Genomic DNA, 72,089 nt, shown 5'->3' with positions numbered 1-72,089 from the left:
CATGTATAATGTTTACCATGTTCATCATCTTAGTTTAGCATGTAAGCATGCAAACATTTTCCAATTAGCACTACACAATTACAGCTGAGGCTCATGGGAATGTCATTAGTTTGTGGGTATTTGGTCATAAACCAGAGTAATCGTTTCTCAGTTGCTTTCTTAATGGCATTATAATGATGTCACAATGTATTACAGCTTCACTTCTCCATCTACATGACTTTCCTTGTGGGCAAACTTTTTTCTTTAGTGCTTATATATCTAATAAATGTGTGCCCAAACGCCATAAAGATGATGCGCACGGACATGGTTGGATTTTCAGGGCATTTTTTTTTACTTCAAGTAGTTATCGTTTGAACATTTCTTCTTTATTGAAATGTGAAGTGAAGGCCAAGGGAGAGATAATACAACGGAGAATGGTCAGTTTCACACTGAGAGCATGTAGCAGCAACAGCAGGGAGTGAGCCTGATGATTGACTGGATGACAGCCAGTAAGTGTTCATAACCTCAGACTTTAAATGTGGACGCCGAGGATTGAACCCAGGAGAATCCATCAGAAGTTCCAGCTCGCTTGAGAGTTACACTGACATAATTCAGTCTGTAAAGGTCCAGTGTGTAGCATTTCGGAGGATGTATTAGCAGAAATGGAATATAATATGCATTAGTGTACGATTACATTATGGTGTGTTCAGGCTCTATTCAGTAAAAATAGGCGAAGGTCAATTCTAACGTTATCATGATGTGTTCAAATGTAATCTTGTATGTAGTTTTTGGCTTAACTTCCTGACAAAAACCAGTATGCAAACGATAATAAAGGAGTGGATGTTGTAGTACATGGGATTTCACGGGTATTGGTATCAACGTGACATCCATACCTGCAAAAAACAACAACAACAAAAAAACAGAATCCAACATAAAAGTTAACCGGCAGGCTTTTGAACTTTATTGGCATTTTTGCAAGAAATCATCTGTCAATTTAATTCCAGTTACAATAAATGCATAACAACCGTTTCAGAAGACGTTAACAAGGATTATCTTGGACAAAACAAAAATATAACTCGGCTGCCGTCTCATTTGTTTTCTTCATTTATTTACAAACAAAGAAATGTAAATTGTACTAAGAGTAATCCTAATATTACCCCACTCATTCCGGTGGATGAATCATGCAGAGCAGAGCTTTAATTGGTTGAAAAAGACCTTGATATTGCTGAAAGAGGCTTTTTAGTTGGATATGAGCAGAGTCGAAAGAAAGAAAGCATTTAAAAAATACTTAAGCTGTCACAGTTTAGGCGAAAAGCGATGACACACAATAACACAATTTTTTGAAAAATAAAAAGTGCAAAAGGCAAATTATCCATTTTGGGATGATTAAGAATTCCAGTTGTAAAACTTGGATGGCGAAGATCATTTTTTTTTTGTCGTTTTCTCTATCCACCACATCAAGTTAAGCAGACTCACAAATCATACTGTACAGTTCTTCAAAGTGCAAATATTATGAATTGGCATAAGCTGGTATATACATTTCATTTTATGGATGACAAAAAGAATCAAAAAAAAGTTTTTCTTTGTCCAGTCGGGCTCCATTTTCATAGACTGCCGCGCTCGCACCGGACAGCATCCCCTGACTTCATCGCTGTTACACTCAAGAAACTGACGATATTGTTCTCAGTTCATCGCTTGATTTCTCCGCACACAAGCCACCGTCACCAAAACCTTCTCGCTCCATGAAAAGAACATTTTAATCTCATCATAAAAACCCAAATCCCAGAGCGAGACCCGTGTGTCGTCTCTACATCATGCACAATATGCAGAAACCAGTCACATTTTAACAGCTTTTATTGCATTTTCCTCTGATTTACTGAAAATAATTTTGTTGGCAAGTGTTCAATGAGCACCTCGACTTTATCCAAAAATGACTTTGTATCGGACCTGATCTCTGATGACTAAACTATTCGACACCTATTCCATGATCACAGGACTTCACAACTATTACAGGGAACTAAATTGCATACGACTCTTTTATTTCAAAGAGTTTTACTCAAGCCTGGCACGCAAACCGTTGTATTTAAAATGCTTATTATCAGTTCCACTTCGACAGCACTGAAGCAGCTTCCCACACAAGTGCTGCCTTGGAGCCGCTTCCCACCGATCTGACCGGAGCAGCCTGCATGGCCTTTAACAAACTGATTTGTCCGAGGAGCCTCCGAGGAGCCTCCGCTGATCTAGCTGCGCTCCTCGGTAGCGCACAGATTCTGTATTTGGCAATCGGTGTTGAGTTTGAGAAGGGAAAAAAAGCAGGTGTATTTCATGTTTTACAAATCTGTTGTGATAAACTGAACCCCAGAAAGATGTGTTTTACAGTAACTTATGGTTAAGAACAGATGATTAAGTTTTGGTTAATGTAGCCCTCCTCCTCTAACAATGTCATGATGGATGTATATCTTTACTGCATAGCTCAGGTCAGCATGACACAAGAAACTTAAAAGCAATTTCTGGAGATCCAGAATTTTAGATTCCGGTTAATTCTGGTTATTTGGTAAATATTACTGACTTTTATCGCCGTCCTCTTTTTCCATTCGCTCAGAGTATAGATAAAAACAGAAATAGAATAGGAGTAGATTTGACATTGGACCAACTTTGCCGTCGTAATTTGACTAGTACAAAAGAAAACGCTGATTGTTGTTAGTTGTTATGACGACAACATGTCAGTTGGGTTGTCAATTAAATTCATACTTTCTTTCTTACATTAACGTTACCAACTTAAAAAACGGACAGCCGGCATGGCGGGACTACACGAACACTAGGCGCCAACGCTGTTGTTTTACACGTCACGCCAGCATGAGTGAGTCTGTGACGAGGTTATCATAGTTTTAAATGTTAAATCAGTTTTTATTTTATTTTAGTTTTGACTTTAGGAGTGCGTTTCCTAGTTTTAGTTTAGTTTAAATTTTTCCAAAATGTTTGGTTTTTATATATTTACTTTTAGTTTGATTTTGTTAGGGCCAAGTATAATGTCTCAGATACATACTTCTGAGATATATGTATCTATATCTATATCTATATACATACAAAATACACGTTTGAAGAACTGTGTAGGAATGGCCGTAATGTTGAATCGTCATGCTACTTTTTTTAACTAATTGCATCATAGCGCCGTCTCCTGGAATATAAAGTCTGTTTAATTAACGATTTTGAAAAAATATATTACTTTTACATCATTATTCTCATTTTCATTGAAAAACATTAAAATGATCATGGTGTAATTTTTGTACCAAACAAAGATGCTTTCTTATTTCGATAACATTTTGATTACTTGTGCAGCCCCAGTTAGGGCTTAATTTATGTGATTGGTTGTCTTAAAAAATCTGACTTTAAGAAATAGTTTCAATTAATTTCAAGCTGCTTTCTGTCCTTTGTCATATTTCGTCTGGTCACGGTGAAGGAGAGGCGAGTCTGAAGGGGTGTTTGGTTTAAAAACACTAAAAGCATCGAGGCTCAGATGTTAGAAGGATGCACACTGTCAGCTGAAGTAGACTGACTTTGGCTACGCGGTAATGAGGACGCAAAAAAAAATGCTACATCACGGTTAAAAGTAAGACTTGTTTAAAACACCCTGAACTTAAAAATGTGGAATGGCAAAGCTAAAACTGCTGCAAGATATAAACTGTAATGTGCAATAGGTCAAACAGGCTGCACTCAGTTCCAAAGCCTTATTTGATATTTGTTGCAAAAGTCTGAGAAAACCAAAAGCTGGAGGGGAGATTTGAATATCAAAGGCTCAGAGTAGGTTTCCACTTCCTTCCTGCACATTTTCTATTTTTAAAATGTTTATAGAGAGAGGCGTAAGCTGATAACACTGTTTGTTTACACGGGGAAAGAAATATCATAGCAACAGTAACTTTAGTTTTTCCTACATTTAAGACGTTCATTGAAGTAATGTCATTGTGCTTTTCTATTGGATATCTCATTTTGGTAACTAAGGTCATGTTTCTCAAAAGAACTCCTACTCTTGCGAGACATTACGCATACGTGGGATTGTTTTTTTTTTGTTAAGAATCAAAGGAAAACGAAAAACAAAGCCAGGGACGAGATCTGATCATCAAAGACTTATTTTTCGGGCTCGGTTCAGAAGTTCAGAGTGAGCCGCCGTATGCTTATAATGAGACTGGTAACACTTTCTCCCTACGTCTTTCCTTCATTCCTTCCCCGTCTCCTCTCTTCACTGCAAGGCTGCTCGCTCAGGTCATTCGAGGGTAGAGGGAGGGAACTTCACATCGGAAAGGAATGGTGGTGTGGAAACCTGTGGGAAATCAAAATCATTAGAGCAAGCAGCGATGTTGTGTTGTTGTTTTAGATTTTCAGAGAGGATTTTACTTTACCTTTTAGTAGAGGAAGAAGAGGCGCGTTCTGTGAGAGGTGGCCATATTCTCTGACATGTTGCGCACTTTAAGATAGTTGACGAAACCTCTGAAGAACAGCAGGATACCTGCGGAGGGAGAGCACAGTTCACGTCACAACAGAGATCTCCACTTGAGAGTCAAATAAAGCCGGACTTTTAGTCCCTGGAACTACTTTTCAAGGAACTAAAAGTTTCCTTCAGCCCACTGTTTTCTGTGTTTCCACTGCGGTCTAAAGACCTGCGAAGATTAAGCAAACTAGTTTGCTGACTACTGCTACTTTACTACTTTACTGCTGCAAGCTGGATGTAATGAATGAAATGCACCAGAAGAAAATGAAACTAAGAGCGTCTGTCTCCACAGTTAATCATCTGTTGAGTGTTTGAGGGTTATTTATTTGTGCTTTAGAACGTTAACGCCGTGAAACAATCAGAAAATAACTTTTCTTTCTCTCATACACAGCACCGCTGCACTACTTCTCTCTCTCTCCCCCTTCTACTGCTTGCACGATCCCTCTCTCTGTTTCTCTGTCTTTTTTTAAATGAGTCGGGAAGCCGACAACAGAGCCTATTTTAAAGTTATCAAACAGAGAGAAATGTTCTCCCCTCGTCCTAAAATAGTCCTAAATTGATACTAGAGTACTTCAGTTGAAGCAGCAGTGCTGTGTGTGTGTTTGACCAATCACTAATGATCATCCCTGCAAACTATACCCCGAAGCTTACGGTACTTTCAGAAAGTACTTCCCCCGACCAGGGCCTTTTTTGGGGGTAAAAGGTCCCCAGAACTTAATTTAGACCCTGGTCCCTGAGGTCCTCAAAAGGTTCTTAGTTCTGGGGGGAAAGTTCCTGCGGTCGAAACAGGGCTTAATACAAGATGTAGGACTTAAAAATGTACTCACCGAGCAGCAGGAAGATCCACCAGAGCCAGTATTGACCATTGAAGTAGCCAGTGAAGTAGTCAGAGAACTGCACACAGAGATCATCACTGTCAGTATCAGGTTACTATTCAATTCAGCACTGATATTAAAAGAAAAAAAACAACTGTGAACGTACCCTGACGATTAGAATCCACTTGATGAGGGAAAGGCCGAATCCGCAGATGGCTCCGTAGCGTCCTGCAATGGTATTGGTCAGACAGAAGGACAGGCAGAACCCGATCCAGTTGAACAGGAAGGCCACTAGGGGGACAAACACAAAGACACTTTTGCTTTACAACAACAAAAAGGAAACAACATAGCCATGACAAGTCTGATACATCCAGGAACACTTATTTAGAAAAACTGAATTTGAATTTTTGCAGTATTTTAATTTTTCAAAATTAAAGTACTGGGAAATTTATGTTGAATGAGAATGACTTTTAGAGATGGAGGCTGATTAGGACTACTTAAAGAACAAGCAAACACAAGATAATCATCTTAATGTTGGCCTTGTTTGACTGTTATGACGTCACAACAATGTGTAATCTGCAACCGACGAAGAAAAATGTCACGTTTTTTTTAATCCTGAGAGGTATATTTGAATTACAATAGATTTGAAAATAAATAATAATCATAATCCTGGCTCCAGCCCTCTCATGTTTTAACAGAAGCATTAAACATGTTACCATGAGACAGACTTACTGAAAAAGGCCAACATGAAGATGCCATCATTTCCAACTCGAAGCTGATCAGCATCACTGAAATCATCTCTGGGAGGGAATTCATCATCCTGGACACACAAACAATCAAACCACATACAAGCTTAGTTAAAAATATACCGTAACGACACACCTGCTACACAAACAGATGAGTTACAAAACGTGTTTGACCTCTGTCACCTCATTCACGGGCGTTGCCACTTAAATGCTCCGTCAAATCTAAAATTAATGACCCACGTGATACTGACACAGTGTGCTGCACAAACAATACAAAGTACAACTTCTGCATTAGATGAAGACTAATTACTGACATTTACTTTGTCCTTTTATGTCTGTTGGGTGGGGTAGTTTAGAAGTGGCGTGCTTTGAGGTGAACGTCACTCTACGGACATGTTAGTGAAAGAATGAGTGTATGTCCTCACCCGTGGCATCACCTCCACAGTGGAGGTAGCCATGGCGGCCGCTTTGGCCTTCTCCGCTTCGTCATACGTGGGCAGTGAGGTGGCGACGCTGTAGGGCGGAGGCACAGGGAAGTCGCTTCGGTAACTTGTCTCTGTGGGAAAGAAGGAGAAGACTCAGTTACAAAAAGAAGAAATGGGACAGCGTGCAGTATCTGGCTAAGCAGCTGCCAATATTGTGGTAATGCTGTCATGGAAACCAACGCTGACTCATGAGTTAAGACGGTCCAGAAGTTGCCGCAAAACTGCCGCCGTTGCTATTTTAGGAAGCATGCAACCACATTTTGGAAAAATAAAGTTGCTGCTAAGAAAAAGTACATTTGAAGGACGTATTAGGTGAAGACAAAATGGAAAGTAATCCCAGTACATACCGGGTGCAGCGGTTGCTCCCAGGTCAATGGAGGCGTAAGGAGGTGGAGGTGCATCCGCCTCCGCCTGAGTCCCCGACCCCGATGCTTCCGCTGCCGTCGCGCCAAGCTCGGCCTGGCTCTGGTCCTGGCTGGACGTACTAGCCTGGGCTGTGGCAGAAGTGCACGGCTGCGGCTCGCTGGTGGAGGCCTCTGAAGAGTCGTCCTCATTGTGCAACTGGAGGAGAGGATGAGACAGTGGGAAGGGGGTTAGAGGAATCAGCTGATCAGTCAGCCAAAAAGTGTGGTTGCTAGAGGCGATGTTCACACGGTGCCGAGTTTCCAAAGCTGACATCAATCTTGTATTTTATGCCAGGCAGAATGGACGCCTTTTTAAAGCTGAGAACTATGTAAAGAAGTCCATAAAACAGTAATTTCACCAACATCAGGTAGTTATTATGCAACTAAATAAACTTTGCGCAATCGTTTTTTGTTTGTCAGCACAAAATGTGGGTCAGGCAGAGCTGATTTCTTCCCCTTTTTTATTTATTTTACTTCTCTTTTTATTGATATTTTCAAGCTGAATGAGTGGGTTGACATGAGCAACACAATATTTGCACAGGAACGACTTTCAATGACATACAGCATGTAATCGGTTACATCTTTATGGTCCATTTTTTCCAGTATTTTAAATATTATTCATATCGCACTCAGTTTCTTCATTTAAGGTCCCATATTGTGCTCATTTTCAGGTTCATACTTGTATTTTATGTTTCTACTAGAACATGTTTACATGCTGTAATGTTAAAAAAAAATCAATTATCATATTGTCTGGAATTGCGTTGCTAGGCAACAGCTTGGTTCCATGTTTACTTCCTGTCAGCTGATGTCCTTCACATACACTGCAACCTGAAATAAACTGGGACATGAGAATGTTATATTGTAAAGGCATTGACCTTGAATAGTTAAGGTTAGGTCAGGTCATCGGGCAGCGAGTCTCACAAGAGTTTTTGCAGATATCAGATCAGATTTCGCGATTTGTAGGCTCCCTTCTAGACACAACCCTGGATTCTAAGGCATGTAAACTAGCTTCATTTTATCTCATTGATGACAGCTTCACTGTTCACTCTCTTTACACTGTACCGCAGCTGTATTAAATTACTGCTAACGCAAACAGAACATTTCCTACTGCTGCTGCTTCACATTTAAAACTGGCAAAACTGGGCGGCTTTTATTGTGAAGCTGCCACCAAATTTACAACGCAAGATTACAACTTTAACTGCTTCTAGGAATTAAATTACGAGGGCGCATACATACTGTATGTCTGCTCTGCTGTCACATTTGCGACACATTTTGCCCTCAGAAGAATGTTTGACACTGTAAGCACGGAGACGTGAGACGACATCGGTATGTCAACACAGGAAGGTCTCCGGAAAGGTGATACACATGTAATCAGTTAATGAGCGCCTCCGCTACAGCTGAGCGGCAGTTACACACTTGAGTACATTAATTTTTTTGCCAAAGCAAAGAGCCAAACGCCCTCTGAAATTACAGAGGGGCGATGGGAACATGGTGGCAACAGAGCTGCTGGCGGGAAGTCTGGGTGGGCAAAACGAGGGAGTGAATCCTCCTCACCTTCTCTGAGACTTCTATCTGTCCTTGAGAAAGTAACTTAAACCAAAACAACATCGTGCAACCTTGTACTCTATGACAATACAGCTGTTATTTATAAAATACAACTTTTTTTAATCCCATATCAGGGCAAAAATACATACAATGTTGTGACTTTATGGTTTTTCCACTGGTATGAAGGATAATGCCACGTTACCCAGCATTAACCGACAGCAACCACAGACTACTCATGCGTCACGATACAAACCAAAGATTAGCAAATGCTTTCGCAATGTGGCCGAGCAAGTACAACTTGTCCAGAGCCATAAAACTAATTCCTGAACAACGTAAGTGAAAAGAAAGTAAGTGACGGCTGTTAAAGTAGATTTCTAGAACACAATGTCCAAGTTAGGATGAATATACGAACCATCATAGCCCTTCTGCTTTAGTCAAATACCTTCATCGAGTTTGCCCTTTTTAGTTTTGGTATCAAGCTTGCTTTCGTTTTGACTACAAGTAGGTTGTGACCTATTTATTTCCACCATATTTATGAATTATCAGTGTTGTAATTATGTGTTTAAGAGGGAAGTTTTTCTATTTAACATTTTCCGTGAAGTAATGGCAATAGTCTTTTTGTGGTAAAACACAACCACAAATGGGAATCACCCTTTCTAAAAAAACAGCTGACATCCGACTGATAACTAAAAAGTCACTACCTGTAAGTGACTCATAACAGAAGAGCTCAACTACAATCTAAAAAAAAAGAAATAGTCATATTTAGAAGGAAATTTCTTCATCACCATGCAGATAAACTTCTAAAAAAAAAAAAGCCTCCACCAGCGCAGGGTCGATGTGCAAGGCGGGAGCGAGTGAATGAGTGGCTGACGACTGGCTCGGAATCAAGGACAAAGCATAACGCACCCCCGCGCACAGGGGATTACATAAGATCTTAACAACATAGCCACAAGCCTCCTCGTGTGTCCAAATATACCAGAAACTCATGCGGGCCTGCTCGGAGCAGCGCTGCCCCACACTTGCATGCATTTTAGTATTATTTAGAGAAGAATGAGACAGCCAGAGGGCAAAATGTAGGGAGGAATGAAAAGTGTGCAAGTGTAGGTATAATGACATGAAGACCAGGCTGTCTACAAACCACAACATCAGATCTCAGTTTGGCCCGAATGTGTTGTATCAGTAAATAATCCTTGAGAATCCAGTGTTGTTTTGCAAACACTGGATTGTTATTTAATCTGCACTTTGTCCAGGATTGAAAAGTTAGAGCACAATGCTGTTTTGCTTTGGCTCGTACCGGATCCCTGTGGGATTATCACTCACATACCCAGAACCACAGGCATCAGAGCACAAAGCGGACTTTATCTCAAAGTGGCCCATAACTGTTTCCAAAATTTCTCAGCCACTGTTGTTCATTCACATGTCATGTAACAGTTTTAGAACAACTTAATGCCGGTGTTACACTGAAATCTGTGACCGCAGAGAGCCAGCAACACACGAGGTCACCGTTACTGACGTGACCTCGCTGTACCTCGCTGTAAATGAGGCATGACAGAAAACACACAAAACTAAATTGTTAAAAATGTATTTTTTCTTTAAACATATATTCACAAAACTCTAAAAGAAAAAGAAAAAGATAGGTTCAAATGGGGTCACATTTTTTGAGCTGTCAGAAATGGTGGCCTTAAGTGTTGTTGGCTCTCTGCGGTCACAGATGTCAGTGTAACACCTGTTGACCCAAATATTCACCACACTGTGTGGTGGCAATATATTTTACTCAACATCCACATTACCTTTGACTTTTATTGCCATGAATAACTCACTGAATTTCTGAATATGGATGTCTGCTAGCAGATATAACATAGTTATACCTTGGAAAAGTTAATTATTAGTTAATTAGTTTATTAGTATCATTCCCTTCACAGGACTCTTACTAACCCTTTGGACTTGGATACTTAACGTGTCATTAAATATTAGCCAGCTAATAAATTCACCTGTTAATGCTAACTCACAGCTAAGCTTGTTTACACTTGTCAACAGGTCCTGTAGCTTAACAAGTGTTTTATAGTCAGCAAGTACATAATACCCAAGAGAGGGTCTATTAAATGTGTGACACAGTTTATTAGCATGTCATTTTGAGTGGCTGCTTTAACAGTGTTATGTTATATGTATATTATGTTATTACTGGTTTGTCAACATGTCACTTGATCAATGTAGAACCAATTCAAAAAATAATAATAATATAATAAATAATAATAATGATAATATTATTATTATTATTATTAGTCAATGTAGAGCCAATTAAAAAAATAAATATAATAGATAATAATAATAATATTGACAATAATGATAAAAACGACAATAATACTAATAACTATAATAATTATTATTATCATACTCTTAAGTGGTAAGTAGTAAGTTTAATGCATAATATTGTATCATGTTTTATAAGTTGATCATATGTTTATTATTATTAGTATTATTATTATTATTAACAATAATAATAATAATATTGTCATTATTATTATTTATTATTATTTTTTGAATTGGCTCTACATTGACACTGTTAAAGCAGCCACTCTGCATAATAACAATTACTACATATTATAACAAATAATGATGCAATATTATGCATTAAACTTACTTACTACTTAAGAGTATAATAATAATAATAATAATAATAATAAAATAATAATAATAATAATAAAATAATAATAATAATAATAATAATAACATGCTAACAAGTCCCTTTAAGCTCCATTAAATAGAGCCAGCTTGTTTACACTTAGCTTGTCAACATGTCATGTAACCTAGCAGCTAGGCTAACATTAGCCTAGCTGATGCGGAAGTGCTTGAGTGGCTAACAATCATAACAAAACAAGACTAAATACAACAGAAAGAACAACTCAGAAAGATCAATAACGTGTTTAGTATCGTGTTTAAGTAGTATAGCTCCTTCTACTTCACTATTAAACAGTGTTATAGATGTGTTAAAGCTAGTAAGGCCTTGTTTCCTGAGACAGACAGGCCGAGGTGTGAAGCTCTCGGTCGGTTGTTGTGATCTCATCTCGTCTAAACTCACCACTTGGTATCGGCTTGCTGGATCCATCCTGAAGAGGTTCAGCTGGCAACAAGCGAGCCAGCCGAGAGAAACACTTGTTAAGGTGTTGTTGTTGCTCCTTTAATGTGTGTTTACCAGACGAGAGACAGAGTAGAATAACAGAGACACAGACTCAGAGCGATGTGATGACAGCGACGGCTGCAGTCAGACTAACAACAGTCACCCTGACACATGGAACCTGATGTACTTCCGCTCACATATTTCAAAATAAAATACATACAAATGTTATTTTTATTTTGAGTAACATAAATAATACCAATGTAATAAGCTGTTAATTAGTAATAACCTTTGAACTGTAGGATATTTGCCTTTTTAGTTAGCATTTTAGTCAAGTAAAGTACAGAGGTATTGTTATTATGCAGAATAATATATTATATATAATACATTGTATATATATATATATATATAATAATAATAATTATTATTATTATACTCTTAAGTAGTAATAAGCTGTTAATTAGTAATAACATTTGAACTGTAGGAGATTTGCCTTTTTAGTTAGCATTTTAGTCAAGTAAAGTACAGAGGTATTGTTATTATGCAGAATAATATATTATTATATATAATATATTATATATATATATATAATAATAATTATTATTATTATTATACTCTTAAGTAGTAATAAGCTATTAATTAGTAATAACATTTGAACTATAGGAGCTTTGCCTTTTAGTTATCATCTCATTAGCATTTTAGTCAAGTAAACTACAGAGCTGTTGTTATTAGGCAGAATGGCTGCTTTAACAGTTTTTATATATATATATATATATATATATATATAATGTTATTAATGATGCATCAACATGTCACTTGGTCAATGTAGAGCCAATTAAAATATATATATACATAATAAATAAATAATGACAATAATAATAATAATAATAATAATAATAATAATAATAATAATATTATACTCTTAAGTAGTAAGTAGTAAGTAAGTTAAATGCATAATATTGCATCATGTTTTATAAGTTGATCATATGTTCTGAATGTAAAATCTTAATTTGCAAAGTAGGTAATTATAGCAGACTTTAAATTAAGTGTTATAATATGTAGTAATTGTTATTATATATAATATATAGTATATATTATATAATATATATATTATATATTATATAATATATATATTATATTATGTTATTACTAATTCGTCAACATGTCACTTGGTCAATGTAGAGCCAATTTTATATATATTATTTTATTATCATTATTATTATTATTTATTATTATTATTATTATTATCATACTCTTAAGTAGTAAGTAGTAAGTAAGCTTAATGCATAATATTGCAACATGTTTTATAAGCTGATCATATGTTCTGAATGTAAAATCTTAAATTTGCAAAGTAAGTAAAGTAAATAAATTGTGTAGTACTTACTCTTAGTGTGATAAATGTTTTTTTTTAATGTGATGTGTTAATAATATCCTATAAATTGGTACATTTTTTAAAAATATGATTGTGATGTGTGTTTATGGTAGAGTTTATATTTATTTTTGGAAATGCTTGTTAGATGATAATTTGTTTCGTGCCATTGTTTTGAATTGGTCTGCTAAAAACTATTTTTAACAGATTTAGGAGTTTTATTTTGAAAGCTGGAATCCCTCATTTCTGATTTTAGTGTGACTGGCGTGGCTAACTTGATGGTTGGGTTTGTTCACGGAAATCCAGGGATTGAGCAAGCGTGATGACGCAAATGCATCTAAAAGGTTGTGAATAAATGTTCCACTAGGTGGAGCCAAAGCTCACTGATGAGCTGCTTCCATCATGTTTCAAATCATGGAGATGATTTTACATGCTTAGTTTTTCAAACACATATATGCTGCATGTCACAAAAAGTATCCCTTGAGTTACATTTTAAATCATTGTGTAGTTCTTTCTTTTTTAAATTTTAATTATTAAAGGTTGCAGTAGAAATAGGCCAAGCAGTTTGGCAGTCGGCCTATTGGCTCGAGCAAAACTTCACAGCCATAACTCATGTTGTAAAACACAGAGGAAAATCTGGCCTTGAATGAAAGACGAATGGACACATCTCTGCACTCTATGCACTCTGAAATTATGTTCTGTGGTATTTGCTTCTCTGTTATTATATTTGAAAGCCTTAAAGTGAGTAGTAACCTTTAGTATTTTTACTTTACTTGTACTTTTGAATGGAAAAAAACACTCTTAAGGGAACAGAGTGTAACATTTCTGACTTCTGTTGCTCTTAAAGTAGTGTTATTACGGTAAGGATCCACGGTTTAGCACTCGGCGGCTCACGTTACCGAAGTCTTGGAAAGAAAGGAGTGAGCGGAGGGGTACTCAGCTGGTTGCAATCTGCAACCACACTTCTAGATGCCACCAAATCCTACACACTGCCTCTTTAAAAAAAAAAAAAAAGTATAATTTATAAGCTATAAAAGCAGTCCCTGTCTCTGCTGTTAACAATATGTGGATAACAAAGTGCTAGATTTAACAAAATAAGCATTTTCTGTAGATTTCAAGCACATTATAAAGTCTCCATTAAATTTAACTTTAGCTTTATTTATAAGCGAACACAGACAGGAAGTCCGTAGTAAGTAAATACACCTCCATGATGACCTGTCTGTCTCTAAAAATCCATTATTGGTTTTACAAGATGCATGCACTTTTTATGCAACAGCCTTTAGAAATCAAACCTAATATGTTGGACATTATTACTCACAGATTTATTCTGAAAACTTTGTGACCTTTTAGCATTGCAACTTTAGAGCTAGTGTATTTGATAGTTTGCTTACTGTCTTTCACCCTCAGGATCTCTCACCAGTAACGCCCCATGGTGATCCCTATACTTGTTCAGTTACCGAGAGATCTGTCCTTCTGCATGTTGAAAACCACAGAAACAAGCAGGCCCTGAAACCGGCCTGCATAGAATAACCTCAGATGGATTTCATGGTTGTTGCTCTAGGTTGTGAGCGTACTGGGGGGATTTTGCTCTCTGCAATATATTGCCAGCATTAACAGTCAAAAAGAAATATTGCTGTTTTGCACTCGAGCTCGTTCAGCTTGCTTGTGTTTGTTTGTCGGTGTTGGTGATTTCATTAGAATTTGTATATGATAGATTGTGTTTTTACTTCATTCTGAAGTTCACTCCGTCATGTGTTCCCTTCCTCGGGGCTAATCCTGGATCAGCATCGCAGTGGATCAACGCACAATAGGCCCTTTGGTGCGTTTATGAATGCGAGTACTGGAGTTTCAAGGATAAAGCACAACCATTACGGACTGACTTTAAAGGGATGGTTTCTTAGAAAGATATATAACCTGTGGAAAGCCCTTACAGCTGTTTCGCCTTTGGAATAATGGGAATGTAGCACATAGAGGACATTTTGAAGGCAAATGATGTATCACTCGCAGAATTTTTTGGTGTGATTTTTCATTTTGAAGCACTATATTCCAGCAAGATTCTGATGAATGCTCCTAAAAGTAGTGCAGATACTTTTTTGTGAAAGATGATGTTCTTACACGTCTATCTGCCCAATCCATCGCGTTAATACCCCCCTCCGATTCGCCTAAAGCTGGGTAATGCCACCCCTAAACAGGGCAGACGATGAGAACACAGCGAGGTATTGATAAAAGGCTCTTCTTGAATTAAATATTAATCCCATTCGCTAAGAAGGGGGATTACTGTAGTACATGTATCAGTTAAGCAGCTCATGCTGAGACAGAGAGGTTAGAAAAAAAAACTTGCAAAAGACGCGAGGTTTGATGCAAAAAAAGAAAAAAAGCAGGTGCAATATCCTGCATCATAAAGTGTTTTGCCCTTTTGCGAGGCAGCAGGCATTAGCAGCATTAAGCATTAATGCGTAGTGATATATGAGTTCCTGCTAAAGCAGCAGCAGACCTGCATGAGAGGACTTGAAGTCATTTGCCCAGCTGCTGCTAGAAGAACCCCACTTTTAGAGCCCATAATGGCACTTGAGCACATCCATCACTGACACACACACACACACCTGCAAGATTGTGAAGACACCCACTCATACACACACCCACACACACACCCACACACACACCACACAATCAGGATGTTGTTACTTGGCAACATCGTTTCAAGGTAAATAGGTGCTGTAAAAAAGGTGTTATATAAAGAAACAGTGGGCGTCTCTGTCAGATGCTGAGGCTTCTCAGCGAGGCGGACTCATTCTTGTGCCGTGAAAGCTTTGCTATTTGACTGGAGGTTTTTTGTGAGAGGCTGATGGGTTCGTGTATTACAGCAGGAGACATCTGTTAGTTTTTGCAAGGACACACGCGGCAATTTAATTGCCTATAGCTGCAGTGTATTTTGAGTCACTTTACATTTTTATGTGTGGAAAATTGCAGTAGAGGAAGGCCGTTTAGAGGACGTCAATATGTTGTTAAAATACTACATATACATGATCATAATTAAGTAAAACAGTAACTTCCATACATAAGTAACACCACTTCCGTAGTTATTTTAACCCAAACGTTGACTTATTTGTCACGTTACTTCCATACTTAAGTAACTCCACTTCCGTACTTAAGTAACGCCACTTTCGTACTTAAGTAATGCCACTTCCGTACTTAAGTAATGCCATTTCCGTACTTAAGTAATGCCACTTCCGTACTTAAGTAACGCCACTTTCATAGTTATTTAAACCCAAAACACAATCTTTTCTTAAACCTAACTAAGTAGTTTCCTGTGAAGACAGAAGTTTATTTTGAAAAAAACATATACATGTAACAAGCAGAAATTGTCACGTGTTGCTGGACATTCATAGGAAAACGCACAAAAAAAATGAGGAATACATTTTAGATACGTTGATTTTTGCAGATGACTACACTCAATCTTTATGGATATTAATGATTAAACATCATTTCTACTAACAGTCACTCCCACCTTCACAAAAAGAAAATTACATCTTGTAAAAGTCCTGTTAATTTTTCCCCAATGATTATGCTACATGACAAGCAATTGAATCGTATTATCTGGAAGTATACCAATTGAACACAGTCTTAATTTCCCCTATACATAGCACCAAATTACCATGTCCTTTCCTGGAAACTTGTTGGAAATCCCCTTTAAAGTAAAGCGAACAACACATATTTTATTCTGATTTGTATGTATAATATATAATATATACATATTGGTTTATACTGTTTTACCCATGGGTTGCACTTCTTTCTGATGAACACCATAACACATGCAAAGTAAAAGATGTTTTTCTTTTCAAAGCCTCAAGAAGCCTCCAACAATACTTTGATTTCCACCAGATACAGTGGAAAATTTGCATGCATTATTCATAAATATTTGCACTTGTTTCATCATAACATACACAATGCAAGCAATCTTTTCACAAGATATATAAATAATGTAAAGAATACTGAATAAGCTGCAGGGATTTGAATGCACCCAGCCCGCCTCCCCCAACGCTGTGCTGAGGATATAGAGCAGTAATTGAAAAGTGTAAATAAGCAGAAACTCTGTCCATGAAATTGGCCCCTGCACAGTACAAACTACAAACATGGAGTAATTAAACGTGTAATTATGGCGTCTATGGCTCTATCGACACGGGCTAAATAAAATGTCTTTTAAATAACTGTCGGTATGAGATACAAGCAGCTGCTAATTAGCAAGAAATGTGAAAACGGAGAGCATTAATCACACGTACACGCCTCTCTGTGTCTGCAGATGAGTGTGTGGGCGTGTGAAGCTGTGATGGTGGGGTGAAGCATACAGTATGTACTGTATATACTTGTAGCATCCAGCAGAGGGCAGAAAACACAAGGTTATTCTTTGAGGTGATATACTTCTTTTTAACTTCTTTTTATTTCCTTTTAACAGGTTCAGTCGTACAGCACAATCACTTGTTTTAAGAAACAACTGGGTCATAAGTGTCCTTATGAGGCGGTTCGTGAGCTTCAGCATCTCCTCAATGTCCACACATTGATCCATTAAGTAGGGATGAATCATATTTTTTGTCCATAGGCCCAGAGAATGCATAAATGTACAGGGAGGGAAAATAACATGTTTGTTTACATTAGGAGAGAAGAGAAGTATAGAAAGGGAATTGAAAAAGAATAAATAAATATATAAATATATAAAAATGAGAGATAAAGTTAGAAAATATAATAATAATAATAATAATAATAATAATAATAAACAGAAATAAATAGGGAAAAAATAATAATAAATAAATAAAAATGAAGAGAAACAAAGTAAATAGTGATAATAAATCACAAAAAAATACATAAAAAAATAAATACCAACCAAAAATTAATATTCATTTAGTTCACATCAATTAAGAAAAATTAAGTTATTGGAGACCACTTAGTTAAGAATACATCTGTCCTTGCAGTGATGTTTTCCATGCAGTAAACCTCTTTAACCAGGTGATATACTTTTTTTTATCTCACCATGCTGTGGAAACATGACAAATGTCACTTCTCCTTAATTTTATTTTCCACTCACACAAATATTGTCATGGTGTGATGATTAAAAGTGTGATTTAATGTGTTCAAATTGATTGTTCAGAGTCAAAAAAGTCTATAAAATTTGTCAGAAAACCCCCCCAAAAAATACAATTTGGCAATTTCTTAGTTTAAATGTATTTTTTCCTTGATTATTGATCTCTATAAAAGAGCATGTTGATACTTAATGTAAATACATTTGATTAGAATCCCACAACCAGAATAATAAAACAGACTTGTTAACCTTTTTGGAGATATATAGCGACATTTAAAACACTTTTGTGTCTACGCTCCAGCTGTAATGTCTGAACACAGGGAATGGGAATGTGCACTCCAAAGTAGGGATGCACCACTGAATTGTTATTTATTATTAAAATAATATATCGTACACCAGCAACTTGGTAAAAAATCTTCAAAATTAACAGGATTTTTTTACATTAATTACAATTGCAGCAACAAATTGGTCAAAACTTAAACAGAACTTCAAATTCAAATATATAATGTATATAGTGTATAAACATAGTCATCGATATCCGAGCAGGTATCGGTGCATCCCTACTCCGAAAAGTGTCTGTGTAACAAGTGATTTCATTTTGTATTCTGCCTAAAAATCGAGAAAAGTTTGAAGTCTGTTAACGTCCTCCAATCAAAATAATTCATGACAACATTATTTGAGATCCTGATGAATCAAGAGAACGTAGAGTGGAGAGATTTAAATTATTCCACCGCTTCTGGCCTCTTTTTTTTTTTAAGATGGTCATTTTCGCAGAAGTTCAAAGTTTGTGTCGGCCTAATGACTGAGCGCGAGGAACTCAGGAAACTGTGGGGAAAAAAGTGCACTAATTACATTTAATGTTGGAGAACTTCAATTAGACTTGAATATCTTTTAGAATAAATGACGCCGTCTGAATCATAAGAGATCGAGTGTTTTTAAACCCAAGCTGAAACTCATCATGCAGCATACATATGTCTTAGCTGCACCATGTTTTCATACTGTTTGACCACCGAAAAACCTACAGTTATACTATACTATACTATATAACACAGTATATATAATGAAACAATTATGAAACAAAGATTAGAAATTGAATAGTATGAAAGAATGAAGCTTTCCATCACTTATTTAAGCTTTAAACTTGAATCATTTGTTTGCACACTTATGGACAGTGCAACAAGCTGTAAACCTTATAAAGTTCATACGGCTTCGAAAACAGTAGCTTATCTACACGTCAAGTAGAAACGGAACAACATTCATTTAGTAGCTGTGCTTCTGTCCGCTGGACAATGTAAGTCCGATATTCACTCTCCTTATAGCCAGTTTGGTCTCCAACTTCTACCTGGGCAGGTAGTGTGAAGTAGATTTGCATAGCTTTTTTCATTTTAAACAACTGCTAGTTCCAAATGACGCCGATGAGAGCTGTGAGAGTCAACCAAAAACATTAAAGCTGCAGGCTGGGAAACCAAAACAATGAGCTAAAAGATGCTAAAATGCTACGTAGAGCTGAGTGTCCCGTCTCAGAATCAGAAATACTTATAAAATAGAAATAAAGGAGTATGTCACATGTAAATTATATACATAATGCTACAATATAAACACAATACAGTATATGTAAAGAAGTATAAATAAGTAATAAAATAAAAAAATGAGAATATAAGAAATATGAGATATGTACAAATATTTACATAAGACGTGCAAGTAAATATAAAATGCTTACAGTATAAGTAAATACAAAATACTGAAAAGTGGGACCTATGTATGTTAAATATGAATGCCAGGAATAATAATTAAATGTATAAATGCAGTATTAATGTAAGAGTAAACGTTCACGTTACACATAGTCATTTTATCTATTATTAATATAAAATATGTGAGTATAGCAGCTTTAAAGTGTAGCCTACTTTGGAAGTAAATTCATCCATCGTACAAGTTGAGTTAAAGTACAATATTTTCCTCTAACATATAGTCTGACAATATGGATATACCCAAGTACCAGTATGTTATACTTCAATACCTCGACCTATTTGTTGGGTATATAAAAGTTGATAATGCAAAATAATTCGAACCAAAATAAAAACATGATGATTCGATCGGGCCCTGCTGACATTTCAAAATGTCTTTCAGATGGTAGATGAGTGGATAAGTGCCTGCTGTCAATAACAGTTTGCCAATTTACACATTTATTTTTCATCATCTGGTAAATCAAATAGCCCGACACTGTTCTGTATTCTCCAAAGAGATGAAGACAGCTGAACAACTACTGATGCAGAGATGCAATCATGTTCAATTGAACATAACATTCATTTGGGTTAGTGACGCAAATGTGACGCTAGCAGGGGTAGTAACTCGTTACAAGTGACGCAAATGAGTAAAAAGGTAGTTCTTTCTTTAGAAAATAATTATTTTAACTTTTCAAAAACATTTGGTGATGCTGCTTTCAGCCTTTACACTCCCAGCCGCTATTTTTAAACGTAAACTAAAAAAATCCATCTATTTAGTCTGGCTTTTTATGTAGTGTTTTGTAGTTTTATGGTTTTTATTTTTAATATTAATTTTATTTATCATCATCATTAAACTGTTTATTTTACTCTATTTTATTGCTGATCATTATTATCTCTTTTATTCTATTTTGTTTTATTAAAATGTTATTATTTTGATACAATCTGCTTATTTTGTGTAGTTTCATAATTTTTATTTATTTATTTATTTATTTTTGTTATTTTTCCATTTCCTTGTATTTTATTTATCTTTTATTTTCTTGGGTGCCCATCTCTTGTTGCTTTCTTATTCAATGAACTTTTATATTGGTTGTTTTGGTGTGCATTAGTCTCTAAATCCATCGTTTGAAAGTTGCTATATAAATAAAGTTTGATTGATTTACTATTTATACCTTCGTTACAACTATTCCATCTGTAGAAAACCTTCCTGTCCACTTTGACGAAGCTAAACAGTGGTCATTATTCTCTTTAATCCATCTCCAAAGCTGTTTTTTTACCTAATAATTATTGCAGTGAGCAGATGTGACTCAAGATATGAGTGAGTTGTTTCTGGGTCATATATATAATAGGACATGCTATTCTCCGTAGTATCGAACACTGGGGGAATAGCCCTTTTAAATGTTTAATGATTCAGGGATATGCCGTTCAAGAAAATCATCTAGGGACTCAGAGCAGGAAGGATGATCCGTCAAAATATCGTCTTGTACAGTACGCCCTTGCTTTGCCAGCTGATGCCAGGAAGTGCGTCTTACAAAATAAAAGACAGGTTGTGATGAGAGACCAGAGAGGGAGTAATGATGACGGAAAGGGAGCATGCGAGACGGAGGGCGAGAACAGTAGAGGGAAAAGTAGGCTAACACACTGTTGTGTATCATTGAGTTCATAAAACAGAAAGGCATCATCAAAAAGCACATGGAAGAGTCAATGTATTCCCCCTAGTCTCCGAGACAGCCTTTTGATGCTGAAACACACTTTCTTTCTTTCTCTCTCCATCCTCCCATTCTCCCTCCTACTCTCTCCCACGCTCCCACCATTGCTCGCCATGCTGCTGATGAATTAAAAGAAAGTATGTCAGTTGGCAGGCAGGCAGGGAGGGGAGGAAAAAGAAAGAAAGAAGACATCAGAAAGAATTCATTCAAGAGCGAGTTTCGCAACAAGAAACACGGGCGAAATCTTCGCCGCCTCGTGAGTTCTCGGCGGTTATTTGGGTCAGCCATCAGGGTGGAGAACCCACCTTGAGTGTGTCCACTCAGCACTTTTGACAAAAACACAACAAAAAACAGGATAGATGTATTGATAAGCTGCTTGATATTCCCATCACACCTTGGCCCCAGTGTCCACGGGGTGCCTCGCTGCACTAAACTGTATCCAGGAAGCCCCGGCTGTGGAAGCTGCTGTTGCTATGCGACTGTTTAGAGTACTGTATTAGCACCGCTACGCTAAAAGTTTAAATGTTTTTATCTCCCCGGCAATTGATGTTCTGAGTGCTACAACATGGCGAGCTCTCAGCACCGCTCAGTGTGAGCAAGCACGTTGTATCTCCATTCAAATAGACGGAGAGAGGAAGTGGATGTTGTGAAGTAGGTTAATGTTACCAGCGTGAATGCAAGCCTGTCTTTGGATTATAGAACAGACTCTGGTCCCGTTTGCTAAACTTTAACATAACTTTTGTTTTAAAAGTGAGATGATATAACTTTTGCAATAATAAATATTAGAGCTGTCACATTTTTTATCTGTTCAAAATGTACCTAAAAGGGAGATTTGTCAAGTATTTAATACTCTTATCAACATGGTAGTGGGAAAATATGCTGCTTTATGCAAATGTATGTATATATTTATTATTGGAAATCAATTAACAACACAAAACAATGAGAAATATTGTCCAGAAACCCTCACAGGTACTGCATTTAGCATAAAACTAAATGCTCAGATCATAACATGGCAAACTGCAGCCCAACAGGCAACAACAGCTGTCAGTGTGTCAGTGTGCTGACTTGACTATGACTTGCCCCAAACTGCATGTGATCATCATAAAGTGGGCATGTCTGTAAACGGGAGACTCGTGGGTACCCATAGAACCCATTTACATTCACACATCTGGAGGTCAGAGGTCAAGGGACCCCTTTTAAAATGGCCATGACAGTTTTTCCTCGCCAAAATTTTGCGTAAGTTTGGAGCGTCATTTAACCTCCTTCCCGACAAGCTAGTATGACATGGTTGGTACCAATGGTACCCTAAGTTTTCTAGTTTCATATGATGCCAGTATATTAACTAATAAATGCTAAAACATAATGTAATAGTAGCGTGTGCAAAGAAGAAACACGCTTTAGCCACACAGCAATTCCCACACACTTGTCTGACTTCCATTGCTCCTAAATGGTAAGGATGGCCTCTGAGTGAGGCGAACAGCATTACCACAGTTTTGCACTCGCTGGCTCGCGTTACCGCAGTCTTGAAATGGGAGGAGTGAGCGGAGGGGAACTCAGCTGGTTGCAATCTGCAACCACACCACTAGATGCAGCCAAATCCTACACACTGTCCCTTTAAACAGCCTTAACCACGTTTGTGTCCCATGTGAAACTAAAAGTCAACGTTCATTTAACCAGGCAAGTCAATTAAAAACAAAGTCTTATTTACAATGGCAGCTACATTTTCGTCCGTAGCTTAATAACATGACAAACATAGTCATTTTAATTAGTGCTATTAATTAATGTAAGCACGCTAACACAATAAACTAAGATAGTGAACATGGTAAACATCATACTTGCTAAACATCAGCACGTTAGCACTTTCAATGCTGATGTTAGCAATTAGCTCAAAGCACCTCAGGTGCAGGCTCACAGTGCCGCTGGCAACCACTATACATATTGCCTGTAGGAGGAATATTTCATATAATAAACATATTTCTGTCCTGCATGTTCTTTTTGTGCATTCCTCTTTGTTGTGTCATATTATTTGCTGCTGTTGCGACCTCATTTCCTCATCGTAGCAATACAAGTTGTTTCTAATCTCTAATAATAATTAAATATTCATATTCTTTTCGCAGCTCTTTTATGAAAGCAATAAGTCATTTACCACAGAGCTCCACTCTGCTCCAGGTCATGTCTAACAATGCCTCTTACCACCACCACCCCCACCACCCCCATTAAGCCTGTTGAGGCTTATTGCCTGTAAATGAAGAACTATGATTCATGTATAGTTTTGACAACATTCATCACCCTTAACATCCCAGCTTCATCATAACTCTTTGAGCAATTATGCAGCTCCAGATCCTCTTGCGCTGCCAGATAATGATGTCAAGCCCCGAGGCTATGCCCTTTATCCATCTAGTTATCACTCGCCATATTTTTTTTTACTTTGCCATGTGTGAACAGCTTGTTCCTTTTTAGCAGCATCAGGATCCAGACCCAGTCGATAAGATCAAAATGAGTGATAGCACGCAGAGAGAGAGAATGCCGCTTGTAAAAAAAATACTGTTGTCTTTTGTTCCGATAACCTTCGGTTGACTTTTGCTTTACGGCCCTCTCGAGTGCCTTTTATTAGCGACTTGGCATCTTGTTTGCCCGGGGTCATCTATCAATATCGCTGTCAGCACTCCCAACGACCTCCTTGAGAAACAGGCGAGACTGTGAGCTTTGATATTAACTGAATTCCTTAATTTATTCATTCATTATTTATGTGTTTAGATGTTCTAAAATAAGCTCCGGTAGCGGTTGTTTCCAACACAGTGAGAAACAACCTGACAAAGTTGAAGAGTAGGAGTATGCTTGAATCTTTTTTTTTTCTTCTTCTAAAAAACTGAGTGCAGAGATGATCTGGGGACCTGATGTGCTAGAAACAGTTTGACAGCACTTGGAAATCTGTGGTTTCTTTGAATTTGGTGCAGAAGCAGGAACTGTTTGTACTGTGAGTAGGAAGTTAGGCAGGTAGTTATGGCTGGAATAAACAAACATATGCTATTTTAAACCTCAGCTTCCTATACCGTGTTGCAACACATTCCCCTTTTTCTACCTACAACGTCTGAGCCATCGTCATGATCTAATCCTTCAACCAGCCTGATTATCCAATATTTGGCCTTGTGTTCACCCGATTTGACTGTTATCAGGCCATTAAATAGGCCTTATCGGTCGCTATAAGCACCATAGATATACTTGCCAACCCTCGCGATTTTCCCCAGGTCACAATTCTCACCTCCACACTATATGGAGTTTAACCCCGTCATATGTACTAAGGTCGCTAGAGGTCACTGTCGTGTTCTATTATACCTTCTTTCGGTGATCTACCATATGATAAGATGATAAAACCTACTAATAGGCCCCTATTCACCCATATCTATGGTGCTTATAGTGACTGATAATGCCTCTTTAATGGCCTGACAACAGTCTTATTGGCTGTTGTGTTCCCCTTTAGCCCTCATGATTGGCCAGGCCTCATTACAGCACATTCAAACTGCCAAAAGAGTTGCTTCTCTGGAGCCTGTCCTCGAGACAAACTATGCGTCTTGTTATCAACAACAGCTCCACTCACACGCCCCTCCACCCTCAAACTGCTGAACGATGATATTCTTTAATGATTAGTTTAATGATAAACTGCGCAATATATCTTGGGGTTAGAACCCCTATATACATTATAAAAGAAGGAGATTAAAAATATATCACGCGCACCCCAAGGGACTCGTACTGTATAGCCTTCCGTGGAGAGGCAACGGGGGGCGGGGGGACTGGAAAGCCAAGCTCAGCGTTTTCTTAAGTCATTATGCACAAATAGAGTGTGATATGGTCGATGTATAATTTTCCTCTACCTGGGATGGAGGGGTGGTAACAATTCATCAGATAGTTTCCTCACGGAGGCAACAATCATTTTCCAAAGCTGACAAAATGTTTTAAAATGCGGTACATAAGTCAAACGAGGTTTGGAATTTGATGCATTATGGATGGGGCTAATACTAAATACTTCCTGTGTTTATGCGTAGTTGACGAACTCAAGTCTGTGCCACTTTAAAGGGTACCTCCAGCAATTTAGTACCTATTTTCCATCAAGTTCAGAGACCTTCAAGAGACAGATTTTTTTACAAAGAATGGTAAAAATTGTTGCATCAGAGGCCGATATATCTTAACTTTTTGTTCCTCAAGCTCCAAAAATCCTGGATCCTACACTTCCCACAATGCAACTTCCCATTAGACGTTAGAAAATGTTCTCTCCTTTGGTAAATGTCTTTGCTGACACACCTTCATGGTAGTTAACCACCAGTAGGCCTTCTGTCAGCTTCTTGTTAGTGGGACTTTGCTGACGATAGCACCACTGCAGTCTACTGTTTGGTTCATCGCCTCTGCTTTGAGCTCCCTCTTTAGTAGGTGTTGAACTTGTTAAGAAATTTCAAACATGTTTTACTGTCTCACCCACAGTTACAGAGAGTAAAAACCCACCACAGTTGCTCCCAGTTGTATGTCTTTACGAGCGGTCCCATAGAGACGACTGAGACAGGACTCATTCTTGATGAATTGCTTTGCTGGGATTAGCTACGTATACCCAACTGGTCCCTTACCGTTAATTACATGTATATTTACAGTTACTCGTTAACCCAGGTTTGGTGTACTGTATCGGCAGGGTTGGGTTAGCTTTATAGGCAGGTGTCATCTTTGCTTTGCTGAGCATCCTGTAATAATTATGGGGCCCAAGCTGAACCCAAAGTGACGTCAGAACACCTTGTGTTTTGTCACATTCTGTGTAAATGTGCTATTGCGTTAGTGAAATCAGAAATAGTTTTGTGTGGGTCCCTTTGGGTGGTTCCGACCTCCTTCTAATGGCCTAATTATAATCATTAGACCTAAAGCACTCTTTGTAAATACACATTATACTCTATAGTGTAAGTGTGCGTTTCTTGTGTAGCTTCCTCTCAGTGATACTGTTTGAAAAAAGCTTTTTTTCCGGTTGATCTTTCTTAACCTGAGGTTTACATTTTTTGAGAGCATTTCCAAAGGACTACACCTGTCTGTACTAGTTACCTATAACAATTCACACCTATTTTATCTCAGTGTTGGCTTACGAAAAAGTCAGAAGTTTTGTTGCCTAAACCTAACTGCGGTCGTTATCGTAAAAGGCAAAAATGCATCCTGATTACACATAGAATGCCCTTGTAATATCATGCTATTTATACGCCATCCCGTGAGATTGGGTTGCCTGGACTAATATTAAATCGATTTGTTTTAACAACAGGAAGGTGTATAAATAGCTCGATATTACAAGGACATTCTGTGTGTCATGAGAACACATTTTAGGCTTAACAAAACTACGATTCGCAGTTAGGTTTAGGCAACAAAACCATTTAGTTAGGATTAGGAAAACATCATGGTTGGGCTTAAATTAAGTACATAAACTAGGTAAAATACATACAGAAACAATGTTAACATAAGTACGCATCACAAACGTCACTAATGTAACTTACAAAACAAAACACCGGTCTCCTGGTTTAGTGTCCTGTGTTTGTTGGACCCATCCACCTCCGGCCCACCATAGGCATCCTTTCTCGCTTTTTAAATCTACGTCACTAGCTCTGGGCGTAGCATATTTACGCAGAGTGATTACATTGCAGTTGGTACAGACTACATGGCGTACAAATGACACGCCAAAGGCAAGAAAGGCGTTCTTATTGCACGCTAAATGCCTCGCGCATTATGGTGGCATTTGTACTCCATTTGGGGCAAATGGGCTGATGATTCATGTGGGCACTAACAATTGCTGATTCTCTAAAAAGGCTATAAACGGGTAAAACAGATGCTAAAATTAACACTTAAACCAACTTTTCTCAACTGTTCTGGAGACAGAAATAATCTGATTGGTTGAATGTAAAGTAAGAAATCTTAGGTGCAAGCTGATATTGTAAAGACTTGAGCAAAAATAAAAGCTTTCTCAGAGTTCCATGCTATTTTTTCATTTCAACACTTGCACAGACAAGTTGCTCATCATGAACTTTGTGTCACTTGAGTAGGATGGAAAAAAAAACGTCAAGTTACCGAATAATAACCTCCAACTCCACAGTGTCTTTTTCTTCTTTCAGTCTTTATTTATCCGGGGAACTACTGTACTCTTATTCACCAACACTCTGGCACACATTCATAAAGTTCACTTCATACACAAAAGATGTCCAACTAGGAGTTGCAATAAAAAGTCTTCAACTGCGTAGTTGCACTGAAACAGATAGGGGATTAAGTGCCTTGCTCAAGGGCACCTGAATAGGAGATATTCCCAACAAGACTTGGGGTATGTACAGGCATATCAAAATCCTATTATATGTATGTTTGAAATGGCTGTTCATTGCATCTACATGTACAGTATATGCAGATTCTTCACGGAGTGTCATGCATGCTCGCAATACCAAATACACAGGTACAATGTATATAATTTATTCGATGGTTTAACATGATAATCTATTGAAAAAGGAAGAGAAACATACAGAGATATACAGTATAAATCTAAGCCTAAATACATTTTGTGGCAGCACAGAACATTTCACATTCCATTATGGGACCAAGGCCATACAACACCATTTTTATTGATTTTTTTTCTTTTTATTGTAGGCGCACATGGCGTATTGTCATCTCTAAAATGAGCAGTTGGCAGCTCCCATGAGTGAGTTTGCAAAATATCTTCTTTTTTTCCCCAAGTTACGAATTGTAGTTGCATGCATGATAAACAAGTATTGAGAGTTACCGTCTCTTTCACTTTTCAACCGCACTATGTCGTTTGGTAAATAAAATAATGACTCAGACAATGACCAACCGCAAAAACTTGACCCCGGAAGTAATCGTTTAACAAAGTCAACCAGTAAAGCCAGGAAGGAAAACAGTTATTTTCTAGCTCCAGTGTTCCAGAAATCTGTCTTATTATATCTTATTTACACAACACTGAAGCCTCATAAACTGTTTTTGAGATTTCATTCGTACGAATTTCCTTGCAGCTTGAAATAGGTTCCATGCCTTAACAACCTCGACAGCATCAGATCACGAAACACTGCTTTGTGCTTAAGTCAAGACGTCCTCTTTTATCGTGTGTTCAGACAGAATGACTTTTAGTGGTGGCGCAATTGCATACAAAATCTACGGAAAGACACAATTTGACACAAAACGCATCCGCTCGAGTTGAAAATGTTTCAACATCCGAAAAATTGTGCATCCCAATCTGCTTTATAAACATACAGAGACGAGAGGGAAGTATAGAAAGAACCAGCGTGCGTCCATTTGCTAGCTAACGTAAAGTTGGTACGACACTGAAGCGTTGTAAACTGTTTTGAGCTTTCATTCGTACGAATTTCCTCGCAGCTTGAAACAACATTGGACAAACTGGTTCCATGCCTTAACAACCTGGAATGCATGAGATAACGAAACATCGCGTTCCTCTTTTATCGTGTGTTCAGACAGAACGCCAACCGACTTTAAGTGGTGGCGCAATTGCTTACAAAATCTACGTAAAGACACGATTTGACACGAAATTGTGCACATCCCAATCTGCTTCATAAACATACAGAACCAGAGTTTCAGTGCGGTCGTTGCTAGCTAACTTAACGCTAAGGTACAGTTGGTACATTGGCTGTTTGTGGCGAAACAATGTGTACGAATTGGCGCAACTTGCTTCAAATTCCTTCCGAACACACCTTTAGTAAGATGTTTTGGTTTAACAAAGTGAACCAGTAAGCCAGGAAGGAAAACATTGATTTGTGCTTAAGTCAAGACGTCCTCTTTTTATCGTGTGTTCAGACAGAACGCCAAACGACTTTTAGTGGTGGCGCCATTGCACACAAAATCTACGTAAAGACACGATTTGACACGAAAACGTATCCGCACGAGTTGAAAATGTTTCAGCATCCGAAAAACTGTGCACATCCCAATCTGCTTCATAAACAAACAGAGACGAGAGGGAAGTATAGAAAGAGTTTCAGTGCGTCCACAGTTGGTACATTGGCCGTTTGGGGGCGAATAAACAGAAATTCGTACGAATGGTGCAAGGTGAAAACTCGCTTCAAATTCCTTCCGAACACACCTTTAGCAAGATGTTTTGGCTTATTATATATGATATTATTTCAGTTCATATGTGCACTGCGCCCCGTCTACACAGTAGAAAACAGGACAAGAAACCAGCAAGAAACGTGGGAGTCACTTGAATGTAGAATCAACGAGAGCCCTAATTAATCAGGGTTGAGGTTTCCAGAAAGAAAATTGCATTTGTGCAGCAACAATCCAAGTACAATACATTCAGTTCTTAGTCATATATCAATCAGTCTGTACACATGAAACTTTTTGTTAAATTAATCCCAACTCTGAACTCAATGTTATAATTTTTTTTTTCTTCTTGTACATGCACAAACAGTGAATGCATGTCATGTCTCTATGACAAATTTACATCGTCTTCCGTGAGTTTTAAGCGGCTGATTGCTCTGCGACCTTAGGTGGAATGGCACACAGTTTATCAAAAGAGCGGGACGGGAGAGCTATTTTTATCCACGAAACTATTACACGTTGACATTTGTCCATAGTCGAGCAAGCAGCACGGAAAATAAATGGTCTACCCACGCCCTTCCCATCTCAAGCTCTCCTTATCCATTTCCCCATCGCTCTCACACACACACATGCACATGCACACACTCTTAAAGCACCATCCCTTCCCTCTCTTTCTTTTGTAAGAATGGGCGTGTTACATTCTGATGGAGAAATGATGACCATGGCTCATTATCCTCTCCCTGAAGAATGGATCTGATACATTCAGCGCTAGTATGTGCTTATTTGTCGACAGACCGGGTATCGCGGAATCAATGAAATCCATTTTGCATGTGCTGCTTTACGGCGGGACATACAGTAGCTCTAAGGGTGAACATACGTACAGTCTCTAGAGTGGACTTCAACATGGTCGGGTGTTTGAGAAGATATTCAGAGTGCCCCACAAATGCTTGAAAACTAAACCGATGCTTGAAACTGACCTGTTTTTTTATCTTTTTTTTTTGCAATAAATATTCTGACTGCCAGTATGACAATCACAAAATGCTCAGATCATTTTTGGGTTGTACACACAGTATATATATATACATTTATATATATATATATACACACCTATGTACTTATGTACAAAAAAATGGGTTTCATTCCTTCACTCTATCACCACAACAGTTATTGTTGAGCAAAAAAAAACACAGGTTAGGAAAATCAAATGAATACCTGAAGACACAGAGTACAAAAATATCATAATATTTCATGGGTTGAGTAACCGTGTCGCCCAAAAGGCCCTTGGCAGTTGTTTTAAATTAATATAAGACATTTTTTTTTAGAGGAAGTTCAATAAATTTGAGTGCAATTGTGTCATGCTATATCACTCCAAGCGCTGTTGCTGAAAAAATGGCAGTTTTATTCGTATTTGTGCTTTTTCCTTTATCAAATTACCAAAAAAAGGATACTTTTTCTTTGTCAAGAAAAAGATGTCCAATAGCAAAAGATTCAGAACCTGAGTCACAATCGTTCCTGAACAGAGGATACAAATCCTCAACTTTGAATTATTGTGTTTGGGTAAAAGTTTACCAGATCAATGCATGACATATAATAGCAAATATTCTGTATATCATCAACGCTATAAACAAATACACATCTGTAAAGTTGTGACAATAATCCAAGGCAAAAAAAGAGTTTTTCCACTACGGTTGATCATTACATGCATTAATAGTGCATAGGGTACCAGTCAAACATACATTAGTTTGTTTAATGGACTTTTAGGAATTGCCTGCATTTATCTGACCACCTGTGTAGTATAAAGTTTTCTTAGTTGTTTTTTTAGATTAGAAAAATCATTGCGTTAACTGCTATTGTGTTTGTTTTTTTTGCAAATACTGTATTATTTATTCAATTGCTGGCTTTGTATCTCTCTATTTACACATTACTGAGAGGGCAAGTGTTGGGAAATGACTGTCACAAGTCCCAATTACAGTACATACTTCAGAAAATAAAAATACCGTGGTACTAAGGATTCAAAGACAAATATAAAAGCAATTTTGACAAGAACTTGGTCCAAAACTCAGTAGTCTTTTCTCAGTCTGTTTGTTTTTGTCTTGAAGCGTTGCCGTCTTTAACTCGACAGATTCCATCATGTATAAAAGCAACAGAAAAAAAGGAAGAAAAAGAAACAAAATGAAAAAAAAAAATCAAACAACAACGAACACCTCAACAAAACAGTCCAATCAGACGTAGTAGAGCCAGTAGACGAGGTTGAACAGTGAGAAAACGGAAGGGAAGATGATCCGTGACCAGCGGTCGATGGCGTTCACATCCGTCAGGTCGGGGATTTTGATTTTGAGCTGCGAGGACCGCCTCCGCAGACGGCTGCGTTTCAGCTGGGCGGCCCGATCCAGGGAGTGCTTGCTGGCGGAGCGCGGGCCGATCCCGCCGCTCTGCTTGCGGTACTGGATGTGCGACGAGGCCGTGCTGTCCAACTGCACCATGGACTGAGAGTTCCTAATGTCCGCCAAGCTGGTGGTGATCTCGCCTCCCGCCACCTCGTTATGGATCTCCAGGGTGGTTAGCAGGATGTTCCCGTGGCCGTGCGGTTCCGCCTGAATGGATAAAGAAATGAGAAAACTAATTAACAACATTATGTGCAAATAAAAGGAACAACTAGAGGACTCTACCTGAAGTGATAAGGCACTCTCCCTCATTGCACAGTGCATTCAAGACCATGAAATGTCATCATGGAGGGATTACTCAACGGGCCTACCGGGCACAGACCCAGGGACATAGAGACTCCAGACGACCACAAAAACTGGCAACCGGTTACAAAGAGACACAAAACATCTACAAAGAGACGCAAAATGACTACAAATGGATGCAAAATGACAACAAAGGGATGTTAAACGACTACAAAGAGATGCAAAATGACTCCAAAGGGATGCTAAATGACTACAAAGGGATGCTAAATGACTGCAAAGAGACGCAAAACATCTACAAGGAGACGCAAAAAGACTACAAAAGGGATGCAAAATGACTACAAAGTGATGCCAAATGACTGCAAAGAGACGCAAAACATCTACAAAGGGATGCAAAAAGACTACAAAGGGATGCAAAATGACTACAAAGTGATGCCAAATGACTGCAAAGAGACGCAAAACATCTCCAAAGAGATGCAAAAAGACTACAAAGACACGCAAAACATCTACAAAGAGATGCAAAAAGACTACAAAGAGACACAAAATTAATACAGTCGCAAAATTACTTCAAAGGGATGCTAAATGACTACAAAGCGATGCAAAAAACATCTACAAAGAGATGCAAAACGACTACAAAGAGACGCAAAACGACTACAAAAATATGAATAATGGCTACAAAGAGACGCAAATTGACTACAAAGAAATGCAAAACATTTACAGAGACGCAAAATGACTACAAAGGGATGCTAAACAACTACGAAGAGACGCTTAATGACTCTTTGTACTTTCAGTCTGGGTGTTTTGCTCCTATGTAGGAGGAGTGGGGGGCCCTTTATACATGCCTGTGCCGGGGGCCCATTGTCTCATAATCCGTCCATGGATGTCTCCTCGGAACATTTTTTTCTTAAACACCCTCATTGCATCACAAGAAACCTTATGAGTGTTTCTTTTGTATGGAAAAGTAACTGAGTGGAGGAGGGAGCAGTTTCAGGCCCAGCTTGGTTCTCAGTTCCATGATGTCATTTTTGTCAATTAACGGCAGCAGCCACTTAAACGTTGGCTGCTCTGTTTGACTGAAGAACAAGAGGAAAGTTTCCATTGATAAATGATCAAAGACATATCTTTTATCTTCTTGGGCATCATGACTCCTGCTCAACTTGTGGACCTCCCATCTGAAGCACTTGAAGATGTTTTTCCCCCAACACTAAAGCCCACATCATCACTTTCAACAATTGAATCAAGCATATTGGACACACATCATACTCCATGCCTATGATGTGCGGCACAAAACAAATCAACAATAATGGACAATGGCGATCATTCATGCAAATGTAGCAACTGTGGAAGTCCCACTGGCACTAAGGCAGCACAGATGCATGATGGGGTACCTCTGCAGTAACTACCCATTGAAAGTTAAGACAGATTTACCACATCCTGACATGCCGCAATGTCACTTTATGAAAGCTGTGTTGAAAATGTGGCTTTTTAATGATGATTTCAATGAAAAGATTTACAGACAGCATGCATTCAGGATGACCCCTGAAAGAAGAAACAGGCTCACATCTGAAACACCAATTTTTACGACGTGAGATCGAGCATTTCAATGTAGAAAGAACTGCAATGAAGAAGTCAAAGTCAAAGATGAATACTCCTGAGAATGTGGCAATGTCATGAAGATGTCTGCTGTCGCTTGACTCATTCCATGGATGGGGGAATATTTTTTTGCATTACGGCAAAAAAGAAAATCAAACACATCCATGTCAGCTGATGGCAATGGCAGCGTTGACTCAAGGATATTGAAGAGTCTCTCTGGACAAACAACTCACCGAGCGTGAGTGGCGAAGACCTTTAACCTGATTGGACCGCTTTAGGGACGCGGTCCTACTACCTGCCTCCTGAGGAGATGAAAATATTCAGCCACATGTCGGGAACAAATACCTGAAAATTGACTTTTTTTAACAACATATTTTGCCTACTGAAGCCTCCATCGGGGATACAGATGCCTATGAATATAATATACAGTTCAATTATGCAGAACATTTTCCTTTTGCTGCTTCTGCTATCGAGAGCTGACAGAACAGTTCATTTTAGAATAAATGTTGTCAAGGTTGTTTTATCATTCATGTCCTGTTCGGAGGAAGAAAAGTTAAGGAATTTGAGTTTCTACAGTGCTGTGCTGCGGCTTTTTCTGTGGAAATAACCAAATATTCATACACATGCAGCACCATTCATTTACTGATTTACTTATACTTTAATTCAATCATCCACCGAGTGCAGAAATCACGTCAAAAACGCCCAATCGTCAAGTCCCAACTCACCCTTGCAGCGTCGTACTTGGCCGCCCTCTCATTGTTGGCCTTCTCCGCCTTCTCCGCCAGCTTCTTTTGCATCTGAGGACCCCTCCCGAAGAAGATGTAGTTGACGAAGGCGTACTCCAGCAGGGCCAAGAAGACCATGACGAAGCAGCCCATCAGGTACATGTCGATGGCCTTGACGTAGGGGATCTTGGGCAGCGTCTCCCTCAAGTGGGTGTTGATAGTGGTCATCGTCAGCACCGTGGTGATACCTTAGAGGAGGAAAATTAAAAAACATGGTGATTATTATAGGTGTCATTAGGCGTTTTCGGACCAAACAGTTCTGGGAAATTCCCACTGGGAGAACTTAATACCTTCAAGGGCTTTTTTTTCTGTTTGCATTCACACCGCCTGTTTGCATTCACACCGCCAATAGGAACACTGCCGTTCGGCACCGTTCGCACACATCTCCAGCTGGGAGATCTGCAAGTTGCCAGCTCGCTACTTTCCACAAGCTCTCTTAGCTTTTTTAGTAATATAAGAATATACAAACAACTCTGTTACATCTCACAATCATATAAACGCAAGCAAAATAGCCGTCACAAAAGTAGTTTTATGAGATTAATCAATCTATCGTTCTTTGGTTCAGTGGATATGCTTTGTGCTTCTAGGTTAGTCTTTGTGCTACTGGGTTTTCCTTTGTGCTACTGGGTTCGCCCTTGTGCTACTGGGTTTTCCTTTGTGCTACTGGGTTCGCCTTTATGCTACTGGGTTCGTCTTTGCGCTACTGGGTTCGCCTTTATGCTACTGGGTTAGCCTTTGTTCTACTGGGTTCGCCTTTGTGCTACTGGGTTTTCCTTTGTGCTACTGGGTTCGCCTTTATGCTACTGGGTTCGCCTTTGTGCTACTGGGTTCGCCTTTGTGCTACTGGGTTAGCTCGCTGAGCAGCGGCTCTCACTCGTTCTTTGGCTCAGTGGGTGTGTGCTCAGGAAACAACTTAAATTCTAGACTACATTGTCAGTCCATTTGTTTGTGTTTTCTTCCATATATTTCGTTACAAACCTTTGTTTGTGTTGTTTGTTGTTTACATGGCTAACAGGTTTTTAAAAATGGTGCTTGCCAGTGCTGCATTGGCTCATGTGTTCGACCAATCATCGCTCATTTACGTCATTCACGGTTCCTCTTGTGCTGGGAGAGTCTTCTTGCGGTGCAGACACAATAAAAAGAACGGTTCTTAGAACTAAGTTCTTAGAAATATGAAAAGGTTCCACCGATCCAAACGCTTATTATGACCTGATTTCGTAGTACGAAAACAATCTCTTGCATCTTCTGTCCAATTATTCCATCCTTCTCTCAACTGCGCACAGTAAATTCTATCTGTTCAGATCATACATACAAAATGTGTCATACTATATATATCGTGTAATTTTTCTCCAAGGCTTCCTCATTACCAATCTTGGCAATAAATCTAATATGGTAAATTTGAAGCTTAATTAGTCCAAATCTGTCATAGCAGAAGTCTAAAGAGCATCCCGTCATTCTAAGCAGATGCTTCAATCTCGTAAGTAACCTTAAGGTCACGTTGGAGAAAAAACCTCAACAGATGCCTTAGGTGTTACTATAGAAACAAGGATATTTTTATAGAAAACATGTTTGTTCTGTGGCTATTTCCTCTTCTAGTTAAGAGATGGAGGGATCCCATGAGATTGCCTTAGCTGAAGTGTCAAAGAAAGAGGGGGAGAAGAAGCGAATACTGCACGTACAGTATTTTGCTTGAGCACTCTTATGAAACAATTTCCTGATCACTTTCATGTTTTATCTTATTTTACTTGCATGAACGCACACACACGCACTGGTAGGTGAGTACATAACCTCTGCCTCATTGAAATTCAAAGGTCTGCCTAGAAAACCTCCAACTGCCCCATGGTCATCAAGCAGAAATAACTCATTAGAATAGTGCTGCATGTATCTAGCCCCCAGCTCTTAGTAACCTTAACCACAAGGGATACAGAGTGGTGGTTATTTGATGACTCCCAGTAAAGGCACCTTCACACCTTGTATGAGACAGAAAGAGAGAGGCACAGAGACTCATATAAAATTACTGACAAATAAATGAGGAGAAATTGAATTTGCTGAGGTTTGATACATTTCTACAGTGGCCCAATGCACTGTAACGTAAGAGAACACGTGCAAATAGACAAAACGTTAATACAGGAAACGCAACAGAAGCATGCTACAAAAACAGAAATAAACCAGAAAACACAACCAATTGCAGAAAATGCACTGTAACAGAATACAACCAAATACAGAAACACACCGCAAAAAAACAGAAAACACAACCAAATACAGAAATGCACTGCAAAAACAGAAAACAACCAACTACAGAAATGCACCGCAACAGCAGAAAACACAACTAAATACAAAAATGCAATGCAACAACAGAAAACGCAACCAAATACAGAAACGCACTGCAAAAACATTAAATGCCACCAAATACAAAAAACGCAACCAAATACAGAAATGCACTGCAAATACAAAAGAAACGCAACCAAAAAAAACAACTGAAAACACAACCACATAGAGAAACGCGCTGCAACAACAGAAAACAACCAAATACAGAAACGCGCTGCAACAACAGAAAACAACCAAATACAGAAAACGATTTACAATGTTCTGTAATTAATTTCCATTGTGTTCTGCGCAGCGAGTTTCTGCATTTGCTTGTGTGTTGCAGCTCTACAACCACGTATACATGTGTCTTCCAGTGCCACCGTCCATTTAACAAGTTGCGGTAATAAACCCACGCCTCACTCATACTCAATGCAAACCCTGACCTCATGCAATGCAATAACGCTATATCTTATCTCATTACAGATATGTGGCAGATATATCTCTACTGCTTTATCTACCCGTGCTGGAAATAAATGGAGCCTATCAGTTGCCGGGCCGCTCATATAACACGCGCGGACGAGTGTTTGTGTGTACGAATGCGTGTGACATAAAGTACGGCAAAGAGACAAGGAACAGTCGGGGGGTTGGGAGGAGGGAGCGAGATGGCGAAGGTCAATCTAGCCCTTAGTGTGATTTATTGGCACATTACAAGGCTAACACCAGTCATGCGTGCGTGTGTGTGTGTCGTCAGAGAAGGTGTGAGAAGCGTGTTGTGAGCGAGCTCGCCCTGCACGTGCACATGCTTCGTGTCTCTGCCCCTATTGGATGGTGCAATCTCTAGTTTTTTTTTTTTTTTGCTTAACGACAGCCTTGTTCTTTATAGGTGTTCTCTCAGCTGCGCCATTACTCTCTGTCCTTCACTCCCTCCCTCCGTTCCTCCCTCTCTTTTGCTCCCTCGCTCCCTGTTCGGACAATTTAATCAAGGGGCCGTTGCGCCCATGGGCCTCCCTCCTTTTTCATCACGCCGTTACGCTCTCCGGGGAGAAATATAGTTTTATAGGGTCTCTCTCTCGCTCTCCGTCTTCTTCTATCTCCCTCATCCTCTCTCTCTGTCTCGTCCCATTGTTCTCAGCTATCTCTCCCTCTGCTTCACCCTCTCCTCCTATTTCTATTCATTTATCCTGTATCTCCTTTCCCCCCTCCCGGATCTCACCATCATTTTGTGGTGGTCTCCCTCTTTCCATCCTATCCCCCCCTCTCTCGCTCCCCTTTTCTCTTATTATATGTCCCAGAGTCTCTTTTCCACCTTAACAGCTGGAACAAAGGCACACCGCAATCAAATCTCCTCTAATCACAAGCCGAGAGGCCATTAGCAACACGGCTCAACATTATAAAAAAAGGAAGAGGCATCATGTAGGATGCAGTGAAGCGAGGGAAACGGCAATGAATGTTGACTGCGAGAGTATAGGCATGGGCGGTAAATCAAAGCAGCGTTAATTGAACACTTCCATTCATCACTCGCAGACAACACAAACTGGCAGCTATCTAGTTAGCATGCATAATCATAGATAGAAAACAGTGGATGCGTCATTATGTCATGACTAATTGGAACCTGGGTATTGTTTATTTACAATTGCCACATATGGGCAGCAACTGGTTATCAGCTGTTCAGCACCTAACTGCGACCAGGAGGCTGGCATCACTTTCCACACATCAGTATAGAGTACATGAGAGGTATATTTTTTACTTATTGGTCAACTAAAACTACAAAAAGTTGATGAACTAGCTAACTAGAACGTCATTAGAACACGTCACATCTACTATTTTTACATCTATGAGCGCAATACTTCAACACTTGTCGTTTTGGCAGTCTGCGGTCGAGGAAAAAAAACACCCAGTGAACTCAAACCTGTGTCTACCATTACACTAAAAGTGCTCCTGCACCAATTACAGCTAATGCCCACACCTTGACTGTTCATATAATATGATTGTGAGTGAGAGGCGTTGCTGTGTGAAATGGGTTGCAACCAGATTAGGGCGCGAGCGGGTCATTTGTAACTTTGCAATCCTTTGAAAATTGCTCAGGAAAATGAGATTCACCTTGAAACAATTCAATTGTTTGCCCGCTGCCTCCTTGAATGGATTTCTCCCCTGATCATTACACTGCTCTTACTGGCAGGTTTGCACACAGAAAAAAGCAGCAGACGCACACACACACACACACGCATGCATGCCCACGCACCCTCTTCCACCATCAAGGCACCTGCTGAAAGCTTGTAATGATCCATCAGGAGAAGTGAATGGACCTCCGGTTGCCTCTCAGCTGAGGAGGCACACACCGGATATTGCAGCCAGCAGGACTTCACACGTATACATCCCCCTCACCCCCAACACACACACACACAAACATAAAAAGCAGACATACACTCCAAGGTAATCACCGGATATTGCACGCGTGCCTTCACGAAAAAAAACTGTTCAAGCGGTGCAAATGAGTCATGGATATAAAACAGATATGTGCACACATGCGCTGATGCCGTCTAGATTCTAGTCTCTAACGAGCTGCATGCGCCCGTGGATAACTGGTAATGGATCAAACCATGTTTTCCAAAAAGCATTATGATGTGTTAAGGTCGTTACCGTTCCATTATCTGCCCATATGAAATGATTTAAGAGCCAAAGCAGCAATCAATTGGCACGGCCAGATTGAGCTGTTAGGAGGCCCCAGAGCAATGATTTGTTGCTCGGCCCCTATCGGCCCCCCGTCTGAAGCATGTCCACATAGTAGACATGGCAGCTTCATTATATGTTCATATAACCACGAACCAACTGAGATCACAGTGAATCTGGGGCTTTTAGGTCCCCTTGGGGAGTTACCTAATTTGTCTGGTTTGTATTCAAGTCAACTGGTGAGCCGCTTTTGCTTTGATGGTTCAATTCTCAAAGGATTCTGGGTATGTAAAGTGACTTTATTTTGTTGTTGTTGTTGTTTTTAATGCCTGTGAGCAGACTGTTCTCATACACCGTTCATAGCTATACCTACGAAAAGTAATGCACTATAATTTGTATATATCCCATGCAATCAATTTATATGTAATCCACCTAACTAGTTTTGTTGCCTAAACCTAACCATGTTGTTTCCTGTAAAGATGGATGTTTATTTTGAAAAGATTGGAGGGGAAATTGACACGTTTTGCTTGACATGCACGAAAAATTTGAAATAATTGCCCTTGATTAATAATAATTGTTGCCTAAACCTAACCAAGTTGATATTTTCCTCAACGTAACTAAGTAGTTTTGATGTCTAAACCTAACTAATCTGTTTCCTGTGCAGACGGGAGTTTATTTTGAAAAGACTGAATGCATGCAACGAGTGGAAATTGACACATGTTGCTGGATATTCATAGTAAAAATTAGCCGTTGTATGAGGATACATTGAGTTGTGGTGAAATCCTAGTTACTGTTGCTAAGCTATGATTGAACCATTGCTCTTCAGGAGAGGCGTTTAGCGAACAGTCAATTGCCAATTTACCGTGGTACTAATTACGACTGCTGTGGAAAGTCTATTGCTTAAATTGCATTTTTAGCTATTGTCTTCATAATTTTCATATTACATATCGTCCCTGCCTGATTCCTCATCTAAGACTACATTATCCACCAAAGACAAAACTGTGCTGCAGCCTCCTGCGAGGAATCCCGATGATTACAAACCAGCGACCTGCTGCTTCCATCTCTGCCTTGTTTACTGCTCACAGGAGCCCCACGGTGCGTGGGCCTTTGCACCCACACATGCACTCCTCAATAAGAAGTGAAATCATGCTCATTAGAGACGTGATGTATTTATAGCTCCTGGAGGCCTCTCAGTGACCACAGCAACAACAGACACAAGGTATGACCCAGTTTGGTCCGAGTCAAGGTTGTGTATTCCTGGTTTTGCCCTACGGAAAGGCACAGTGGACAAAACAATGCTGACATGCTTGTTGCAGCTTTCCAGCTACTATCACACTTTAAAGTAAAATTGATTCCCTATGTCAATAGAAGATAAGGACCTCATTTCTCTTTTCCCACATAATAGACAACAACTTCTTCAAATCCATTTCCATTTGGCCCACCAATTTCCAACCCATTCCCCTAAAGCTCCCACTAAATCCACCACAGTATGAGAAGTTAAGCCGGGCAGGTTGTGGCTCATTCTTGGTCCCCAATCTCATCTGAGGAAATACCTGCCCCTTAAGCAGCCACTGCTTCTTACCTAGAGCCACTCTGGCTGCCGACGCGTCATAGTTTATCCAGAAGGAGACCCAGGAGAGGATGGTAATCAGGATCGATGGCATGTACGTCTGCAGGATGAAGTAGCCGATGTTCCTCTTCAGCTTGAAGCTCAGAGACAGTCGAGGGTAGGCACCTGAGGGAAGGGGAGACAAAGATCAAAGCAGCGTGTTTAAATCTTTTGGTTTAGATCTATTTCTTTAATTATTATTTTATTTTCTCCTTTTTCATCCATTCAACCATTTTTATATATAATTTTTTATATCATATATATTATATATTAGATTTTTAATATATTTTTAATATATATTTTTTCTTTATTCTTTTTTTTTTCCAAAACAAATAAAGAATAAAATTAAAACATAAATAAATACAAATAAAAAGTAAAATGAAGAGCAGAATTATCCTCACATATAAACCAAAGTATGAAATAATAATAATTAAATAATTAAAAATAATAATAATAATAATGATAATAATAATAATGATAGTAGTAATAATAATAATAATAATAATACATACTGTATACACATATATTTTCAAACATACATAAAAAATCAGTACAAATCAAGTACATATTAGTCACAGTTGTCTATAGCCAATCTATATACTGATTTAAAAACATTTAATTGTTGACAGTAAAATCTAACTTATATTATTCATAGGAGCACACAGGGACACCTTATGTTTTTGTTTCAGTTTCCATGACAACCCCGACAGCATGGGCTGGATTTATTGCCATGGTAACAAGTATCCCCTTCACTTGCGCAACACCAACTCTCTCACAAGACTGTTACCCTATTTCGCGACGATGTGACACAATATTTAAGATGGCGATAGAACAATTCAATTCTCCGCATCTCATCCACCTACATTATTCATCTGATATGAGGGATTCAGCATCACTGCAGGGATAATAGCTTTCTAAATGCATGTAGCAGCGCCTCTGATGCGTCATAAGTCAGGGAAATAATATTCCTCACCACCATTTACATTTACAATCTGCTATGACGGAGCATTATTATTCCACGACCTGGAATATAAACAGTATATGTGTGTGTGTGTGTGTGTGTGTGCTTGTTTATAGTGTGATTTATTATCTCCCAGCATACGTCTCTTTACAGATTGAATCTATGGCTCCCACTATTCTTAGCTATTTTCCCATTTTCTCTTTATATTGGAGGAGAACTGGGGGCCATTACACTGTAATTTCCAATCCGTGGGTTTCAGCCAAAGCTACTTGTGGCGAGCGTGGGTCCAATCGCCTGCACCCTTGTGTGCAGAGTTGAACAGAGTCACTCTGAAAAAAACACACAATCTTATTAAGATTCTGTGCCGACTGTATGCTGGATTGCAATAATATCCCAGCATGTTATTTTAAAGGGTTTCGTCAAATGTTATCTATAGCTGCTGACTGATATAATTGACATTCAAAGGCGGTCAGCAACCAGAGGACCCAGTGTGTAGCCTGAGCAAACATATGGGTCTAAATGGAAATTGTGTTTATGTTATTCATTGTGTCATGTCAGGCTGTTCTCATACAGCGTTCGTAGCTATGCCTACGAAAAATAATGCACTTTAATATCCCACAAATATTTGTAAGTAATCCAAGTAATTGTGAACCAGGAAGTATAAAGAGTGACAAACGCCATGTAGGGAGGATATCGGGGTTGATGAGTGGGTCAAAAAACACCTGACTTCCGCCAAGGAGGCGGTGTTTGTACCCCGTGTGAAACCAGACATCAACGTTGATTTATTCGTCACGTAACATCCATACTTAAGTTACGCCACTTCCAAAGTTTTTGTAACCCACACCACGATCTTTTCCTAAACCTAACTAAGTAGTTTTGTTACCTAAACCTAACTAAGTATTTTTTTTGTCTAAACCCAACCAAGTCGATCTTTTCCTAAACCTAACTAAGTAGTTTATTTTTCTAAGCCTAACTAAGTTGATCTTTTCCTAAACCTAACTAAGTAGTTTTGTTGTCTAAACCTAACCAAGTTGATCTTTTCCTAAACCTAACACATTAGTTTTTCTGTCTAAACCTAACTAAGTAGTTTTGTTGCTTAAACCTAACCAGGTTGATCTTTCCTAAACATAACAACGTAGTTTTGTTGCCTAACCCTAACTAAGTAGTTTTGTTGCCTAAACGTAACCAAGTCGATCTTTTCCTTAACCTAACTAAGTAGAATTGTTGCCTAAACCTAACCAAGTCAATCTTTTCCTAAACCTAACCAAGTTGTTTCCTGTGATGACATACATTTATTTTGAAAAGACTATGGCGGAAATTGAAACATGCGTCACGTGTAGCTGGACATTCATAGGAAAACGCACAAAAAATGAGGAATAACTTTGCGTAAGATATCATACGAACTGTGCCGAGTCCACAAGAGACCACATGTATTGTTGCAGTGCTAAAACATTTGTCACACAAGGAATAACTTACATTGAACATTACATTGCAGATTTTGGCCCTTGACTTTTCCTCTAGCGCCATCATGAGGTTGACATTTGTGAAATGTCTCAACAATTATTAGATGGATTGCTGACATTTGGTACACGGATCCGTGTATCCCTCAGGATGAATTGGAATAATTTGTCATGCCTTCATTTTCCATACAGTCCAAAAATTTAATTTGTCCAATACTTTGGTTTTATGATAAATCTCTGAAAACATTCCAATCAGCCTCAGGGGCGAAGGTAAAATAATCATAAAATATACTGTATGGGTATTATAAATAAACAGAGGCACCGCTGGGTACTTTGCATGAGCAGCATAGGCGACATGATTGATCAAAGACAGTGGCACTCACAGGAATAAAATCAAGGTAAAACAAACAAATTAATGGCTCAGAGAAAGAGAAGTGCGCTAAAAAGCAAAGAGCCAGTCACTGTCCTTCAGAATTAAAAAGCACTTAAAGATCAAAGAATTATCTGCCTGTTTAAGGGCTTTAAAGGGGCCTTAACAAGAACCACTATAGTCGTTTTATCCATTTACTCCATGTCTGTGATTTCCTCTACCCTTGCAGCTTAATTGAAAAAATTAAGATCCTTTTAAAGGAGCAAATTAAGTGGTACCTGTGAAGTTTTTACCTCTTAAATCCCCCTTAATCCATGCAACAACAACAGCAGTGAGCAAAAAAGTCAAGCCAGTGCGGAAGTGCCTTAATTAAAACTTGCTTTCGTTCTAACCGCCAGCAGGTGGCGACTCCTCTGGTTGCAAAAGGAAGTCTGATTGTATATAAGTCTATGAGAAAATGAGCCTACGTCTCACTTGATTTATTATTTTTTTCATTTATATAATTGCATCATTTTAGTTGCCTAAAAATGTCTTATTCAGCGTTTGATTGTACTTAGCTCCACCCTCTCGTGTCCCTTCTGGTAGCAAAAAACAAGATGGAAATGGCCAAAATGCCGAGCTCGAGGCTTCAAAATGGGTACAACTCATTCGTTTATCCAATATATAATGAATTGTTTAGTCTATATAGTCTAAATGCCAAAGCCCACATCTTCAAATGTCTTGTTTTGTCCGACCAACAGTCCAAAACTCAAATAACATTGACAATATTAAACAAAGAAAAGCTGTAAATCCTCACATTTCAAAAGCTATAACACTCAAACTGCAGTTTTGCTTGATATGTAACCTAACTTAAACAATTACTCAGTTACAAAATATTGTTGTAGATTGTTTTTCTGTACAAGTAATTGATCAAGAACTTCAAACTTTGTATAAAACCAAAAGATCACGCATATAAATGCTCAAACTATGCCTTATTTATCACATTACATGATCCTCCTGTTTTTGGCTCGTGGTTAACGGTTTGGCAGCCGTGAACAAACTCGACACACGCTAAACATACACTTCATTACACTCTGAATATGGGAACAGACTGTCACAGGTCTTAAAATATCCCATTCACTCCTTTTGATGCATCCTTAATGGCTGCTCCTCCAAGCCTAAATGGGAGCCGAGTATCTTCGCAGTAGCAGATGCAGGAGTGGTTTTAAGAAAAAGAGGTAGGCTGAGGTTCACTTGCGCGTGGGTGTAGAAGTGTACTGGCTGTAACTGCTACACCAAACAGCATCCGCGAGTGGGAGGAACACCATGTGTGAGCCGAGGAGGAGAGCGAAGAGGCGATGGGATGCAGGGATGAATGTAAAAGTTGAGTGGATGATGACAGTACAACAATAGAGTCTGGGAGGGTGGCAGGGTAGACGGGGGGCTGAGGAGTAGGAGGTCTGCTGTCTCTTTTTTGTCTCTTTTGTCACCCTCATGGCAGGGGTGTTGCAGCCAAGAGATTAAACAGTGTCTTTGTTTGCTCCAATGTAAGCTGAAAACGTTTGTCCGGCTAACTAGCTTACTACCCACAGTAGCAACCTAACCGAGCATTACATCCAAGGCCAAGGAGCATTTACACTTTGTGGGGTTAAAAAGTCACGATAACATCCACCACCCCTGTTTTAGTTTTTATTGGATTTGGTGAAGTCACACTCCTCGCCATCCCAAACTCCTCCTTATCCGAGATAGCTTTACATTCGTCAAGAACACTGGTTAGTCCCATAGATTGGATATAAGAAGTCGACATAGTCAATGTAACGTCACCCATTGGTGTGTGGACTGCTGTTTTGAAGCCTTGAATTCAGCATTTCGGCCATCGTCATCTTGTTTTTTTTGCAACCAACGTTGCTTAGCTTAGACCCATTGTTTAAAAACTTACTTTGAATTTTGAGTGGTAAATCTGCCGCTGTTAAGACCTTTACACACTCGTGGGCGTGACGAATGAACTACATGAAAATGCTAAATACTTGCCTGGGAATATTATACGTCTAGGGCTTTTATTTTGAAAGTTAAGAACCGAAGAAGTGGATCTGGTCTGCGCTGCCTTTTTCAAGATTGAAAGGAGTGATAAAGTTTGCTGTCTTGCTTCGTACTACGGAGTATCTGTGTTGTTGTTTCATAAATATAGGCGCAACTCAATTCCGCACAATGTGATTGGTTGATGCCTTCATTTCCGGTGCGAAAGCACAGAAAATCAACCTCTTTCCGTAAAAAAAGTATGGCACTTCACCATATCCGCGTTATGTGTGCAAATATTCATGACAAAATCAGCAGTTCAAAAAATATATTGATGTGTGAATTAACTGCACGAGTAAAACGCCCCCAGTGCGGTGAGGTATTCTAATGAACTTTAACGCTATATTAATTGACGGGCTATTTTCAAAAGCTGATAACCAAGCATTTCATGTTTCCCAAAACCTACAAATGTGAAGGAATATTCAATGAATTTACTGTCAAATTACAGCAAAAACATGAAATATAGATGTTATAGAATACTTAAAGCTGTTATTATTGCAGCTAATTTAACGAAGGAGAGGATGGAGACAGTAACTGTGATGATAGCCATGACGTTGATGGGAAAACAACACACTTAAATGTCACCAAACACGGCAAACGTTGTCCGGTGACGCGTGCATTTGCATACGGACATGATTACTGTATGTACACACACAAACAGGTAGTGTTTGTGTGTGTGCTTAGAGGAGAATAATTGATGTTGTGGACCTCATTCCACATGAATATATGATGCCCTGAATCCTGGGCTGTTTTTCAGTCAGAGAGCAGGGTAATTGGCATCCAATCACACCTCTTAGGAAGATATATACTAAGGAAAGGAAAGAGGAGAAAGCAAAAGAAGAAGCGACGGAGGGTGAGAGCGATACCAAGACAGGACGGAAAGGGAAAGAGGGAATTAAAAGCTGGCTAGTGGCACATGTATCGGAGGGAACCTGGTCATTAGCCAGCCTCGCGGGGAGCCTTTGATGTGCTTCACACATCCCGCCAAGAGCACGGGAGCACATCACTGGACACTAAACTTTAATTGTCGCCACCCACGGGGGACGTGCCACTTCTCATAAACAAGTACACTCTGGTATGGTGCGCTCGCCTCGGCGCATTGACATGTGATTTACACATGAAGGCAGAGACACGTGTTGTGATCACAGCCAGTGCAACATTGCGAGATAAAGACAGTGAGAATTAGGGCGACTCAAAGTGAGGCAGGGAAAAAAAAATACTGCGTAGCCTCAATAGAAGTGTTAAAAATACCCCAAAAATCAAACAAAAGACTGATTTATTATTCATGTCCCTTTCAGACTGGGTGTGGCTCCTCCTCATGAGCATAACTTCTGTAAGAAATTCTGTTATTACAAAATGTCACACAGCTTTTATTTCCCCGCTACGCCTGTGGAGAAGCTGCCTCTCTGAATGAGTCTCCGCTGACCAGATTATATGGCAGCTTGGTTAGGGAGCGTCAATAAAGTTCTGCATCTAGGAGTAAATGTACACATAAAAATCTGATTAATTTAGGGCCTCTGTGTACGCCAAATAAAAAACAAAGTTCACCGCATATAGTGGAATACCCCTGCGAGCAGTAAGGACTGTTGAATTACTCCTCTACACTTCTCCAAGTAACAAATGAATCACATGAAATACGATACTGTGCAAATGATTTTCGTGTTCACTAACTTGACAAATTGCTTCAACGTGTCACCATGCCGTCTAATTTATTGCTCCGGGAGTCGAAAATCTGTTAAGAAAATGGCCATTGTGAACCTATAAATAACACTTGATTGATGTGTTTCACAACACCAGTTAATCACGACGCCAAAAGAGTTATAAGCCGTGCACACCCCTGTCTTGTGTTTGAGCATCCATGTTTCATTTTTAAATATTCATTGATTAAATATTCATTAGGGGTATTGGAGGTTCATTTGGGTATATGCAGGCCATTGATTCTCTGTTATGCTGCTGTTGGCTTTGTTTTCAAGTAGTTTATGGCATTGTATTTAGTTATTTAACCATGAATTGTACCTTCTGAGCTGTATGTGACAGCTAAACACAAGATATACCTTTACTTTGAGGGTGTAAAAGCTTTCATATTGCCTTTGTAAACTATTCATTTAGATGTAAAAATTGTTAGAAAGGATTCAGAAGAACGTATTTTCCATTCAAGAGTCAAACTCGTTTGAGAATATATGGAAATACACTTCAACTTAAAGGCCCTGAAAACATATTTTCTCAATCATTTATTGGGCTACTAGATGATAATGCAATTGTCTGCCAAAGTTAGAACAGTTTAGATTATTTCATATAAAAAAATTTGGTATTTCTGTTTTTGTCTTTGCATTTGGGCGGGACTTAGTTGGGGAAAAAGTGATGTCACGTACTTCCTTGTCTTCAAAAACGTATAACTATGGATGTTAACTTAGTTTGTTGCATATTTAATCGTGACTATTTAATGTTATAGAGAAATACTTAAGATTTTAAAGGTGCTATTGATAACATTGATAACATTCAGCCACCAGATATCGCATCCTCCCTCCCGTTTCATTGCATTCACTTCACAACAAGTCATTGCCAGACACTTACCGTCAATCTCAGCTATTTATGTTTTTTCCCACGTTAACTGATGACCCAGAGATACCAACGTTGTTATAGTATTGGCTCACAAGCCTTGTTAGAAGTGATAAGGTAAATAAAACATAAATTTTGGACCCGCCAAAATTTTTAAAATGATTAATTCACAATCATATTTTTTTTCCAGGAATAGCCGTACTTTTATTCGGCACCTTTCTTAAGTCTTTGTAGATGTATTATCTTTAAAAACATATGTGTCTAGATAAAAATGTTATCAATTAGACCTTCAAACCAAGTTTAAAGGGCTCTAAAGGTGCAATGTGTAAGATATGGGCAGAAATTTTGTTTAAAATATTAAAAAAATGAACATTATCAACAGAAAGTGAACAGGCTACAGTGTTGACATTATGTCAAAGACGTCTATACATTGTGTTGCAGAGATATATACGGAAATGTCTTGTAATACCACTTGTTTTCTACAATGAACAAACTATAAAAGCAGACCTTGCATGGGCCGTACAGTCCCGGTTAGTGGCACAAATACACCGATAACTAACGTAAACTATAGGCTACCACCACACGTGAAGATTATAAGATTACAGTGTTATTTTGACTTTATTTTGACGTCTCTCAGAGTGTCAGTAGTTTGGACGAATTTTGCGTATTCTTGCGCTGCTTTTAGTTAGAACTGAATTAACTAAATTTAAACTGTATGGACCCAGTAGCAGAGTAGCTGTCACACTGATTGATTGTATTGATTGAGGTCCTCAACTACATTTTGTTAGCATCAGCATGATAACCAAACCATTAATTCCAGCGTCACCTCTCAGGGTCAAAGGCCACCCGACATGGACACAATTTGCTCTGTAAATCACAGCGTTTACACCATGTTTTTGGTTAAGTACCATCCCAGCATCCTCGCACCAGCCGCTGTTACTTGAGGGATACTTCAAAGGCGGCGCATTTCCTCACTTCAACCCAATTAGAAGCACTGACAAACACAACTTTGTGCTCTGAGGATTTAAGATCAACAGATCAAGCTTTGGCACGGATTTGTTTGCTACAGAAATTGATTAAATAATCAGCTTGAAAATAGGCCAACGCTTGATATGAACAATATCATCTAAAATGTAACACCCACTTGTCAGTCTGTCATGTATTATTCCCAAAGGAAATTCAGTTTGCGGAGACCAAAGCGCTTACACAACACATTACAGTAGAGCGTTTACCTGTGGAAAAGACTACGTTTCTGGACACCAGCTTGTAATCGACAATGGAGAACTGAGGCAACTCGATCCGCGTCACCCCCGTTACAGCCGACTCGCCTCCCTTCCAGTAGAACTCGATGTCGTCTGTGGTGTAGCCATCTGCACAGGAACAGACACATGCACCAAGGTGTAACCATCTGTCTAGCCATCACTGGAGACCAAGATATGCAGCGTTGCTTATCATCCAACTGGGCTGTCATTCGGGAAGAAACATGTTTTGAAGTTGTTTCCAAGAACCAGACGTTGCTTTGAAAAGCAAGTCAGTTAATAGGTTCACAAAGATTTTCCAAAAATAGCTGACATTTCCTGTCTACTTTTTAAAAAAATATAATACAGAGACTATTAGCAAGAAACCTGACAAGATCTTGAAAGTGCTCCAATCTTAAACAGTATTTGAGAAAACTGGCTTCAGCTCAATTTAACCTACAGGAGCGCCAACAGGATCCTCTGATAATCCTAATCATTGTTTTGTATAATGTCTTCTGTTGGTCTGGAGGGAGATCTTTCTGAAAAAATAACCCTTGTGATGTCATCAGGGTAATTTCAACTATGGCTTGGAGACCACAATGGACACAAGTGTAGCATCCAGCGTTATTGGAGCTTGACTGATAATAAAGACTAAAAGCCAGTGCTTCAATATTGACCGTTCTTTCTTCTATATTGTCTGTTTAACCCAAACCACAATCTTTTCCTAAACCAAACTAAGTAGTTTTGTTGCCTAAACATAACTAAGTAGTTTTGTCTCCTGAACCTAACCAAGTTTTTTCTTGTGAAGACGGAAGTTTATTTTGAAAAGACTGTATGCATGTAACGAGTGGAAACTGATTATTTTAACCCAAACCATGATTTTTTCCTAAACCTAACTAAGTAGTTTTGTTACCTAAACCTAACTAAGTTGTTTCCTGTGAAGATGGAAGTTTATTTTGAAAGGACTGTATGCATGTAACGAGCGGAAACGTATTATTTTAATCCAAACCACAATCTTTTCCTAAACCTAACCAAGTAGTTTTGTTGCCTAAACCTAACCAAGTTGTTTCCTGTGAAGACGGAAGTTTATTTTGAAAAGACTGTATGCATGTAACGAGTAGAAATTGACACGTATTGCTGGACATTGGTAGGAAAACGCATGAAAAATGAGGAATAACTTTTCGTAAGATATCATATGAACCGTTGTATGAGGGTACATTGACTTGAGACAGATGTAAAACAAATGCTACAGACCTCATAGGAAAAAACATCCAGGTTCAATATTGTTTCGTAACATTTCACACATGAGGCTGTGTTGGTTTTCTTCTCAGCCTGCGTAGTATGCTGACAGTCGGTCCTAAAGGCTTTAGATCTCTCTACTCACAGCTCTCTATCTCCAGAGTGCAGTTCTGCTCGTCTAGGGGATACCTCCTGAGATCCATCATACACGCCGCTGTTGTCGTTATCCTGAAAAAGAAGACAGGGAAGGAGAGAATATGTTAGATACTGTATGTGATTTACACAAATTGTATTGAAGGGAAGATGGATGGGAAGGTAGCAAAGAAGGGAGGAAGGGGTGACTATCATATTTTCTGTCCTATTTGAATTGTTATAAACAGCACAGCAGGCAAATTAACAAGGAAGTATAAGGGACCGTGGGAATACAATTAGATTAAAGCATTAAGCTAATGGCACTTGACTTTGTCTTATCATCTTTAAAGGAAACTAAACGTCCATTTGTCTTTACACTAAGTTCCTCAGTCGGCGTCATATTACTGGAGAGTATTGGCATTGTCATCTTAAAATAAGATTATAGCACTGCTTCCAAGTTAAAATGCTGACTGTGTAACTGTATACATAATTATGCTATAGATCACACGCAGACAAGCAGTCCTCGCTCTTGTATTTTAAATCTGCTCAAACAAACTGGCTACCCTCCATCCAGTGATTAAGTGAAAAATTTGTGCGAATAAAAATCATATTAAGGCAACACATTTTGGCAGAGTTTCTCGCCTGCTCATCTGAACTGGGTCATGAGGAGGTATCCCTTTTGTTTATCAGATGTATGAGCTCACACGGCTGATGATCAAGACAGTTAGAATAAGCAGCAAAGTGAAATGCAAATGCAAAATGATTTAGGCTAAGTCTGCCCTGATTAAAAGCCGGCTGCTTGGCAGTTAGCCACTGGATGTCTTCATTCAGTTAAGACGCAGATGAGGCTGCGGAAACCCATTAGGTGATATTATTATACAGCTAAAATTACAGCAACACAACATGCCGTCTGCAAGATATACACGTATTGTGATTATTGTGACACAGTGCATTTTATTATTTGGATTTCCAATATATGACTGAACTTGTTATCCTATTATAGCCTGTCTGTTGCGTATATTTTTCAGAAAATACACTTAAAACTGTACATTTTGCAAACTTCAAATAATAATAAACAGTTGAGCAGAAACAAATAGTCGATTAATTGATTAATTGATAGTCTTTTATAACAGTAAATTTAATCTCTTTTTGGATTGTAGGTTATGGAGTCAAAAAAGTGTTAAATATTAAATAATAAAAAAACAATTAAAAATGTAAATTAAACATAAATGAACCAATAAATTGGTAAACTATATTAAAAATATAATATAAAATAATATAATATAAAAACACAAGTCATTATTATGACATTTTGTGTCATTATCATTATTTATTACTATTATAACAGAGCTTTATTTGGGTTCCTGTTTTGCCCATTTGTGGTTTCCTGTTTTTCAAAAGTCATAATTTCATTTTCCAAATGACCTTTTATTTCATAATGCCACTTTTCATAATGACATTTTTTTTATTTCATAATTTCACTTTTCATAATGTCATTTTATTATTTCATAATGTCACTTTTCATAATGTCACTTACAGTGTGCTGTTGTCAGCAGTCACCACCCCAGCCTCTTTGGAGCGATTTTGAGAGATGAGTTAGCATTTTTGCACTTACGGTTATATACAATTATATGATGAATGTTTGCCACAGAGCTTATTTTCTGCATTAATACAAAACTTTTGAAAAAGCATAGTATAAATGTAGGCATATATAAATAAAACTCAACGTACTGTAAATATGAAAACATTAGCTCTGGCATTTTGTACTATTTTCTGCCACAAAATTAGTGATTAATCAAGAAAATAATTAGTTGCAGCTCCGATAAACATCACACATAAATATACAGAGTGCATTCTTTGATACCGTGATAGGAATCTGTATTCAGCATGTTCCTCAGCCTTACCTGACATACATTTATTTAACAGCTCATATCACAAACACCACGTCAGACATCTCCCTCTCCTCTTTGATCTCTTGAAAGCATTGCGAGGTCTATAAGTAGCCCACAAGGCTAAGTGCTGTGAACTCCACTTGCATAATCAAGCATGGCTGTATGACTGTAAAGTATGAACACTGACGGACGCAAACACAAGCATGCAAGTATGCACGCAAACAAACACACACGCTCAGCACTCTAATAATTCAAAGCATGCATCCATATTCATAGGTCACTCTAACTCTTCTGAACCTGCCTGTCGAAAAGATCAATGGAAATTCAAAACAAGGGCTTTATGAAACAAATATCAAACAACAGCTGCGAGCTTAATATTGCATTAATGCAACGTCTAACCTGTTCCTTTCATGGGTGATCTCTGACTGCACCCTCCTGCTCTTATAAAATCAAATGCCGGGGTGCCCTTGAGCACGACACATAATCCTCTGGCTGCTCAGCGGCCAGCAGCAGAAACACGGCCAAGTTCTCAGCACGGGCAACTGTGGTGCCGTAATAAGGCTTTAAACACATAGAATTAACTTGACACTGGGAAACATCTGAGAACATTTTTGACCCCGAGCTTCACTTTGTTGCCTATTGTGGGGAGTGTTGCTCATTTGCATGGCCCAGAAATTGCACATTATAAATTAAATAAACTCACTTCCTGTTATACTGGGAAACACAACAAATAGATATTATTCAGATGGCATCTTGAACTGGGGTTCTTTGTGTTTTTCCAGCCCAGTCGCACAGCAGTTAGTGAAATAGTGTACTGATTCGTGTACATCGACACGAATTTAACATTTTTTGATGGTCAGCAAAAAATCTATTTGTATGTAATCCACGTAATTGTGAACCGGGAAGTACAAAGAACGGCGAACAACGTGTAGAGAGGACATCGAGGTGGGTCAGAAAACACAGAACTTTCACCCAGGAGACGGGTGTTCGTACCCCTTGTGAAACCACAAGTCAGCGTTGATTTATTTGTCACGTAACTTCCATACTTAAATTACGCCATTTCCGAAGTTATTTTATCCCAAACCATAATCTTTTCTTAAACCTAACTAAGTCGTTTTCGTCACGTAACTTCCGTACTTAAGTAACGCCACTTCCGGTGTGATTTTAACCCAAACCACGATTTTTTTCTTCAACCTAACTAAGTAGTTTTGTTGCCTAAACCTAACCAAGCTGTTTCCTGTGAAGATGGAAGTTTATTTTGAAATAACTGGGGCGGAAATTGACATGTCAGGGTGGTCGAGCTGGATGGGTGGGTCCAAAAACACAGGACTTTTTCCCAGGGAACCGCTGTCCCGTGTGAAACCACAAGTCAAAGTCGATTTATTTGTCACGTAAATCCTGTACTTAAGTTACGGTACTTTCTGTGTTATTTAAACACAAACTGCAATCTTTTCCTAAAGCTAACTCACTAGTTTTATTTTGAAAAGTCTGGAGCGGAAATTGACAGATTCATCACATGTTGCTGGACATTTGTAGGAAAACGTACAAAAAATACGTCATTGAAAGTCGTGCTGAGCGTCATGATGAATCAAATACATTACATTTCGTGACTATTTCACAAACCGCCTTGAGACCCAAATGCCTCTCAATATTTTCTGACCTCCCTACTCTGACCGTGGTTCACAGCCCCAACATAAACCTCTAAAACTGGGTACAAGTATATAGTTTTATTTGGGTAAATTTGGGCTAATAGTGGGAGGCCAGAATGGGTGAAGTGTGAAGCAGAACCCACCTGAGGCCGTAGAGAACGGTTCCGTCCGGATGCAGGCGGATCATGCGGTTCTTGACGGTGACCCCGTGGACGAAAGACTTCTTGTCGTTGAGGAAATAGGTGTCGGGGACCCAGAGACTGTCGGCAACCCTGTTGTCCAGGGTCAAGTTGAGGGGGATCCCTAAGTAGGCGAGACGCTTGTCCCTCCAGTACTGTTGGAAATACATGGTCAACGTGTAGTCCTATGGATACAAGCACAGGGAAAGAGACAATAAGGATAGTTTATTAAATTACACTGCAGACCTCACAAGCAAATATTAACAGCTCTGAAATATTAACACTGCCAATTCCCCACTGTTAGTTCTTCTAATATTTATACGACATGACACAGCATCCTACAAGCTGGACGTGTGTGGGCCAGCCGAAGTGCCTTCGCCCTCCCTTGTGGTATACGGTAACCCATACATTAACGTGCCATTGTGCATCAAGCGCATTGACGGGCTGACTGAGTCACGTAGCTGCAGCCTTAGTGGAACATTTCATAGAAATGTCCACCCTGATATATCAACAGTAATGTATTCTCAGTACAGGCAGTGATTCACAAAGCCTCAGAGTTGAACTGTAATGGAGCCCAAAAGCTTTTTAAACACACGTTGCTTTTCATTTCATTGAAATAGGCCGACTCTTGAGATTTACAGGACTTTTTTTTCTCTCAAACATATTAAATTATCGTCAACTATATTCCAATGTTTTTATGCCTCCGTGCCAGTGACAGCCGTGGCTGGAAGCATTATGTTTTTGGGTTGTCTAACCGGTCTGTACTGTTCTCGTGAACGTGGAAAAATATAAAATATGATATGATGCAGTACTAATCTACCCAGTAGTACATCTAAAACATCTAAAATTGGCTTTAAATTGATGAACTACAACATTAAAGATGCTCTTACATGTTTTCATTAGTGATAAAAACAGAATAATATAAGAATAAAATTAGAAAATTATTTTACTTTTGATACTTTAAGTATATTTTGCTGATAATACTTCTGTATTTGTACTTAAGTAACATTTTCACTTCATGGTTTTTCTTGTAATGGTGTGTTGCATTTCTTCTTTTTACTTCAGTAAAGGATCTGAGTACTTCTTCCACTACTGCTATCCTCTGAGATCACACCGAACGTGTTAGTCAAATAGGTATTTCCCCATTCCCCAAATGCTCTGTTGCAGCATACAAGAGCTCTTTTACCACTTCCTGTAAATGCATTCTGAGCTGCATTAGCTGGTCATGACTAATTCCCATGTAAGTCACCTCAAAGTGCTGAGCTCAATTACTAATGGACTTCACAACAGAGTTAATTATTGGTTTCCTTTTAAATCACTTAAGTGTTTGCAAACATGTACGATTTGGAGAGTCTTTGTATCTGCCCGTGTGACAAACCCTCGCCATCTGGCACCTAAGCCAAGGAAGCATTGGCAAGACATGCTCAAATCCAGCCATGAGGATACTAGTAGTTCTGGGATGGCAAGCGTTTTTGTTTTTTTAGGACGGTTGTGTAAGTTAAATAAAAAAAAAATAGGACAGTAAGAATATTTGTTTTGCCTTGATTCAAGTAGTGTTTGACCAGAGCAGAAGCAGCGGCGGAGATAGAGGACAGAGCCCCTCCCCTCCTTCCTTCCACATCACATAATCCACTTACCCAAGCTAACAGTGTCTCTTCTCTATTTCTGTTTTTCTCTCAGTCTGTCTGCACCTCTCTCTCTCTCTCTCTCTCTCTCTCTCTCTCTCTCTCTCTCTCTCTCTCTCTCTCTCTCTCTCTCTCTCTCTCTCGGGGCCATGCCATGATCTCCTCTCTGCCCGCTGTGGCGTTGAAATGAAACCAGCCCTCACCAAGCTGGCACCAGCAAAGGCACACATGTCCGCCGGTGCTGGTGCTGCAAGATTTCAGGTTCGGCACCGAACGGCAATAAAAAAAAATGAAGATTAAAACGGCCACTGCAACGAGCACGGCTTCAAAAATCTCTGTTACGTAACTGTAATAGTTATTTGTCTCAACGCTGTGATACTGAAGCTGGGAAAAACACTTGAGGTTTTGCATTTGCATGAGATATGATGAAATAAACTGCGTGTTAATTATCCATTCCTTTATTATGGCTTCATACTCAATGGACATGTTGTCCAGGTTTTGGTTAGCACAACAGATATTTGCGGACAGGGAAGATCTTAGTCAGCACAGGATCCAGATTGGTCCCCCAGCATGAGAAGGAAAGCTCATTGGCTCTGAGCCACGAATGTATAGTGGTAGAACAATGGCTTGTTTGGTATCTGCAGCCCCCAAAACGATGGCGCCGTTCTGGTTGTGGCTAGTTATTACCAATTATATTGGAAGGAATATTCCAAAAATGTAGTATTAAGATAGCAATTACCTTTTGTGATACCACTATAATCACAGTCTTTGGATTTTAGACTGTTGTTTGGACAAAACAAGCGATCTTTAGATGTCACCATGGGCTCTGGGATCTTGCGTTGGCCATTTTTCACTACCATCTGTTGTTTTGAAAAACGAAATGTTTAATCAATAGATTAAAAAAAGAAAGACTCAATAGATGCATCAATAATGAAAGTGATCATTAGCTGCAGCCCTAGAGGTATGTGTGTCTTTCCCAAAAATCCCATTGGTCATTTTACCCATTATTGATAAGTACACACACATTAGAATAATCAGTGTGCTCTGAGCAGAGGGTTACCTCCGGGTCTGACAAGTGAAGCCAATGCGGAAATTTGCATTCTTTCAAAAAGAAGTCTGATTGTATTGAAGTCTATGAGAAAATCACCCTACTTCTCACTTGATTTATTACCTCAGTAAACATTGTAAACATGAGTTTATGGTCTCAATCACTAGTTTCAAGTCTTCTTCAATACAGCATGATGTTCATTTAGTAAATTATGGTCCCATTTAGAGTCAAATAGACCATAAAGCAGGGGATGCTTTAGGGCGGGGCTACCTTGTGATTGACAGGTCGCTGTCAAGTTTTCGGGAAAAAACGTTGTATGTATGTATTTTCATTGTAGAACTTTAACCCTTTCACAGTGTGAAAGTTAATTGTAACATTTTGGTCGCCTAAGAATGTCTTATTCAGTATTCGGTTGTACTGAGCTTCTCCCTCTCGTGTCACTTCTGGTTGCAGAAAACCAAGGTGGTGACGGCCAAAATGCTGAACTCAAGGCTTCGAAACGGCAGTCCACAACCCAATGGGTGACATCACAGTAACTACGTCTACTTTCTTATATACAGTCTACTGTTCTGAGGAGACCATTTTAAATTGATTCATGTTAACGCTTCAGTTTAACTCACTGACAAAACTCGAAGTCGAGTCAGGCAAAACAATGACCCAAATCTTACAGTACAGTACTGTAGCTGCAGCAGCCAGAGCTGGACTGCTAATCAGGCAACTGACTGTTTTAGATCTTTAAAGCTCATACCACCTAAAACTACAGGAGACTTAAATGGGCACGCCATCAATTTAGCAAATTAATTTCCTTGTCATAAGGAGTAGTCAGCTGGTGAAAACAGTTGTATAATATCCTCTTTGGCTCTGGAGGAGCTTTCCAAAATCTGAAATAATAACCCTTACTAGGGAATAGACGTTGTTGGAGTGCCCTTTTAATAAAAGCAAAAGCTTGGGTTTGGGGTTTAAGAGTGGCGATTTTGAGTCAGGGGTCCCAATATAACATACTATTGAGTTGCATAATGGGAAATGTAGGAGGATCCTTCGGAGCTTGACCAACTCTAGGGACCAAAAGTCAGGATGTCTCTGCTTCAATTACGACCATTCTGTTTCAAATCTGTCTCTCTTTCTGGTAGTGCAGAATCACATCATAAATAGGAGTACTAATTACCATACAGTACCGGTCGGGGCTGTAGGTGAAATATATAATTAAGCTGCAGGTGTAGTCTGTTGTGTAAACGGCACTTAATAGGTTCTTGAAAGTGACACCATGCTCATGGAGTGGGAGGAAGCCGGGTCGACAGGGGCCCAACAGCTCTTTATGTAGCCGCAGAGGCCCCCGGTATCCAGCTATTATATAACAGGGACTACAAACTCTCTTTCTCTGATTGCATAGGATATACAGCTCTGGTGGATTAATACATTGTTGCTCAGAACAGGTTGTTGATTTATTTGTCACGTAACTTCTGTACTTAAGTAACAACGCTTCTGTAGTTATATTAACCCAAACGTTGACTTATTTCTCAAGTAATTTCCATTCTTAAGTTAGGCCACTTCCATAGTTATTTTAACCCAAATGTGGATTTATTTGCCCTGTAACTTCCGTACCTAAGTCACGCCACTTCAGTAGTTATTTAACCCAAATGTTGATTTATTTATGATGTCATTTCCGTACTTATGTTACGCCACTTCTGTAGTTATTTTAACCCTAACGTTGATTTATTTGTCACGTAACTTCTGTACTTAAATTACGCCAACTGCAGAGTTATTTTAACCCAAACTACGATCTTTTCTTCACCCTAACTGAGTGGTTTTGTCACCTAAACAAAGCCAATTTGTTCCTGTGAAGACAGAAGTTTATTTTGAAAAGACTTTATCAAGCAGAAATTGACCTGTGTTGCTGGACATTTGTAGGAAAACGATAGACGATATCGTACGATGATGCCGTTGTAGGATGAGAATACGTTGCTCAGAATATGTGAATCTTTTGGCCGTGCGATAAAACACGCATAGGTTAATCTTCTTAATTTTAATAACTTGCCTATACCAGGAAGCTGACAGTCGACCACTGACAGCACGCCGTTCTTCTCCTCCTTTAAGTGATAAGAATAAATCCTTGTCAGTTTCCAGGATATTATGACATAAAGGGCGATAAGTGTTATCAATCATAGTCTCATTAGAATGGTCAATGTGGATTGATCACTGCATGTGGTGAAAATTAGATTTATCGTAAGTGTGAGTAAAGTAGACCTGCCTTCTTTCCCCCCCAATCAATCCATACAAATGTCACTTTCGCACTACCTCGTTTTGACCCTTATCACATCACTTCTCCTCCTCCTCCTCCTCCTCCTCCGTCTCCCCAGAGCGGTATCGCTCTTTAGGTATACGTTTCCATCTCCCTCCAGAGTGTCAGCAGGTGGACAGCGCGGCGCGTAACACATAAATGATTTAAATTAACCGTGTAGCGCGTACAAACACGTGGCCAAGGAATCCTCATCAATATTGCATGGAGACAATCAAATTGAATTTCAGATGAGGAGCGCAGCCTCGCAGTACCTGCCCTGGAACTTGAGGGGAGGTGGGGCTCAGATTTTCTATGAACTAGGACTATGGATTATGAATTATTGACGACTCCCCCGTCTCCCACAACATATGAATTCCCCACACACACACTGCTTTACCAGCGCTGTTTGGTTATTAGCATATGTTTTCAGCGGAGATAATGAAAGTGACCAGTGGAAATGATTTCCAGCAAGCGTCAATTATTCAATTAGCCCGACTGGATAATCACTTTCATTCAAGGGTGTGCGAGAATTCAGATAAGCAGAGTTTTGGCTATGAACTGACCCATATTCAATTTAATCTCTCCCCTCTCTCTCTCTGTCTGCTGCGCTAGACTGCTACGTCGTGATACCACTAGTATCTAGGAAATAACGTTGTTTGTCACATAAGCTCTCCGTCCCGAGCGTGTCATCATCAGCTGCGGCACAATAGGAGTGAATGTGTTAATAAACTGAAAATCATTGTTATGTCTCAACAGCAACATGAAAAATAAATAACCCCAGCTCTGCAAGTTTTCCCCGGCTAAACTTCACATCTCGGAGGCGATGACATGATATGTAATCACTGTGTACTCCATATGAACCCCCGTCCAAGTAAAGCAATTTGCGTCACTTCAATGTAATTTCGGAGCCCTCCCTCGGGACGGCCTCGAGGCGGTATATCACCGCAGTGCGGGGGAATCCCTCAGCGACTTCCTACCGCCGCCCCCCCTCCTTCTGGCGCTATAGAATGGTAAAAATAGCACTGTCCCTTATTGGGAGCGAACACGGGGAGGTGATTGAATTGGGCTTTTCCCCTCCGAATGACAGTGTTGGCCTTCAATATACAGGATCATTTCCTCACTGTCTTGACATTTTTATGATGTATTGCCTCATAACAAGATAAGAGAGGGAGAGAAAGACAAGGTGCAAACAATAGTGAAGGTACAAATAAAACATTTTTCTCTTATATGAACAGACTGACACTGCAGTACACATAACTGTACCTTTTATTATTGGTGTATATCGCATCCTTTCTCTTGAAGATTTTGCTTTTTTCATGTAAAACTATTATAAACTACGGTCTGGCAATCGATTAAAGTATGTAATCACAATTAATCACATTTTTTATCTATTGAAAATGTACCTTAAAGGGAAATTTGTCAAGTATTTAATACTCTTTTCAACATGGGAGTGGGCAAATATGCTGCTTTATGCAAATGTATGTATATATTTATTATTGGAAATCAATTAACAACACAAATTAATGACAAATATTGTCCAGAAACCCTCACAGGTACTGCATTTAGCATAAAGAATATGCTCAAATCATAACATGGCAAACTGCAGCCCAACAGGCAACAACAGCTGTCAGTGTGCTAACTTGACTATGACTTGCCCCAAACTGCATGTGATTATCATAAAGTGGGCATGTCTGTAAAGGGGAGACTCGTGGATACCCATAGAACCCATTTACATTCACATATCTGGAGGTCAGAGGTCAAGGGACCCCTTTGAAAATGGATGAAACGCTCCAGGTTTCGAAACCACTGGTCCAAACGAGCTTAGGTGTGTGAATACACCCCCGAGTCTTCAAACCAGTTTCAAAACCAAAGGTGTAGTGTTCCTTCATTTTATTGCTGCAGGGGTCTTCATATATCTGCCCTATCCATTACAGTTAGTGTTGACTGATGACATTTTCAAAAACCCCATCATAAATCCAGTTCATAGTTTACCTGCCCTTTTTTATTTGCTACAACATAACGGCTGCTTGAGTGGCACCGAGAGAGGAAATGAGGCCGGCGCCTGTCAATTTTAGACTCCCCAGACCGAGACGTGCAGTGTCTTAAAGGTGTACGCCGCTCAGAGCGAGAATCAGCAGAACGGGCAATCCCCTTTATCAAATCACGTGATTGGTTTGGCACACTGCGAAACCAGGAAGTGCCCACTCTGCTTACTCTAAATCTTCATGGCTTCACCCTACAGCGCGCTCTCTCAGGAGGCCAATTACATTCCATCAGGCAGGAAGCCGGATGCCGGATAAACGACACGGGGGTATATTAAGCCACACTCAGAGAGCGCACAGAAAAGATATGCTCTTTTTGCATAGCTGGAAGACCTATATAAGATAATTAGGACGACATAGACCACCGGATTCCAAGATGTATTTAATGCCGTATACCTTGATGATTGTGAACCAGGCCTTAACACCTAATGATGTCAGCAGAAATCTAGATGCACACACACATTTTAACTAACAAACGAATGAATGGAAAGCTACTTTATGGTGCACTCTAAAAAACAAGCCAGGCAGCAGGAACATTTGGAGAAAGAGAGATCTTTTCACCTCTCCATAATGACAGATTTTTCTTCATTCTGACACCCACACGCCTGCCGTGGGTGTACGGATGACTAGCTCGTTCAGCCTGTTACTGCAACTACATTTGCGACTCTGACCATTCCCCCGTGCGAGGAGGAGGAGGAGCGCTACCTTCATTGTAATTTAATTCCCGCAAATTATGATGACTTTGGCGAGGCACGGATAATGGGCCGGGATAAAGGCCTCGATAGCTCTTACCGCGACGGAGTTTGTCCATTTCTGCGAGAGGAGGTCATGATAATGAAAAACACACCTACACACGGCGCCCCTTGTTTTGCATTTCTCAATAGAGTATTTAATTTTAAATGCATGCAAACACAATAAATTCAGTTTCATTCCCACCTCCAAAACCTTACATTAAACTCCTCTCACCGCTCTAACAAGTGACACATTTCTCCGTGAGAGTGATCCACTCCGAAGTGTACAACTAGTTTCCGAGTACAGCACTGCCTCGGCACACACATAATCTATGTTGCCTTGCTCTGATCTTGTCCTAGTATGTGTTTCTCATCAGCGGAGGCCCCCGGCACACCACAAACAAACCTCAGAGGTAATTAGTGCGCCTTTCTCAGACGCTTTAGCATCTGCCAGTGCGGGAGCTCGGCGAAGGCGTCGGGAGTGAGTTGACTTTAGTCGACCTGCCCTGCCAGGTGGATTCTCGGACGAGCCAGATGCCATATTCGCTTTGCCGTCTTGTGGGGTATTTCGATCAGCTCCCCACATCCTCTTTTCCCTTTCCTCTGGATTTCTCACATCTTCAACCTCTCGCTCTCTCTGCTCTCAATAAATCTTTAGATCTTCTAGTTCCCCGCTTCCCTTTATGTCCGAGGTCTGTTGATCTGCTTATTTTATTGCTCGGGTGTTACGTCCAGTGAATTTCCCAGGGCTAATAGCGTTGCAAATTATTCGACTCCGGCGTGGGTTGATGAAATGAACTCCCACTGCACATCAAATAAAACGAGAGTGGAGGTACGTAGAGTTTAGGGGTCAGGAGAATGTATAGTGTGACGCAGCAAACTCTGGATACAATCAATATTAACATTAAGGGACTGTACACAAATTATTTAAAGTGCATGGCCCTCCCAAATATAGCACTGAGTTGGTACAACTAGTTTTTATAACTAAAAGAGGCAAAGCATGAAGAATTTAAGATGTAATCTAATTTAATTTAGTTAATATTTCAAAGGAATTTCGCCAATTTTATACATCAAAGTCTGTTTACAGGTGTTGGGGAGTACTACGATAGAGAAGTTGTATTGATTGACGACTACAAGCTTAAACATGATAAAAAATCTGGGGCTCTGGATTTAGAAAGAAGTTATTTTACCAAACCTCTGTAGCCCGCTTCTCATCTCTGCTTGAGGCTAGCGGCTCAAGGTTGCATTAGCCGCTACTAGTATAACACACCCGGATCTGTGGAGATGCATTGTGGGTAATGTAGGTGTCAGCTTTCAAGCCGATCTCATGGGAAGGCGTATAGATATTACACAACATTACGACATTGTGCGTGTCATGAGGATGCATTTTAGCCTTTGTTATAGCCTGTTATTTGTATGCCACGCAGTAAAAATTACAGTAACGTCCACAGTTAGGTTTAGGTATCAAAACCACTTAGTTAGGTTTAGGAAAAACATCATGGTTGGGCTTAAAATGAGTACATAAACTAAGTAAAACACATACGTCGCTAACGTAACAAAACACCGGTCTCAAGCAACAGTCTCCTGGTTGAAAGTTCTGTGTTTGTTGGACCTATCCACCTAAGCAGCCTTTCTTTTTATTCTACGTCACTAGCTCTGAGCGTAGCATATTTATGCGGATACGTTTACACTGCAGTCAGAACACACTACATGGCGTACAAATGACACGCCAAAAGGAAGAACGGCGTTCTTATTGCACATCTAACACATTATCATGTCATTCATACGCCTTTTTGTGCAACCGGGCTGCCGATTTTGACAAGGAAGAAGAATGCATGGAACATAAAACACAATATCTCTGACTAGCATAGAGAGATTTAATCCCTTCTCAAAATTGACATATTGGTCCATACATACATAACATAAACCTCCCCATTTCTTGACCCCCCTAATAATTTGTGTACAGTCCCTAATATAACACTTTACTCTTTTGACCTGCATAGACTAAGCATCCCTTTTCTTAACAACGAGAAGCTGCAAAAACCTCAGTCACTGTACACGATTGTGTTTCATCATACAGTGTTGTACAATTCCTTTTTTGTCTTTGTCTGAGAGAGAACGCCACATCAAGACCAACATTTTGGCAGCATTGTTTTTGCAAATCTGTGCTCCTTGTAGAACACGCTGCATCGGATCCAGGTCTCATTTCAGCACAGCAAGCAGTACTTGTCAACTTTTAAAACTAGTTTCCCAATTATGCCTGTGGGTCGTTCCACTGGGCTGCCGAAGTGGATTTAGTTGCTGCAGTTTTATTGAAATTGATGCAAGATGGAGCCTAACAAAAGAAAGAAATGGAGAGCAGCAGCATTTATCGGGGGGGCTGTGCTGTTTAGCGTTGCTCAGTGGATAAACCACGGCGCTGTCACTGTCAGGACAAAAGCACTCATTATCCATTTCCCGCTGGAGAAATCCCCCCATGCTAAAGCCGCAGACGGTCCCCAGAATTGGATGAAAAACATCCACCAAATGTCAAACGCTGGTGTGAAAATAACAAACAGCTTGACCGGTCTTGTTTTGGCTTCAACACTGGATCGCGGCCAGGAATTGTTCATCTGACAAGCGCAGATGCACATGTACAGTCCCCCGGTGCACTGGTGCTGATGAGAAATAGACCTAATTAATTATCAATTTCAGTGTGATCTCGGGTGACCTGCATTCGCTCTGTGGAGAATAGCATACTTGGTTAATGTTAGCAACTGAACTGTTGGCAAAAGAAAAAGCTTATAGCATGGATCATAAAGGCTCGGCTAAAACAATAGTAAAATATGGTATATTTGCTTCACAGACTCTCCTCATGTGATATATCATGGGTTTTATGTGAGTTTAAGACAGAGATGATGTGATTTGTGTGAACTTTGACAACTAAGATTTCTATTCTCATGATAATGTAACTTTGGGAAACAATTTTTAAAGTAGTTTTGTTGCCTAAACCTAACCAAGTTGTTTCCTGTGAAGGCGGAAGTTTTTTTTTTATAAACGCACGAAAAATGAGGAAGAACTTTTCGTAAGATATCATACCAACCGGTGTATGAGGATACGTTGCATGACGCCACCTAAATTATGCTTTTTTATAAACATAATGAGGAAACGTATCTGCAAAACGTTTACGACATATTTCATTTGTATTTCCAACAATACAATAAAATCATGGTCAGCGTAGCCACACCACAAACTACACGGAAGCACCAAAACCGCAAAGTTATATCTAGTGAAGCCCGTCTTGCAAAACAGTGTCAACTCTTCCTGTTCCAGCCCCCCGACCACGGCCAGAAGACACAGGGGAGCTTTGGTCTCCAGGGCCGGAGTCGATGCTGCTCTGCTCCTCTGCCTGCCTGCTTGCCTTCACTCACACACCGCTCTCGTTCTCACTTGCTCCACCTCTCACGTGCATGCGCGCACACTACACACTGCAGAAGACGGAAGTCTGAAGCAGGACAACACAGTATCAGCAATCAGTCGACAAAATCGTACGAGTGTTAGCCGACCAAGAAGCCCTAAAAGCAAGACTGATAAAATAATAATGAATATACCAAAAAATACATAATAATACATGTTAGAAAAGAGTGAAAATACCAAGTTGATGTCGTCAAAGTGCTTGTTTTTAGTCTAAAAATACCCAAATCATCAATTTACTGTCATATAAGACAAAAAAAAACAGCGCCGTTGAGTAGCTGGAAATTAGTAATATTTGCTGTTTTTGCTTAAAAGATGACTAAAATGTCACTTCATGTAAATATAACCTGTTTACTACAAAACATATTTGTTGGCTAACCAGATTAGTAGTATATATAACTGCATTTCTAGGGTGTGTTGAAGCTCTTGTTTCAACCCCTGAGCGCTGGAAAGAGGCTGGAGAGTCAGAGCCAGGAGTCACCTGCTGAAGAAACTATTGAGTCATTACTATTGATCAACACCCGCCCACACACACACACACACACACACCACCCACCAGATAAATAGTGATCATTTTCGAATATGGTGCAGTAAAAATCTCGACTTTTTTCCTCTCCAGTAGATCTGGTCGATAAGGAACTGACATTATGTGAAACGATGCTCTGTAAACTGAGTACATATAGAGGTCGAAGGCGTAAACAGCTGCATCCCTGACCGACCTGAATTTGACTCCTCATGACCGCAGTGCTTTAGAGGCTGTATTGTTGTAACAGCACATCTCTAATAAAAGTCATAATGGCGACAGGAAATGGCCCGTGAAACATGTCGGAGCAGAGGTGCTGATCAGGAATAGCGGCTTGTAGATTTCAGAGCCTGGATCCGAGGTAATTTCCTCTTGTAAAAGTCGTTCAACGCGGTCTTAAAATCACATCCTTCTGCAGAAAGAATGGAAAACGTGGCCAATGGGGCGAGACAGTGTCACTCGTCGGGGCTGATATTTTAAGATACGATAGCCTGAAGTTACTTTTCCTGCATGCGGGGGACACGTGTCAACACCGGGCAAACTGAGACCAGCTCGCAAATTAGCAAATCCAATCAGAGTTTCCTGATAGCTCTCTCCTCAGGGGGGCCTCATGGGAGGACGCTCCTGAAACACTGTGGCTCCAGAGGTTAACAAGCAGAGGTTTTTTGTCTGGCTGCGATAAAAACATTTATAACTGAGAGCAGAGAGTCATGTTTTCCTCCCTCTACGTCCTGCATATGCATTGTATGCGTATTGATTGCAAAACCACTGTTGCAGCTTCCTCTAAGTGAGCCACTGTCTGAGGATCAGCATTGTTGGAAGCTGCATTCTGTTTATTTTTTACACCCGCTTTACTGAGCGGCTCCAAGGTAACACTGCGCCTGGCAGTGTGTGTGAGATAAAGATGTTTTATTGCTTACAGGAAACCCAGCCCATCCATCTCGGCATCACATAATGGCCTGAGAGGAACAAAACTGGATTTACATCAGCACTTCCCTACTACAGCGAGGGAGCTGTAGAGGATGTGTGAGTGCCAAGGCAGCAGGGCTGCTTGTATTATGCAGCCAAGTAAACAGTATTTATGTGTAAATTCGACGCGTTCTCGTCCCAACTCGCCATATACGGACGCTTTGTCAGACCAAACATGTTTATCAGTAAACATGTACTTAATGTTGTGAATTAAACAAAAACACAAGCTTAGGTTCAGGCAACAAAACCACTATAGTGAGGGTTAGGAAAAACTACATGGTTGGGCTTAAAACTACTCCGTTTGTACAGTGAAAATGACACAGAATGTTGCAAACACGGGCCATGAATGAACAGCTGATTGTAAAGCGAAACTTAACGCACAGGACACAAACAGCGGTCTCCTGGATGAAAGCCTTGTGTTTGTCGGACCCATCCACCTCCCCTTTCGCCCGCCATATGTGCATCTCTTACGCTCTTTAGACTACGTCACCACAGCCCTTTCCCTGAGCGTTTAATATTTACGCAGATGGGTGTACATTGTACCTAATAGAAGGCCCGGTGTGTCTCATATCGACGCTAATGGTACCTGTCCACAGGGGCGTTTTTTATCACGAGGGATTGCCTCGCCTCCCAGCATTGGACGCTTGATAGGCTGCCACTAGACACAAGGCACTAATGGGCTGCTGCAACCAGCTTTGAAACCGGAACCAAGATGGCTGCTCGTTTGGAAACTCTTATACTATAAAAATAGTCCAGCGAAATGCATTTCTGAAAACATTTTATGCAAGAAATAAGCCATGCATTCGCTAAATCGAAAAGTCTTTATTTTAAATCCGACAACGGTTAGTTTAAAAGTTTCTAGGGAGTTTCAGACGGCCCTTGAATTGCATAAAGTAGCCTAAACCTAAAATTTATGCAAATGAGGAGCGGGCTACGTGACATTCCCGTCACTCTGATTGCGCCACCAAGCTACCAGAATGCATTGCACAGCAGTTTACATAGACAATGAATGGGAAGAAAGGACTGTGGACATGTACCCACAAAGGGTGCTTTGTGCGTCGGTATTTGACGCCCTGGGGGAATAGCTGTTAAATCCACTCACCATGTTGACTTCTGACACCATGTCTATGCTGGCCACGTCTATGCTCATCCCGACTGCAACCGGGGCCCCTGCAAGAGGTTAAAACAGAAGAATATGTATAAGCTTCAGGTTACCTACAATGACTGCATGTGGATATTACTTAAGAAACCCAGGTGGTGTAGTGCAAGCGAGCTGTTCTGTAATGCAGGTGTCAACACTTTCCAGGCTCTGTTGAGAAACCTGATGTATACATTTATGTCGGCTAAATGATTCTCAGATCGCTATATCATCATGCTACTGTCAAATCCTTGTTTTAGTGTTATACGATACCAGTCATCCCTGTGGAAACACTGGTATAACTGTCTTTTATAAAAAGACGCAGTTTCTATTTTAAAGGGACTGTTTCTAACTTTTTAAGCGTATAAATGTATCGGGTCGGGATCCCATGCGCGCTCGCCTATGCACGCTCGCGTGTGGCCGGAGTCACTCCTCCTCTGCCTGCTTGCCTTCACTCACACAGCGCGCGCGTTATCGCTGTCTCGCTCCACCTCTAGACGAGCATGCGCGCTCACCAGAAGAGTTATGTTAGCTCTGAGAATGTCTAGTGGACGTTTGTGCAGAAATAACTCCTGCAGCTCCTCCAGACCAACAGAGGTTTCACGTGCCAGTGTCTCCCTGCCGGCGCAGTCAGGAGACGATAACGTTTCTTTTCCTGCTGCAGCCTCGGCACCGACCCGCTTTTGCTGAAGCAGGAAAAGCCAACACTAGGATCAGCAGTGATTCATGGAGAGACCGCCGTCTGGTCAGCTAACATTACTGCCAAGCAGCTGAAATGATATAGAGTGATATTGTGGTTTTAGCTGACGTGTGTCGCCTCACTGTTTTGAGCGATGCTAGTTCATGTCTATTAAGAGCGAGCACGAGCGCGAGCCTGACGCTGACTTTCATTGACTTAACGGCCACATGTGTCGCTATTAACTAGCATTTCTGAAAGTTACAAACAGTCCCTTTAATGTATGTATTGTTGTTTGTGTTGTATGTTTTTTAATGCACCTCGAGTCTCAATAAAGATGAATTGAATTGAATAGGCCCACAACGTGCACACCTGACCACAACACTGTGAATGGCGCCAAAAATAAAGCATGAAGGGGGGAAATTGATGGGGATGGAGATGGAGATGGAGAGGTAAATGCACATACCTCCAAAGTCTGGCCTCAGTCTGATATCATATCCCTTCAGCAGTTTGTCCACCGTCTCCTTCACGAATGACATGTTGCCTGGTTCATTGACGCTGGAATAAGACAAGAAGAAGAGGAGAGGAAACAAACATCACCTTGACTCTTGCACCAATCAGCCCTGGAAATAACCTTGGATGAGTAAAGCGCACTCACCTTTTCGCGCAACACACAATAGAACCGACAACCAGTGCGGACAAGACGCGGAATTGACGGACTCTGTGCAAAGCAAACATCACCCCTTTTCTGCTGTTTTTGTTTTCTCTTTTACAACCACAACAGCAACAGCCACAGTCGAGATGCTCTGTGCAAAAATCAGAGTAAATCCATCGATTGGAGAGGAGAAAGTCGACTGAGCAAAGAGGGATGTAAAAAAAAAAGTCAGCAGCTCTCTGTGGATGGAGTGAGATGTGAGATCTGTGCAGACATCGTGCAAAAACACACTGGCTCCGCTTGTGACTGTGCAAGGAGGAGACTATTACATTCAGGAGCTGGAGCGCATATTGATGAGGAGGCTGCACAGGGATGCAGAGATGCTGCTGCTGCTGCTGGTGGTGGTGGTGGTGGTGAAGGCACTCGGCTTGTTTCAAATGAGAGAGACGAAGCCCAACACTTGCACACTGTAAAAAATACCCACCAGTAGCTGCAGTGTAGTCTCAGGGTTGTTATTTTTTTTTTAAACTGCCAATAATTCCTATTTCCAGTGTCAGGATGTGGGTATTTAAAGGGTTACTCCAGTGATTTAGCATTATGCTTTAATTTTGTTGTGCGTCTCCCAAGAGATATGTTAAAAAAAAGAAGCGTCAAAATCGAAGCAGCAGAAGCAGAGATATCATAACTTTTAGTTTGCGTCAAGATCCAAATACGTCGGATCCTACAATTCCCACAATGCAACTCAGTTGCCTCGTTTCATTTCAGCTCTTCCTGAATGTCTTTCAAACTCAATCCATAAATGATCTTTTTTTAATCTGCCAAGGATGTAGGTATTTAAAGGGTCACTCCAGTGATTTTGCTTTATGCTTTAATTTTGTTGTGCTTTTCACAAGAGACATTTTTTGAAAATGTGACGTTTAAGTCCAATACAAGATAACCCTGATGACATCACAGGGGTTGTTTTTGATGACATCATCAGGGTTATTTTCTGGGACTTTAAAAGCCAAATAAAACATTATACAACTGTTGCATATTGTGTAAAACCACTTCAGTGCCCCTTTAAATATTTATTTATTTATTTATATATATATATATATTTATATATATATACATATTTATTAATTATTATTATTTCTTTACTATTATTATTTTTTTTCCATCTAGGACACATTTTATTTCAAGATTTTATTCTATATTCCATCTATTCTATTTGACCTCTTCAACTTAGATTTATTATTTTTTTAGGCTAGTAAATGACTGACAAAGGCAAAAAATTATACACATTTTGTGAGTTTAATCAACTCTCCCTGAATGGTAAATATCTTTCAAACTCAAATTTTTAGTCTTAAGTCCAAGATAACCCTGATGACATCACAGGGGTTGTTTTTGATGACATCATCAGGGTTATTTTCTGGGACTTTAAAAGCCAAAGAGAACATTATACAACTGTTTTCACGGGCTGAGTGGTACTTTCTATAAATAAATATATAAATATATATATATATATATTGTGAAAGAAAAAAAAAATATATATATATATATATATTTTATTTTATTTTAAGTGGTACTTCCCACGATAGTGTTAAACCAATACAGTGCCCCTTTAAATATATTTGTATGTATTGTTCTATATATATATATATATTTATTTTAATAGGAGAGATAATTACACTTCCATCTAGGAAACAACATTTTATTTCAAGATGATATTCTATTGTTTTATTTATATATTTAAATAATTTGACATCTTCAACTTTGATTTATATATATTTTTTTAGGCAAGAAAATGACTGAATCATGATCATTTTGTGAGTTTAATCAATACATTTTTCCTCACACAGAAATAAATTTTAACACTCAATATTACACCAAATGGACACTTTTTACAGTGCTCCTCACTCCATCTGCGCCAATCCCCTTCTCCTTGCCTTTCCTATAAAAATGGCGGGACCAGAACAATATCAAGGAGGAGACAGGCTGCATTTATCAACCAATTAATCGATTCGTGTGATTGATTAGCCCTGTAACCGCCTATAATGGCCTCTTTCCCTTATCTA

The 72,089-nt window shown here is 39.5% G+C and overlaps 2 protein-coding genes across 4 annotated transcripts; both read right to left on the bottom strand.

Annotated features, from left to right (window-relative positions):
- Window positions 1-911: 911 nt before the first annotated feature.
- Window positions 912-11,741, bottom strand: ndfip2 (Nedd4 family interacting protein 2). 2 transcript variants are annotated; one of them, XM_074627425.1, is made up of 8 exons: window positions 11,540-11,741; window positions 6,859-7,072; window positions 6,452-6,582; window positions 6,013-6,100; window positions 5,447-5,571; window positions 5,293-5,359; window positions 4,364-4,483; window positions 912-4,287 (listed from the first exon to the last, which is right to left on the bottom strand). In XM_074627425.1, the coding sequence occupies exons 1-7, from the start codon at window positions 11,564-11,566 to the stop codon at window positions 4,380-4,382; spliced, it is 756 nt and encodes a 251-aa protein (XP_074483526.1). In that variant the 5' UTR covers window positions 11,567-11,741; the 3' UTR covers window positions 912-4,287; window positions 4,364-4,379. The 2 variants fall into 2 exon arrangements, with proteins under 2 accessions (XP_074483526.1, XP_074483525.1); XM_074627424.1 differs by having other exon boundaries at window positions 912-4,297; window positions 4,377-4,483.
- A 16,165-nt stretch (window positions 11,742-27,906) lies between these two features.
- LOC141763104 (gamma-aminobutyric acid receptor subunit beta-3-like) lies at window positions 27,907-70,471 on the bottom strand. 2 transcript variants are annotated; one of them, XM_074627417.1, is made up of 10 exons: window positions 70,036-70,471; window positions 69,844-69,935; window positions 68,666-68,733; window positions 54,859-55,079; window positions 51,188-51,270; window positions 49,798-49,935; window positions 41,134-41,286; window positions 34,515-34,762; window positions 34,023-34,091; window positions 27,907-32,106 (listed from the first exon to the last, which is right to left on the bottom strand). In XM_074627417.1, the coding sequence occupies exons 1-10, from the start codon at window positions 70,113-70,115 to the stop codon at window positions 31,735-31,737; spliced, it is 1,524 nt and encodes a 507-aa protein (XP_074483518.1). In that variant the 5' UTR covers window positions 70,116-70,471; the 3' UTR covers window positions 27,907-31,734. The 2 variants fall into 2 exon arrangements, with proteins under 2 accessions (XP_074483518.1, XP_074483519.1); XM_074627418.1 differs by lacking the exon at window positions 34,023-34,091 and having other exon boundaries at window positions 70,036-70,470.
- Between the last annotated feature and the right edge of the window lie 1,618 nt (window positions 70,472-72,089).

The sequence above is a fragment of the Sebastes fasciatus genome, chromosome 24, assembly GCF_043250625.1.
Source record: "Sebastes fasciatus isolate fSebFas1 chromosome 24, fSebFas1.pri, whole genome shotgun sequence".
NCBI classification, from domain to species: domain Eukaryota; kingdom Metazoa; phylum Chordata; class Actinopteri; order Perciformes; family Sebastidae; genus Sebastes; species Sebastes fasciatus.
This window is presented reverse-complemented; position numbering and strand designations above follow the sequence as displayed.

Excerpts from the sequence above, each read along its gene's own strand:
- LOC141763104 (XM_074627417.1), bottom strand. The coding sequence starts at position 70,115 with ATGTTTGCTTTGCACAGAGTCCGTCAATTCCGCGTCTTGTCCGCACTG. Across the intron at positions 55,080-68,665 it reads TGGTGTCAGAAGTCAACATG|GACTACACGTTGACCATGTA; the intron begins GTGAGTGGATTT and ends TTGTATCCATAG. Across the intron at positions 32,107-34,022 it reads GTCTTCGCCACTCACGCTCG|GCGGAACCGCACGGCCACGG; the intron begins GTGAGTTGTTTG and ends TTATCCATTCAG.
- ndfip2 (XM_074627425.1), bottom strand. The coding sequence starts at position 11,566 with ATGGATCCAGCAAGCCGATACCAAGTG. Across the intron at positions 7,073-11,539 it reads CAGCAAGCCGATACCAAGTG|TTGCACAATGAGGACGACTC; the intron begins GTGAGTTTAGAC and ends CCTCTCCTCCAG. Across the intron at positions 5,572-6,012 it reads CTTCATGTTGGCCTTTTTCA|TGGCCTTCCTGTTCAACTGG; the intron begins GTAAGTCTGTCT and ends TTGTCCCCCTAG.